The following is a 72,089-nucleotide window of genomic DNA, read 5'->3' as shown; positions in this document are numbered from 1 at the left end:
AAAGAGGATTGCTAGTTCAAAGTTCGTCTACTTTGTAATCCTGATTAACTTTGATATGCATTCACTAAGTGGAGGTTCAAGTCCTAAAGACACCTTCATTAATGCATAAATTATCTCCTATCTGAAGAAATTGTTTTTCATCCATATTTTGAAAATGGTGGGGGAATGTTGAAATATTTTCTAAAATATACGATTTTATGGGTGGGTTTTCAAAGTCTTCCTTTGATGAATTTTATAAAGCATTTAAAGTTATGTGGGTTTGTCCCACATTGAAAAAGTGGAAAATGAAAGGTCATTAATAAATGACAAGGTGGAATAATCTCTTAAAATTGGTTAAGAGAAAGTGGTAGTGTGTACTCTAGTGCACCCTAGGATGGTGCGAAGCACCGTCTTCACACCGTCTTCGCACATGCATGAGTGCATGTGTGCGTGGCGTGGGCTGTAGGGTCCTAGTGGCATTTAGTTGGCACACAAGCACTTAGCACTTTGCATGCTTGCATTGTTGCGAGATCGTGACCGTTGATCATGATCGGATGGTTAAAATTGATCTTATATTTTTATATATAGATTAAGTTTGGAACCAAAAATATTGAAAAACAAGTTTCTGTAGAAAGGACAAGCGACTGATGATAAGTCATCGGGTGACTGTGGTGCTTCTGTGTTTGAAAATATTCGGACAGAATATGTCAAGCCTTGAACCCGGAAATGGGACCTGAGGGTGAAAATATAATCTAACTTGTCCCTGTATCATACAAATCATCACAGATACAGTACAAAGGATGAGGGTCTGACCCCGTGGGGTTCCCAGGCAACCTAAACACATCCAATCATACTCATATACGCAACAGAAAAAGTCATTCTATATCAACATATGCAGTACCATACCAGAGTCTATACAAGAGCAGAACATGGCTCTAACAAAACAGACAAACTGGGTGCCCAAATACAACTCAAAATGACAACCCAACAAAACTACAGTCCTAGCACTTACCCAAGCGCTAACGTAGTACACCGGCCACTACGCTCCCTACACTAGGACGCTAGTTCCGATTACCCAAAGGACCTATAAAAATGTAAGTACAGTAGGGGTGAGACACCTCTCAGTAAGGAAGAACACAGGTTATATCGGTGTGTGGCATTTGAGTGTTATCATGATACAACATACACGCAGTTAAATGCATTCCAGTACTAATTTACATAATGCATACACGCACACATACGAAGGCCATTTATATGCAGCCCCATCACAATACACACACATGATCAATAACCTAGTGTCGTCACACCCATCGGCCTGAAGCCGATCCGGCATTCCGGTGTTGGCCCGTACCCAACCCGCGAAGCACGGCGCCATTGGCACATGGCGAGTCGTCCATTCCCATGGCATCGTACCGACGCTAACTAGTGGATCCACACCCTTCGGCCTGATCTGCCGGAATAGGCTCATGCCCTCTGATATAGAGCCGGCCACTCTTGCCTACGTGGTAGGTGATAAACACACGCCCTCGGATATAGAGTCGGCCACTCTCAGTACCTGGAACAATTTCGGAATTGCGTTCCTACTAGCACTTCAACATATCACACACACATGCATGCTCATATAACCAAACAAACCACACTTATTTGGTAATCTAAATCATGGTTTTCCAAACAAATACAGTTTAAACAAAGTCAAGGCACTGTCATCCCAATATCATAGTATAAATCACACATATACTCGGTTTTCAACAAAACCCAGGATTTATCCCGTCGCCCCACTTTTTCCCAAAACTATAATAATGAAAAACCCATAGTTTTCCCCGTTAGATCCCCCCAAATGAGTAGTCAAAACACACACAAGACCGTGGACCACAGTTCTATCGAGTCTGATTTCAAAAATAACCAATATAAACATAGTTCCCCTTACCTTAACCCCGTAAGCAAATCCCGAACTCCAAGGTCCCTAAACAGCGAACCGAATTTCAAAACCTACAAATCATAGTACAGAATATACTCACAAGACTGATACCTACAAAACTACCCGATCAGAATTAAAAATCGAGCCTTATCTCGATTTTACCTCGAAACCCAAAAATCTCCGAAACGAGATTTCGATCAATAGAAGTTGTAGAGAATCCTTCCACGATCCTCGTGGTAGCTTCCATTTTTCGATTCCGTCAACAATTGGTGAAGAATTCTAGAGAGAAGGAGAGAGTAGAGAGAGTTTAGAGAGAGAGAGAGAGAGAGAGATAGGATTGAGTTTACTTAATGAAGAAGTAATAGAAATTTCCTTTTATAGCCCTTTACCCGAAAATTTCCAATTTTGCCCCTCTTAATATTTAAACCCATTTTTCATATTTTGGGTTTTTACAGAATAGGCACAAACGACTGACCCTATCGGGCACAGTCGACTAACCCGCTACTATGTTTGAAAATATTCAAACAGAATAAGTACAGGCGACTGACCTTATCGAAGTCGACTGACTCCTTTCTGACTTTTAGAATACGCTGATTTTAAAAAGGCACAGGCAACTAACCCCAATGATGCGAACCTCAACCGACATACGTTGAGACCCAACAACCAATATTGGAATGCTTGTCCAAGAAAGCTAAAATTCAAATTTTGATAGGAAACTCCAACCCAACGTTTATAAATGAAACGTGAACCGAAAGTATAAAGTAACAAACCCCGACCCAATGATTATAACTTAATCATGAACCAAAGGTATAAAGTAACAAACCTTGACCCAATGATTATAATTGCATCACAAACCAAAGGTATAAAACCTCGATCCAATGATTATAATTAAATCACGAACCAAAGGTATAAAATTTGAACGTCACAAGGAAGGATTCCTTGATAAGTTCACAAGTTCTCAAAAGAACCAAGAAGAACAAAGCCTCACATTTTTATTCCATTTTGTTGTCCTCTCACAATGGTGAGATATATATAGCTAACATGGGGGACAATGACATTAAACACTTAGCAATTCCCACACAACATGGGAGACACACATAATAAATACACCAACTTACTAAACACACATTAATGACTCTCACAACTTACTAAAAACCCATGCAAGCTAAGTTACCTTGCAATATTACACCATTAAGTCAAATCCCATATTTGAATTAACACATAATTATTAAGGAGATTACAGCCATTAAGCAAGATCAACTCCATCAAAAACTTGGATTAAGTTTTATTAAACCTTCATCTTTCTTAAGGCCAAACTTGGAGTGCCCCGTTTTTGAATAAGCCCAAATATCTTGAATAAGCCCATGAAGTGCTTCTTTGATCTTCTTGGATCTCGCTCTAGGGATAGGCCCAATTGAAACATGCAATGGATCCTTCAATGGTGCTTGTTGATTCTCATCACCCCTTGAGGACAGTCGATTGACGTGTTAAACAATGCTGAATGGATGCAACATTTTGCAACAAATGCAACCTTTCGGAAAAGAAATGGATTCATCATTCTCTCGTTCTCTTTCTCTCTAATCCTTCCACAAATTATATCATTTTCAAATCTGAATTCTATTTTCTGCAGAGATAGAATTCTAGAAAATTTGTTTAGATTATTTTAGGGGTGTTTGTGATGAGCTTTCATTTGTGTATAACTCAAACTGATATCAGTTCATAATCTGGACATCATTGTATCCTAGAAATGTATTTGCTGACTCAATACACACCAATCTGGTAGGGGCAAATAACGTTTTAAGAAAAACGACATTGTAACGTAAAACAAATTATATTCTGCAGCATTTCCTCATCTATTCTTACATGATCCTCCCAAGAGATTGTTAAACAAGCATATACTAGTGTCTTCTGTATCCCGAAAAAAAAAAAAAAAAAGAAAAAAAAAAAGAAAAAAAAGGGGGGAGGGGAAGAAGAAGAAGAACAAAAGCATGATAATTCCTACAAAAGCATGATAATTCCTTTCTCATTTTCTCTTTATAACTTGTGTTACTGAGTTCACAATTTAAAAGATGTCAACTCATAAATAAATAATATCAAATACAGCTAACTTATTTGCTTTGATCTCATCTTGTACCATCTTAATTATGGATAAAACCAAAAAAAATATGATAATGTTGTTCACGCTATCTTGCCCTAAGCTTCAACAAGGAAGACAATACTTCATTCATTCCAGGTCGATCCCTGGGCTCTGGATTGGTGCAGGACAAGGCCAATTTAAGGAGCTCCGCAATTATTTCCACATGCTTCTCCGAGGCTTTTGAAGCTAGACAGGGGTCTACAACTTGAAGAAGCTGGTTCCTACCACTTGCAAGAGTTCTCTCCACCAGCTGATGCAGAGTGACTGGTAAACCATCCTCTTGTGCGAGTCCTGTTGGCCTCTGTTTGGTCACAAATTCCATCACTATTACGCCGAAGCTGAATACATCCACTTTTGTTGATACTTTCCTCATGTATGCTAACTCTACTAACAAGAATTCAAACACAAGTTTCAGTGGTGTAAGAGATACAACTCTTAAGGAAATCACTCCTAGCCAAAGTTTATTAATCAAGACTGTAAATTTAATATTACTCATCTTTCCAGTTCCCTTTCTATCTAACCCGATGCAACATGAGACACAAAACTTAGAACAGAAAACAATAACAAAGAGATTCAAAGCATACAGTTCATGCGAAGTTATGCTAATTTTAGGATTTGAGAAAAGAAATTAAATCATAAAAAAATAAAAAAGAACTTTGGTGCTTTATAAACTCTTATCTAAGTCCAAAGTTATTGATTTAAGTTCAATTAGGTGTCACCTTCATGCAAGTATAATTATTTTTCAAGTAACAACCTGACAACATTTCCAAAAAATCTAACTAGAAGGGAGATATACATGGTGGTACTAATGCTTGCTGTCTTCCCATCTTGCAGAGAAATCAAAATATGCTTGCTATGTAGAACTTGAAGCAAGACCTCGTCTATTGCTTTCCCCTGGACTGGAGACATGTTAAAGAAACTTACAATTGACTAACCGAGGTAAAACGTTACCTGGGGGCAAGTACCCTATGCTGCCTGCAAAAGCAGATGCGGAGGAAAGGCTTCCATTTGAGGGATGAACACCCACACCTAGCATCCTAGCAGCTCCAAAATCACTCACGTGGGCCTCCCAATCTCCATCAAGAAGAATATTAGAAGGCTTCAAGTCACAGTGAACTATAGGAAAATCATAACCAGAATGCAAGTAATCTAAGCCACTTGCAACAGATACAAGAACGTTTATTCTCTCTGATAATGTCCACCTTGAGCTATCTTCCTGGGGTTCGTGTATTACGCTCTCCAGGTTCCCATTATCCATGAATTCCAGAACTAGAGCCTTCAGTTTCCCACTCTCCCAAGCATATCCGAGTACCTTTATCAGACTCCTGTGCTTTAGCTGACTCAAGGTCTTGACTTCTCTGTTAAAACACTTCTCAGATTCTGCAGAGAATTGGTGCAAATTCAATTTTTTTATGGCCACTATCTGCCCATCAAGCAGTCGGCCTTTGTACACAGTGCTTAAACTGCTGCAGCCAATAATGTGTTCCTCACTGTATGAACCAGTAGCTATTTCTAGATCTTTCTGGTCAAACCTCTTTAGGGTAAATACTGAAGCCCTGTGCCTTGCTGTAGGATCCTCATCCTCTTTGATTTTATGCGTCTTGATGTAATGGTGGAAACGGGCAGTTGTAAACATGAGAACCAAAAGCAGAGAAACAGATCCGACTGCTATGAGAACTATTGCAGTTTTCTTCAAAAAAATTCGAGAAGTATTTTGGTGGTCTTCTGTGTTGCAAGGGTTTAGAAACTTGGCATTGCAGAGGGCTAGATTTCCAGCCAACCAAGATGGTTGTATGTTTTTGAAGACGCCAATCTCTGGAATAGGTCCTTCAAGTTGATTGTAAGAAAGGTTCAGAAATTTCAAGGAGGGAAGATTGGCAAGGCTTTCGGGAATTACCCCATTGAACTTGTTCTGAGAGAGGTCAAGGGAGATGAGATTCTTTAAATTAGCCAAATTTTTTGGGAGCTCTCCATAGAAATGATTTCTTGAAAGATTCATGCTTTCAAGCATGTTCACTTGTGAAAAAACTTCATCAGGAACTTGCCCTGAAAGTTCATTCCCAGACAGATCAAGTGAAAACAAATTTTTGCAGCCTTCAAGCGTTTTAGGAATGGTTCCTGAAAGATTGTTGTTTGAGATGTCAATTGCTTGTACCATTTGCAGCATACCAAGCTCATCTGGAATGGTTCCCGTCAGAAGATTGAAAGATAGGTTCAGATATAGTTGCACAGTTTTCATACTCCCCATCACAGAGCCAGGAATAGAACCTGTGAGATGGTTGTTAGAGAGATCCAACACCATCAATGCACTAAAAAGCTGCGCCATGCTACTAGGGATTGACCCAGTCAGCATGTTTCCACTAAGTCTCAAGTATAAAAGAAAATTGAGTTTTATTGGAGCATTTGGAATGGCACCTGTGAACTTATTGTTTCTCAAACTCAGATTGATTAGCTGCGTGTGCGCAAAAATTTTCTCAGGAATTGCACCTTCTAACTGGTTTTTTTGCAGAAAAAGAAGTTGAATGAGAGAGAGCTTTGACAGTTCGTGAGGAACTAGGCCTGAAAAATTATTTTGAGCAAGCCCCAAGTATATCAGTTGACTTAGATTCCCAATCTCCTGTGGTATTGTCCCTGCAAATGAATTCCCATCGAACTTCAAAGCCTGGAGATTATGGAGTTTGCCAATACTAGGTCTCAGCGTTCCTCTAATATTGTTCCAGGCCAAGCGAAGTGTGCAAAGATTTGAACAATTATAGATGTCATCGGGAAGCTTCCCTGACAACATGTTGTTCCCTAGAGATAGGAATGTTAGATTCTGCAAATTTCCCAGACCTCGCGGAATTTCCCCAGCTATTCTATTATAAGATAAGGCTACAGACACAAGAGTGGTACAATTGGTAATGCTACTGGGAATGGATCCGTTTAGGAGGTTGTTATACAAGGTTATGTTCTCCAGCTTATGAAGTAATCCAATGTTTGATGGAATCTTTCCCGTGATGAAATTGCAGTATAAGTTAAGGGAAACAAGCTTCCTGCAATCAACTAGTTCGGATGGGATTTCGCCAACGAGCATGTTCTTAGAGAGCTGAAGAAATTCCAGGTTCGACAGATTCCCAACTTCATGGGGTATTTGTCCTGACACCTGGTTCCGGCTTAGGTCGAAAGCTTGCAATGCTTCCAACCTACCAATAGAAACAGGCAAAGGGCCTTCCAAATTGTTTCGTGAGGCTGCAAAAAACTGAAGATTGGCCAGGTTTCCAATGTCTAATGGGATGATGCCAGTGAAATTATTGAAGCTGAGGTCAAGCTGTAACAAGTGTGTGCAGTTGCAAATGGATTCAGGAATGCTACCATATAAAAAATTGTTATCCAGATGAAGGGACTGCAGATTTCTCAGGTTTCCTAATTCTGGTGGGATATGCCCGGAAAACGAGTTGGAAGTTAAATCAAGAACTTGGAGGGTGGTGATGTTCCCGAGGAATGGGGAGAGCTCACCTTGAAGGTTCTTCTGGACCAGGGATATTGAAGTGACATGGTTTGAGGAAGGATCACAGGCAATGCCAGACCAGTTGCAGTGATGGCTTGTGTCCGTCCAATCTACGAGTTCTCCAAATGGGTCATGGGCGATGGAATTCTTGAAGGCCCTCAAGGCCTCCACTTCCACTTCGAAGCTCGGTTCTGCAGGAAGAACGGTGAACAGAATACAACAAACCAGGAGGAGAAACGAAGTGTTGATTGGTGAAGCCATTGCTGCTCGTGAGAATGACGATAAAGGGCTCTCTCTCTCTCTCTCTCTCTAATATATTCGCAGAAACAAATAATAGTTGAACATGCAGACCTTACCCTGATGGAGATGGCATACCAAAAGTCTTCAAAAGAATGTATTTGACATTTCTGAAAGTTTTTAGCTGCTGATTTTTTGGGAGTATGGTGTCTGCGCCCGTAGTACTGGCCTCCCATCCGAGTTTTGCAATAACCCAAAAAAAAATGGGGAAAAAAATTCTTGGTTTGGCGCTGACCAACGAAAAGAGGATGGGAGAGGAGATTGATTTCATAATTCAATGTTCAATTCTCAATTTGTTTGGATGAGGTGCTCAGTTGTAAAGTTCTTTTTAGTTCATTGGCTATTTTTTTTCTCTCTTTTTTTTACTTGTGCAGAAGGGGATGATAATCAGCTACAACTAAACAATTTCACTGTCAACGAAAATATTGGTTTTAATATTTTCTTTATGTTAGTAATGGAGTGTTAGGCATGTGCCCATCTTGATTTAAATATAAACAATATGAAATTATATATATATATATATATCCATGTACCATTTATCCTTGGTGGAGGACGACCTCAAGCACACCTCATGGTCGCTATGTGCCACTAAACACAAATGTCCCGCCCTTCTTTTAAATATATATATATGTCCCGCCCTTCTTTTAAATATATATATATATATATATATTTATATATATATATATATATGCATATATTTATTTATGTGACGTTGAATATGAAAATGCATTATTTGACACAATTATATTGATTTAATTATAGGGACATAGTTATATATATGTTTTTTGAATTTACTTTGATTATTATTATAAAACCAAATCTATAAAGTAATAGAACAATAAAGATGGATGAGAATAGAATAATCAAATTAAACTTATTTTATAGCTTATCTAACATTTTAACGAAACAATGACTCTATCATATGTTCTCAATTCATCATAAGAAGAAACAAACCTCTAACAATATAATTAGAGAGAGGAAAGAATTTCAAAATTAAAAAAAAAAATAATTTGAGTTGAAATATAACTAAAGGCATATTCAAAGGTTAGAAGTACAAATACATAATAATGCAAATAGTTAGATTGGAACCTTGAGACTTTGTCAGAAAAAAAGGTGTGTAGAGTAAAAGTGTATTAACTTTTATTAAATAAGGAGGGCGGCACCTTCATTTAAAAAAGTATATTAACTTGTGAATATAAAAAATTATTTTGGTACGTTTGATGTACATAGCAAATACCCCATGATAAAAATTTAATTGCACTTGAATTAAAGATTTAGATTTGAAAAACAGTTGTGGTGGTAGAAAGGACAGTATATGGAACAACATTGCCTTAGATAGAAGCATAATCTAAACAAAATTAATGTTTAAACGAAAAAAATAAGTCAAAGATAGAAAAGGATACAAACTTTAAAGTTAGCCCAAATTTTCTACTTATTTAATAAGACCGCCTTAAAATAATACTTGAGAGCATATATTTTGAGCTTAGAGTTGGATTTTTGTGTGAATTTTTTTTTTTAAAAAAAGAAATATAATTTTATATTACATTTGTCTAAATCTACATAAACTCAAAACTAAGGTTCAAACTTCATGTTCCCAAGCATAGGGAAAGATCCTTTCAAACCAAAGATTTTATTTGGAAAAAGGAAAAGAAAGGAAAATAAAAACCATTTTTCATTATAGTTTAACTTTTAAATTTAATGTTATTAAAAAATAAAAATTTATTTATAACTAGTCACATGCATGTGCAATGTGCGTTGTCACGGACCGACTATTTTCACACCTTTGTGAAGGACGGTGCGGTGCTAGCTAAAGCACTCTTACGTAACTAGCCAACCTATCGTTTACCAACATTTATCCACGAAACACTTTCATTAGCATTCAATCAAATGGCAGCGGAATACAGTAAGTGATCATGAAAGTAGTGGCAAGCAAGCAGTAAACATTGAATCTACACAATTCATTAACAATACCTCCACTGGCATTGTGTGTTTAGCGAGGGAAACAAGTAGGTTAAACATGTTGACAATAGCTAGTAAGTTTTACCATGACTGATGAACACTCACCCTTCCCTAAAGAGGTTTTTATGTAATTATCATCTTGACACTAGGAAACATCAAAGTGACCGAGGAGTGATACTGCCTTATTCGGCATACGAAGACACTACTAGCAGAAAATAACCCTATACTAGTATTTACATAATGGAAACCCATCCCAAGTACACGAGACAAGCAGTCACAGGTAAGCATAATGTCCTGAACAAGTTTAGCTCGTGACACTCCCCCACTTATGCGGTCGACGTCCTCGTAAACTTTAGCACTAGGTACACTTCAAATTTGTCCACGAACGGTTGCATATCTTCCGCAGAAATCTAGTTGATTTCTTGGTCATCAAGGCATTTTCACTTCACTAGGAACTTCGGCCGCTTCTTCCTTGAGGATATGAACTTTCTTTTTGTAAGGATCTCTTCAACTTCATGTCTATCAGGTTGCACTGTCTTCAACTCTACTTTGTTTGACTCACTTCTGCTTAGATCATCGGCATTGGCGTTGAACGGCTTAAGGCAATTGACATGAAACATATGATGCACTTTCATCTGCTTGAAGTATTACGGTCTTCTCCTTTGATCTGCCCTAGGACTTTTTTCTTTGTACGGCTCACCCACTGTGTGAGGTAACAACGGTTGTTGGCCTGTAGCAAGCTCAAAAGGGCTCTTTTTGGTTGTTGAGCTCCTTCCGGCATTGTAATAGAATGGAGCCACATCAAGTAATTGCCCGTCATTCTTCTAGTTGTCATTGATGAAATGGTGCAAGTACTCTTCCAGTAGCTCTTTGAATCTCTTCATCTCTTCGTTTGTCTATTGGTGGTAACTCAAAGATATGTCAAGATGTGACTTGAATATCCTAAAAAATTCTGTCAAGAAGTTGTCAGTGAACATTAAGTCTTGGTCACAAACAATAACACTGGGAAAACCCTAATATCTCACAATAGTCACAAGGTGTAGCGACCCAGCCCTTTATACAGACCCAGGCGTCACTCATTCATACATAATATACCTATACCTGTTCAAGATATGGAAACAACCCACTCTAAACAGAGACATACAGGTCAAAACATACATAATCATGATATAAATGTCGCGGAAAGACATCAACATCCATTGGGGTTACTACTAGACTTATACCAGAGTTCACTAATACATCCATAATTTACATATTTCGGACTTAGAACAATTCTCATTATTACAACCCTCCAAAAAGGAACTTCATCTAAGATTTACTACATGATTCAGATGCTTACGTAAGCTGTTCAAAAACAATCTCCCAGTCCTTTTAGCTATTAGGACTGACGCACTGATGGACCTAAAAACAAAGGTTGTATGATAGGGTGAGACACCTCTCAGTAAGGAAGAAGGAGTTACAACAGTGGGTGACTGCATGCATGCATATTTTCATTCAACATCTGGAATATAAATCAAATATTTTCAATACAGTAATGCATAAGTTATATCATTATTCATATTACAAAATTCCCACATTTGTCTTTCGACCATTTTATGATTTATCAGATGACCAACAGCAAAATATCCCTATAACCAATTTTACCCCGTGGCCCGGGTTGTGCACTGATACTCGTCCAATGCCCTGTTCGTGCAGGCACTGTCGAGTACCTACTTACGATCCGACTGCCTCCATTGGCCCAATATCAGCCAATGGTTTCACCCTGCTAGCCGACCATCTTGGTACCCACGTCGTTTAGTTCGTGTGGTTGCACGTGTACATCCAGCTACGATATCGCGTCGTATCATATAACAAACGTTTATTTCAACTCTGCAAAGAAAGTATTTTTCAACCCTCCCAGGACTCTCAAGTTGTGGTTCCGTGTATCATTAATTCAACATATACAAATATGATAACCTGCGCAATTCCAGTATTTTTCACAAATTCACATAATAGCATTGGGTTCAAACCGGCATCTTTCCACTCAGTTTACCCCTCTTTGTTTACTGATGCGGCTCGGTGTATCACCAACCTCTATTTAATCACATTTTCAGTATAACAAATTTGGAACTTCGTTCCCATATTCTATATCAATAGTATAGAAAATCCATTCATTCATTCTCATATCAACATATATCACACAAGTTTGATACAAAAACCCGCTAAATGATAGAAACTCAATATACATAGTTTAACTAAATAAATAAAGGAATCGAGCCTCTCCTACTATAGTATAAACACAAATAACGATGTTTGTAAAATTTGGAGATCATACGTCGAAATCCTCGTTTTTACCAAAAATCGTAAAATCATCAAACCGACATTTCTACTTGGTAGAATTTCACAAATAAGCAGTTAAATCATACATAATAACGTAAACTAGCTTTTTAGCGGTTTAGTTTTCCAAAATAACTGTTGTAATCAAGTTCCCCTTACCTTATACTCGAAATGAAACTTTGTACGAAAACAGTCCAAAACGACAACCCGGGATCCCGAAAACCTAAAACCACAGAACATAACCTTACTATGTTTTCTATTGCTATCCAAATATCCAATCAAAATTAGGATCAAATTCCTACCTCGATTCTTGGGAAAACCCGAAACTCTCCGAAACGACGATCCGATCCACTAAAAGTTAGGAGTTTTCTCTTCTGATCCACACAATACCCTCCGTTTTTGGAAACAGACGACGAATGACGAAGGATCTTAAAAAGAGAGAGAGAGAGAGAGAGAGAGAGAGAGAGAGAGAGAGAGAGAGAGAGAGAGAGAGAGAGAGAGAGAGAGAGAGAGAATAAGAGAATTTATAGAATAAAACCTAACTTAGCCCTTAAGTAATCTAAATAAAGATCTCAAAATATCTCTTTTCAAAATATCTTCTCCAAAATATCTCTTTATTTATTTATTTATTTATTTATTTTATGTTTATTTATTATTTATTTTATATTATTTTTTTAATTTTATTTATTTATTTATTATTTTTTCTCAGGGTCGGGTTACTACACAAGGGACAATTGTGTCGTCTCCTCTGCTGAACAATACTTTGGTGTTGCTATGAATGTACCAAACTTCCTTCGCTCCCTCTTTTCTTGTTGGCAAATGAGAAAAGTCTAGGTATAATCAACTACATCATCCCGTATGTGCCGCCAACAATATGCCTTCCTCAATAGTCCTGCCATTGGAGTCATTCTCTGCGAATACCCCTCAACAAACTTTTTGAAATAGTTAGTAAGGCCAAGAAAGGAACGCAACTCCTTCACTGTCGTGGGGATCTTCCATTTTTGAATCATCCTTACCTTCTCCATAGCCCTCCGAATACGACCTTGTTCAACCACATGACCAAGGAATTTGTTGCTCCGCTGAGGGAAAGAGAACTTCCTTTTCTTCACATATAAACTGTTTGTCCTCAGCCCGTCGAACACCATTTGTAGATGCTTTTCTTGTTTCCTCTAAAATAACACCAATTCTCTCAAAGGTGCATTGGAAGGGTGAGCACACCCCACTTCCAATTCATCAAGCTGTTTCACCAACTATGCTATCTCTGGAAGCGACATCCGATATAGCCCTTTTGTAGGTTGTTCCACTCCTGGGAACAACTCGATCCCATGCTCCATTATACGTTGTGAAGGTAAATTTTGATACAGCTTATCCAGTAACACGTCCTTGTACTTATCCAACACCGCTTAGATGGTCGTAGGCATCAGCTCTTGTCCTACTTGTTCATCTACCACCACTGTGGCTAGATGTATTTGCTCACCCTTTCTCAATTCCTCATTGAGTTGTATGGTTGAAAGGGAATTCCCATCATCTCCTTTCGTTACAATGACTTGCACCATACACGAGTGATCTCCCATCAGACACAAGGAACTAGCTGAAGGCATCAGCACTACCCTCGTCCCCTGTAGGAACTCCATTCCTAGAATGACTGGAAATTCATTGAATGACACCGCTATGAAATTTGCATGACCTTCCCATTGTCCAAGCTTCATAGTCACTTCCTTGGCTACTCCTAGAGGAGGCTAGGCTATAGAATTAACTGCTTTCATGCGTCTTGTATCCTTCCCTAAGGATAAGTTGAGTCTCCATGCTTTTAGCTGCAAAACAAAATTACGAGTAGCCCCTGTATCCACCATAGCGTGGGTACTCCTCCCATTGATCCTAAAGTCCACAAACATTAGCCTTTTTTGCTTTTGTAACCTTTGATATTTTTGCATGTTTTTCCAATGCGTTCACCTACCACATTGCACCTATCTTCAGGGCATCATCCCCTTCGTCCTCGCTTTCCACCACTTGTCTTAAAGTGGAAGCTTGTAAGGAATTGAGTAACCACTTGTGTTGACACTCACTTACTCTGTGAGGTCCTCCACAAAAGTACCACAAACTTTTACTTTTCCCCTTTCCATTGGGTGTGTTAAACCCTTTTAACACCGAAACTTCCTTTGAGATCAATGCTTTAGCGTCGACTCCCCCACTCTTGGGTTTACCTTTCATTGAAAGACTTTCCATTGTTTCCTTCTTTGCCAAACCCTCTAGATGAAGCGGTATTATCACTAGCATAGTCAATCAAGTGTTCTGCAGCAGCTTGTGCAATAGACATGAGACGACCTGCTTCATTTCCACACACACACACACACACACACACATATATATATATATATATTATATATATATACATATATTTTATGTAATAAAACCAATATCACAAAACTCAGTAGATCATAATCCACTTGAACCTGTGCGTACCAAGGATACATCAAAACACATAACAGAAGCCTAAACAGCAGGAAACATACAATCATAATATTATAAATACAAAATCATCCGTTATAATACCAGAGTAACTACATCCACTGTATTTAAGTATATACATCTCAAAAGAAAGATTTAGGGACATTTCCACAAAATCCAATCGTCCCTACCAAAACTTACCCTTCAAAGAGGGTAGATCAATAGTACTAAATCAGCGGAGCTTTACCCGTTCTCCTATTAGGGGTTCCTGAAATATTTATGAAATTCGGGGTGAGACACCTCTTAGTAAGGGAAATAAACTAACACTGGCGTGTGGCAACATGAGCATTTCTGTGATAGATATATAATCATGAACATAATCAGTAAAATTGTACATATATTCTTGGGAAAAACATGTATAATCATAACATGACAGAACATACTGTATTCTCATAGCATAACTCATCTTGTATAATAATAATAATACAAAAACATTCTTGGTAAGTTAGCTGGTTGTTGTCATGTATTACCCCCACGTGACTAGGTCGTGTGGCTCGAAGGCGAGACTTGACAATGGTTGGCTGACCACTGCCAAGTCAAGAGTACAGTCTATAAGTTTGATGGGTCTGCCAAACCTGGTCCGTACACCATGGACTCTCACACACTTCTTAAAACTACATCAACCATCCAATCTCACACCACTCCGTACAATGACGTTAACACAAATATCATGATAAATCATGAACAAATAGCATTGGTACTGTGCAAGTGCTAGCCTAGACCAAGCCAACCAGGTTCTAATAACATATATTATATACTGAAATTGTGATACATGAATATTTCATACCATTAATTACCAAATCAATATCATCATATCGTTTTTCATATATACGTATGTCATGAAAATCATCGGCTTGTATGCCGGTGTTTCACATTTTACCATAGCTTAGCCTGTACGCTAGTAAATCATATCCATAGCTCAGCCTGTATGCTGGCAAATCATATCCATAGCTCGACCCGTACGCCGGTAAATCATATACATAGCTCGGACCGTATGCCAGCAAACATATAAAAATCTTGGCCCATACGCTGGTTTTTCATTATCGAAATCCATAACTTTATCATATTCCTAGAAAACAGTATATCATAATAATTCTACTCATGCCACATGAACTAGGTTTTTCGTATATTTAACATACCATCATTTTTAGTAGTATTTCCCAAATATAAAACATATATAAATATATTTATTTTCCTAAAGTCAAATGCTGTAATAATATACATATTTTTTATAAAATACTAGCTTATTTTATCCCCTTACTTGAGTCCTGGAAAACCCCTAAAACAAACAGCCCTGCACCCGCAAGGTTCCCCGTTCAACACCCTGAAAACGACATTTCTCAGAACTAAAGTTCAGTATTACTATGTGCACTACACTTTCTACAACTATAACTAGGCAAATATTGAGTAGAAAGCCTTACCCTAGATTTGGGATGGTTTCCAACTCAGCCCCACCGATGATCCGCTCCGATAGACTTGCAGAAAACTTTCCTAGGAGTGTCGTGGTGGCCTCAGATCGTTGATCTAGCGACTAATGAGGCTGAAATCAAAGAGAGAAAAGGGAGAGACCGTAGAGAGAGAAGAAAGAGGGTTTCGGTCAATTTCCTGGGCAAGAAAATGAGTTTAGCACTATTTATACTGCGGGATTCGTCGATGAGCTACGTCACCTCATCGACGAGTCCTATAGAAAGTTCGTTGACGAACCTAAACCCTCCTCAACGAATTTCAGACTTCCAAAAATCCTCTCTCGGTATCTGCTCGTTGACGAGATGGAACTTCGTCGACGAGATCCTGAAAACCCTCGTCGACCAAACCCCTGTGTTTGTCAATGAGGCCTGAAAAATTTCTTAGGATTATGCTGCCTCCTTCTGCTCCTGTTTTCATTTCCCTTTATTTTTATTATTTGAATACCATTATTTTTCGGGTCATTACATTCTCCCCTCCTTATAAAATTTCGTCCTCGAAATTTACTGTTCATATAACTCATCATCCCTTAAAGGCAAAATAGTCTACTTATTTTATTACTTACCCTCACTTATGGAAGAAGAATACCGTGGTTACATTTCGAGTCTTGGTAGATTACACATACAAAATAAAATTCTCCCAAAACTAAAATACCACTTACTAACTAAACTTTTTACATGTACCTACAAAAGAAATGCTATCTAACTACTTATATTTTACCCGTTTAGACTTCTTGGAATAGGTGCGGATTCTTCTGCTTCATCTGCTCCTCGAATTCCAAAGAAGCCTCTTCAACTGTATGATTCCTCCACAAGATTCCTCCACAAAACTTTTACGTGAGGAATCTCCTTGTTACGTAACTCCTGCACTTTCCTATCCAGAATCTGTACTAGTACCTCCTCATATACTAGTGAATCACTGAATTCTAATTCACCATAACTGATGATATGAGAAGGATCTGGGACGTATTTTCTCAACATAGACACATGGAATACATCGTGGATCTTGGATAACATAGGTGGCAAAGCTAGCCTGTAGGCAACCGACCCCACTTTATCTAGAATCTCAAATGGACCGATAAACCTAGGACTAAGTTTATCCTTCTTGCCGAACCTCATAACCCCTTTCAACGAAGCTATCTTCAAAAACACATGATTACCCACATCAAATTCCACATTCCTGCGGCGATTATCAGCATAAATTTTCTGTCGGCTCTGAACTGCACTGATTCCATCTCTGATAAGTTGAACTTTATCACATGCTTACTGTACTAGCTCTGGCCCCATAACTCGCCGCTCACCCATCTCATCCCAAAACAAAGGAGAATGACATTTCTTATCATATAGAGCCTCAAATGGTGCCATGCCAATGCCAATATGATAACTGTTATTATATGTAAACTCTACCAACAACATGAACTGAGTCCAACTACCCCCAAAATCCAATACGCACACTCGAAGCATATCCTCCAATATCTGTATCATCCTTTCAGTCTGCCCATCTGACTGAGGATGGAATGTCACGCTAAATGATAACTGAGACCCTAGAGCTTACAGCAAGCTCCTCCAAAAACGTGACGTAAAACGTAGGTCTCGATATGACACAATCAATACTGGCATCCCATAAGAATGAACTATCTCCAGAATGTAAATCTTCACCAAACAATTAAGGGAGTAGCTGATCTTGATAGGTAAAATGTAGACGGTCTTAGTCAAATGGTCAACTATCACCCAAATCGCATTCAGACCGTGTAACACCGTCGGCAGACCTGACACGAAGTCTATGGATATAGGATCCCACTTCCATTATAGGATAAATAACGGCTGCAACTGACCTGCTAGCCTTTAGTGCTCAGCTTTTACCTGCTGGCACGTCAAATACTGTGCTACATACTCGGCAATCTCTCTCTTCATACCATTCCACCAGTACGACTCTCACAGATCCCTGTACATCTTCGTACTACAGGGATGAACTGTATACAAAGATCTGTGGGCTTCCTCTAAAATAGTCTTTTTGATGTCAGCATCAACAGGAGCACATAACCTATAATGGAACTGCAAAGCTCCGTCATCTGCAATGCTAAATTCCTCTCCCTGACCACTCCGCACTCTGTCCATCACCTCTGCTAATTCTGGGTCTTCCTTCTGAGCAGCTTTTATCCTCTCCTGCAGAGTAGGTTGCACTACTAAACTGGCGATACACCCCTGAGGATCACTTCTAAATAATTCAATGTAGAGTCTCTGCAGATCCATCATGGTTGGATACTGGATCTTCATAGCCACCAACGTTGATTCCCTGGACTTCCTGCTTAACGCATCAACTACCACATTCACTTTCCCTGAGTGATAACTGACGGTACAATAAAAATTCTTAATTAGCTTCAACAACCTTCTCTGCTTCATATTCAGTCCCTTTTGAGTGAAAAAGTACTTCAAACTTTTATGGTCGGAGAAGATCTCACACCGCTCACCATACAGGTAATGCCTCCAAATCTTTAATGCATGTACTATTGTAGCCAATTTAAGATCATGTGTAGGGTAGTTCTTTTCATATTCTTTCAACTGCCTAGAAGCATATGTCACCACCCTACCATGATGCACAATATATAGCCAAGTCCCTTCAAGGACGCATCACTGTAGATAGTATAACCCTCACCCCTGATAAGATGATCAGCACCGGCACTGTGACTAGCCTTTGCTTCAACTCTTGAAAACTTTGCTCGCAGCTGTCGTCCCACTCAAATCTAACATTCTTCTTAGTCAACCGTGTCAAAGGCCCTGATAACACTGAGAATCCCTTTACAAAATGACGGTAATACCCAGCTAGCCTCAAGAAAATCTTGATCTCCTGGACATTCCTCTGTCTAGCCCAATTCACTATGGCCTCAACCTTACTAGAATCCACAGAAATGCCATCTCTAGATATAACATGCCCCAAGAACACGACCTTTTCAAGCCAAAATTCACATTTACTAAACTCGGCATACAACTTCTTTTCCTGAAGCGTCCGTAGAACCTGCCTCAAGTGTGTCTCATGCTCCTTATGGCTCCTTGAAAAGACTAGTACATCATCAATAAAAATAATAACGAACTGGTCTAAGTATTGATGGAAGACTCTATTCATCAAGTCCATAAGTACCGCAGGAGCATTCGTCAAACCAAATGGCATAACAAAAAGCTCCTAATGCCCGTACCTGGTCCTGAAGGCCATCTTTGAGACGTCTTCTGCTTTCACTTTCACTTGATGATAGCCAGTTTTGAGGTCAATATTCGAAAACACCCATGTACCCTAGAGCTGGTCAAACAAACATCTATATGGGGTAGAGGATATTTATTCTTGATCGTCACTTTGTTAATCTCCCTATAATCTATACATATCCTCATAGACCCGTCTTTCTTCTTCACAAATACAACTGGAGCTCCCCACGGGGATACACTGGGTCGTATAAAGCCCTTATCGATAAAATATTGCAATTGATCCTTCAATTATGCCAATTCTGCTGGCGCCATTCGATAAGGTACTTTGGAAATCAGTGCTGTACCTGGAAGTAGATCAATAGAGAAATCTACCTCACGATCGGGTGGCAAGCCTGGTAACTCATCTGGGAAAACATCTGTAAATTATTTTACCATAGGCGTGCTAGCAAGTTTCATTTCATTCTCTGATATCTCCTTTGCAATAGCCACAAACCCCTGACAACCACTCATCAGTAGTCTCCTCGCCTAAAAAGCTGAAACTAGCTGAGGCGAGGATTGCACTTGCAACCCTACGAACTTGAATTCTGTTCGTCCCGGAGGTCTGAATATCACTTCTCGTGAATGGCAATCTATGTTGGAAAAATCAGGTGCTAGTGAATCCATGCGGAAGATCACATCGAATCCATGCATATCTAGTACTATCAAATCAGCAGACAGAATTTCCCCTTTAATATCAACTGAACAACCCCGGAGCACCCTATTACACCTCATTGCTGACCCAGTTGGTGTAGATACCAACAGTTCAGTATTCAACAACTGTGTTTCTGCCCCACATAGTCTAGTGCATCCCAAGAACACAAACGAGTGTATAGCTCCTGAATCAAACAATGCAATAACTTTAAAAGAAAGCATAATAACCATACCTGTCACCACGTCACCTGCCGTCTCAGCCTCACTTGGCGTCAGAGTAAACACCCTAACTGGAGCCGTATTCCTCTGCTGGCCCCCATGTGGTGCCTAATAACCTCCCTGATATGGTCTGGGAGCTAGAACTGTATCTGGTCGGGTAGGGCAGTCTCGCACCATGTACCCTAGTCTACTGCTGCGGTAGTAGATAACTCCACCTGCTCGACACTCTCCCAAGTGTCTAGTACCACAAGTCTGACAGACTGGAGGACCTTGCACTGCCTGAACCTCACGTCCTCTAGTCTTCTGTCTCTGCGCTCTACCATAGTTTCCTCTCCTCTACTGACCTGGTCTATGACCCTGCTGATAACTAGTAGATGCAGATCTCTTCCTCTATCCCTGCTCCTCTACATCGAGATGCTCACCAATATTTGCCAAGGCTACCCTATCGACTGATTCAGAAAAGTCCTGGATCCGTAGCACCACCACTTGCTTGAATATACTCCGCCTCAAGACTCTTTTAAACTACCTCGCTTTCTTCACCTCATCAGGGACAATGTACGGGGCGAAACGAGAGAGCTCGATGAAACGCGCCGCATATTACTGGATGGAGAACTGTCCCTGCTTCAGACTCAGGAACTCTTCCACTTTACCCTCCATGATAGTAGCTAGAAAATATCTATCGAAGAACAACTTTTTAAATCGGTCCCATGTCATGGCTACCGGAGTCGCCCTTTGCTGCTCCAGCAGTCTCACCGCTGTCCACCACCTCTCGGCCTCTCCCATCAGTCTATAGGTGGAAAAAAGAACACTCTGTTCCTCAGTACATTGCAACATAGCCAAAATGTTCTCAGTCTCCTGCATCCAGTTCTCAGTGGTTGCAAGATCAACTCCACTTGAGAATGTCGAAGGATTCATCTTCGTAAACTTTTCTATAGTGCACCCATGGCCTACCGGCGGACCACCTTGCTCTCTAGAGCTCCTAGCGATCTCAGCCATAACTTGTTGAGCCATGCTACATAATACCACGTCAGATTCTGTCCCACATGCACCTAATGGCCCTGCTCCATCACTGCCACTCGCATGGGCACTACTTCCTCCCTGATCCATCTTAAAAAATAACAAATGTAACTTAGAAATCCTATCCTTATTATTTACCAGCTAATCTTAGCCTCCTATCTCAACATTCTCAACTCATTTCTAATCCCCAGTCCTACATTCTAGGAACATAACTCGACAATAGTTTACTATAGTTTTTCTAAAATCGTCACCCCAGGAAAAAACCACCATGGAAGTCCTGCCTCTAGACTGTAGATCCAAAACCTTAAATCATTTTCATATACTCTGGTATTGTTTCCGATGCACTCTAAAGTCTACAGAACCTAGCAACCTAGGCTCTGATACCAAACTGTGACGACCTGCTTCATTTGCACATATATATTTTTTATACATAATAAAACCAATATCACAAAACTCAGCAGATCATAATCCACCTGGACCCTTGGGTACCAGGAATACATCAGAACACATAACAGAAGCCTAAGCAGTAGGAAACATACAATCATAATATCATAAATACAAAATTATCCATCATAATACTAGAGTCACTACATCCATTGTATTTAAGTATATACATCCAAAAAGAAATATCTAAGGACATTTCCACCAAATCCAAACGTCCCTACCAAAACTTACGCTTCAGAGAGGGTAGATCAACAGTACTAAATCAGCGGAGCTTTACCCGCTCTCCTATTAGGGGCTCCTGAAATGTTTATGAAATTCGGGGTGAGACAACTCTCAGTAAGGGAAATAAACTAACACTAGCGTGTGGCAACATGGGCATTTCAGTGATATATATAATCATGAACATAATCAGTAAAACTGTACATATATTCTTGGGAAAAACATGTATAATCATAACATGACAGAACATACTGTATTCTCATAGAATAACTCATCTCATATAATAATAATATAAAAACATTCCTGGAAGGTTAGCTGACTATTGTCATGTATTAACCCCACATGACTGGGTTGTGTGGCCTAAAGGCGGGACTTGACAATGGTTGGCCGACCATTGCCAAGTCAATAGTATAGTCTGTAAGTCCGATGGGTCTGCCAGTCTTGGTCCGTACACCAGAGGCACTCACACACTTCTTAAAACCACATCGACCATCCAATCTCACACCACTTCGTACAATGGCGTTAACACAAATATCATGATAAATCATAAACACATAGCATCGGTACCGTGCAAGTGCTAGCGTAGACCAAGCCAACCAGGTTCTGATAACATATATTATATACTGAAACTGTGAAACATGGATATTTCATACCATTAATTACCAAATCAATATCATCATATCGTTTTGCATATATATATGTATATCATGAAAATCATCGGCTCGTACGCCGGTATTTCACATTTTATCATAGTTCGACCCGTACGCCAGAAAATCATATACATAGCTCGGCCCGTACACTGGCAAATCATCTACATAGATTAGCTCGTACGCCGTAAAACATATATAAATCTCGGCCCATATGCTGGTTTTTCATTATAAAAATCCATAACTTTATCATATTCCCATAAAATAGTATTTCATAATAATTCTACTCATGCCACACGAACTATGTTTTTTCGTATATTTAACATACCATCATTTTCAGCAGTATTTCCCAAATATAAAACATATATAAATATATTTATTTTCCTAAAGTCAAATGTTGTAATAATATACATATTTTTCATAAAATACTAGCTTAGTTTATCCCCTTACTTGAGTCCTGAAAAACCCATAAAACAAATGGCCCCGCACCCACAGGGTTCCCTGTTCAACACCCTGAAAACGACATTTCCCAGAACTAAAGTTCAATATTACTACGCGTACTATGCTTTCTACAACTGTCAACTAAGAAAATACTGAATAGAAAGCCTTACCCTGGATTTGGGATGGTTTCCAACTCAACCCCACTGACGATCCACTCCAGTAGACTTGCAAAGAACTTTCCTAGGAGCGTCGTGGTGGCCTCAAATTGTCAGTCCAATGACTAATGGACTTGTTACACCACCACCCTTTGGCGTCACCAACCAAGTACATGGTTGCAGTATCCACCTTTGCCACTAAGAAAATGATCTCATTTTGAGTCCCTAAAACGGATGAGATTTTGTTGTCGTTTATAAAGCACAAAGCGGGGTTTGATGTGTTTATTTTGAAGCCTTCCATAAATGGAAAATTTTCAACCACCTTGGCTTGGGAGGTGATAAGAATTAAAGGGGAGTAGTGCCCGTGGATGGAGTGGGTCTGACATAAACTAATTCCTAAGAAAGTATCACTTTGTATGTGGAAAGTCATGTTCCAATGTCTTCCTGTAGATGAGAGAGTGCTGAAACTGGGATTTGATATGCTCTCATGTTGCAATTGTTGTGTGGATAAGAAATAGGAGTCTCTCAATCATGTTCTGAGTACAGGATCCATTGCAAGTATAATATGGAAGAGAGTAGTGTCTATCTTGGGAATTCAAAATTTTGATACTTAACCATAGAGGGTGAAAACTAGTAGATGGTTAAGATGTGCCAAAAAATCAATCCAAAAAGATACGATCATGGATTATTTACCTGTTGTTAGCTGTGTATTCCTAAGAGGAGGGGGGGGGGTGAATTGGGTATTTAAAAATTACTTCCTAGGTTAAACTAGAAAAATAGTATTACGCAATCTAGGGTCTGTCTATGCAATAATAAACTCAATCATTCACAATAAAACATACATGTGCAGTAAATATAAATTGCAGAAATATAAAAAGTGCACACATGATATGTTATCGGGGTTCGACCAATATTGCCTACATCCTCACCTCTAGCTCGCAAGCCCGAAAATTCCACTAATGTTCACTTAATGGGTGGAGCGGCACCAGTTACAACCAGATCAATTCAAGGGGATGACCTCAACCTGTTGGCCTAACAAGGCTTACAATTCTTATTTTGATGATAACAAATCACGATAAGTTTGACATGGTTTGTTTTAAGTGAAATTCTTTCAGGAAGAAGGCAAAGCTTAAAGATAGTCCAAAGCTCAAAAGGATGATAAAGCTTATGGTGAAAATACTATGCAAAAAATCAAGAAAGAAAGATAATCAAAAGCTCAAAGATGATATATGATCATAGAAGAACAAGGACTTACTTGAAGATCAAAATAATAGAGTTTTAAGGATGTTTGTATGTAAGTACTTCATGAAAACTTCAATATAAACCGAATTGAAGCTCTTATAAATCAAGAGAAGTTTAGAAATATATTTTTAGAAAAACCCTTAAGTATGTTTTTTAAGTCAAAGTAAATAAGGTCTTAAAAGAAGAAAAGTGTTTTAAAGAATATAAAGTGAAGCTGAACAGCCAGACGACTGCCTACATGTGGCAGGCGACTGCCCAATTTATAAAAAGAATTTTTAAGGAGGCAGTAGGGTGCCAGGCGACTGCCTGAGCACAGCTAGGCACTTGGGTGGTCAAGCCAAGCGACTGCCTGGGTTCTGGCAAGCGACTGCCAGTATTTTGGATCGTTCAGTTTCTTCAATGGCAAGCGATTGCCAGGTCGTGGCAAGCGACTACCACTGGAACAAATTTTTAAAATTCTCAATAGGAAGATTTTTTAAATGGATTTCTTCGACACTACTTTTTTGAAAAACTTGAGGATTGCTCCAAGTAAACTTAGGGGGCAAGGAATTACTTTTAAACATCTATAAATAGCCCCAAACTTCAAATATTTCTACACCAAGAAATTTTCCAATAATCAAAGTTCTCTAAAAGCTCTCAATCTCTCTTGTGTTCATCCTAGCCGCTGATACAAATTCCAAAGTAGTGCCTTCAAAGTCTAAATCTTTCAATACTTGGAAGGTATATTTGGTGATCTAAATTCAATTTGAGCTTCAATTTTTTTATATTGATTTACTTTGAAGTATATGTGTGCTGAATCTTGTACTAATCAACTCTGCTGTGAGAGTGTCTTTTGTACACAAATATTTCTTGATCTTATTTCTTGTTTATAGATGATTCAAGGTCGTAGAATCATTGGACCAAATAAGGGAATATAGTTTGGAGAGGCGGGCTCTAGCCTAAAGGGAGGAGTGGTTGTAATCGGTATTGCTCCCCCCGTCAATGGAACTGAACTAGTGAATCCTTTGGTGGTTTGCCAAAGGCGAGGACGTAGGCTGGGTATGAGCCGAACCTCATAAAAGCTTATGTCTCTTTCCTTCTTCCTTACTTTTTATTTTTCAGTAAAATTTACAACATGCATGGATGCTTTAAAATTGATAAATTTTGAGTATATGGTTGTTAAATAGACTTGAAGTTAATTCGTTTTGGCTTGATCAGCATTGATTGCAGAAACCGAAAGGGACTACGTTGGTTGATCATCCTAAACTAATTAAACTAAAAGTTTATTTAAAAATTGAACACTAGGAAGAAGTGTGATTGTGAAATAACACAGAACTTATATAAATTCAGTGTGTTTTACATTTTGTTACAGGGCTATTGATATAAAGATCAAGATATTGATTACTTTGTTTTTGGTTGTGGTTGACTTGATTTAATTTTGTGATTGTGTTGGAGGTGTGCTTGTTGTTATAACACAAAAACATTAAAAAGGAAATAATTTTTTTTTAAAACCCAATTCACCCCCCCTCCTTGGGAAGCTATCCTCATTTCACAACCAACGCGCCTTACCAGGATGGCGCACCTAGCTTTCCCAACCGGGTCTAAGCCAGTCCGGGACTATTCAACAGGGTCTCTCTCTTGAGGCCCATGCCTGGAATACAAATGACATAAAAATATGCGTACAAACAAACACTTCTTATTCAAGCTGATATGTACCGATTCAGCACAATATAATCAATGCACCTCAATGATGTAAGAACTATAAGCTCGGTGCTCTATGTATGCAATCAACACTCAAGGTTATGTCTATAAACATTCAAGCACAAGAGTGTATCAAACAAGCTATTATTTGAAAACAAGATAAACTAAATCTCAATGTCAGATTAGGGTTTCAAAGATTTTAGCAATAATATTCGGACAAACTCAAAAATATTTTCTGAAATTAGGATAGCTTCCTAAGAAGGGGGGTGAATTGGAATTTTAAAATTATTTTAAGTTTAATTCTTTGTTTTATATCAACAATCACAACGAGTAAATTCAAAAACAACTCAACCACAACCAATCAACAAGATAATCAAAATTTTGATCTTTGTATTAATAGCCCTGTAATAAATTGTAAAGCACTCTGAATTTATGTAAGCCCCGTGTTTATTCCAAACTCACAATTCTTCTTTGTGTTTAGCTTTTAAACAAACTTTCAGATTAATAAGTTTAGGATGATCAACCAATGTAGTCCCTTTCAGTTTCCGCAATCAATGCTGATCAAGCCAAAACAAATTATCCTCCGATCTATTTAACAACCATACACTCATAATTAACAATTTAAAGCATACACGCAGGTTGTAAGTATTGCTAAAAAATAAAGAGTAAGGAAGAAAAGAGAGACAGAAGGTTTTACGAGGTTCGGCTTATACCCAGCCTCCGTCCTCACCTTTGGCAAACCATCAAAGGATTCACTAGTTCAGTTCTATTGACGGGTGGAACAATACCGATTACAATCACTCCTTCCATTAGGCTAGAGCCTGTCTCTCCAAACGAAATTCTCTCGTTTGGTCCAACGATTCTACAGCCTTGAATTGTCTATAAACAAGAACCAAGATAAAAAAGTTTGTGTACAAGAAAACACTCTCACAGTAGAGTAGGTTAGTACAACATTTAGCACAAGAATACTTCAAAGTAATTCAAATATAAAAGAATTTGAAGCTCAATACTCAATTTAGATCACCAAGTATCTTCCAAATATTGAAAGATTCAGACTTTGAAAGCTTTACTTTAGAGTTTGAATCAGCAGCAATTCGGTATTTGAAGTTGAATGAACACAAGAGAATTTGAGAGCCTTTTAGAGAACTTTGATTGTTAGAAATTTCTTGGTGTATAAAATCTTTGAAGTTTGGGGCTATTTATAGAATTTTAAGAGTAATTCCTTGTCCCCTAAGTTTCCTTGAAGTAATCCCCAAGTATTTCAAAATAGTAGAGCCAAAAAATCCATTTAAAAAATCTTCCCATTGGATGTTTTTAAGCCAACGTTCGAATGGCAATCGCCTGCCATGACTTGGTAGTCATCTGTCATAAAAGAATTTTGAAACTCAGAACACTGGCAGTCACCTGCTAGAACTAAGGTAGTTGCCTGGCATAACCACCCAGGTGCCTGGCTATGTTCAAGCAGTCGCCTGGCATGCTATTGTCTCTTTGAAAAATCATTTAATTTGGGCAGTCGCCTAGCCCCTCTGTAAAAAAAAAAACTTTTCTTTTATTTTTAAAACCCTTCTTTTCTATGATTTGAAAAACATATTTTAGGGTTTTTCTAAAAATATATTTCTAAGTTTCTTTTGATTTTATGTGAGCTTCAATTCAGTTTATACTTGAAATTAACTTGAAGTACTTACATACAAACATCCTTAAAACTTTATTCCTTTTATCTTCAAGTAAGTCCTTGTTCTTCCATCATCTTTGAGTTTCTAACCTTTTCTTTGAGCTTTCATCAAATTATCTTTAATCCTTATGCTTTTCAAGACCTTTTTTGATCCATAAACTTTATCATCCTTTTGAACTTTGCCACTACCTTTAAGCCTTGCTTTTTTTCTGAAACTTTCACTTAAACCATATTAAACACATCATGATTTGTTATCATTAAAATAAAAATTGTAAGCCTTGTTAGGCCAACATTTTCTTCAATGTAGCAAGCACAAGAGTTGTTTGAAAACAAGCTTTGAAAATAATTTTGCATACAAAAATATAGGCTTAGGTAAACTTGCAATGACAATGCAAGAACCACAACCTTCCAAGTCTTCTCACCCAAGATTTATCAAGTTAAATCAGTGGAAGAACTTAATGTTTCTAATCTCAATAAAATAAAACAATCAATATAATCTAATGAGAGTATTAGAAAATATGAATGAAGCACAAGCACACAAAATATACTCACAACACTTGCAAGATCAAGAAGGATGATGTGTATAAGTGTTTTGGAGTATTATAAGCTAAAGAAGGATTTTTGAATTTGAGAGAGTTTGGTCCTAATCAATTTTTCTAATCCTTACTAATTATGAAAAATGAAGAGGTATTTATAGGCAAAGAGGATTTTTTGACTATTGGGGACTAAATGGGGATAATTAGAAAAGTTTAAAACAAATTTAATGAAATTAACCCATTTTACCCCTTTTAAAAAATCAGTAAAAATATTTTAACCTGAGAAGTTCGAGTGCCCGGCCTGAGGTTCGGGTGATCGAACAGACTCAGTCAAAAATCCAATTTTTAATGGTTTGGGTGTCCGAATTGAGGATCGGTTGGCTAAACCAAAGTCACTAGCCAAATGTCCAAGGTTCGGGTGCCAAGGCTACATTTGGTTAATCGAACCAAGCAAATAGGTCACCTGAGCCCTTTTTGAACGTGATCGTTTGAGTGCCTGAGTAGTTGAAAAGTATTCTGACACAGGTTCGGGTGTCTGAGGGAGATTCGCTCAAATCAGGTTCAGGTGCCCAAACACAAGGTCAACATATTGACTTGTTCGGTTGCCCGAGTCGTTTTACATGGCTTGGGTTTGGTCGCCCGAGCCCCCTCAGCATTTCAATTTAAAGTTCATTTTAGCCTTGATTTGATTCCTCTTATATGGAAAATGATGTGAGGGACTTACTTAAGTGATTGTGCAAGACGTAGGATCTTTTCTAAGGTCATTTTGAGATAGTCCCAAAAATCCAATGTCGGTCGACTGAACTCCCTAAGGTCGTTTTAAGGTCTTAAGCTTGTACTTTCTACATGCATGATATACATTAAATATTATAGGCTTTTTTCCTATTTACTATTACGGACCCAAATTGAATGATAATATAAATTACAGCATCAACTAATCTTTAGGGTCTCTAGGCTTCAAGCTTTCACGTGCCATCAAATATGAACTTGCCAATAAGAACCTGCACACGAACTTGAAAGCCATCAAATACAAAGAGTATTTGTCCTTATCAAAATCGGGAATGACCTATAAGATCAACACCTACTATAATTTATTGGATACTATGGCTCAGACGTTGTAAAGCCCACATGGAAGATAAGTATGAGTTGAGGAATGTAGTTTGGTTATTTGTGAGGTTTTGGCTCCCAAAAATTGCAGAAGGCGTGAAGGTTCTCTGCCCTCTATAGATAAGAATTTATTGGAAGAGTTCTAGGTGAAGACAAAAACACCGAAGGGTAGAACTCCTTGAAAATTAGTCTGGGAAAAGCCTCCATTAGGTTGGTTGAAGCTAAATATAGATGGTTCTTGCAGAGGAAACTCAAGTTCTTATGGTGGTGGTGGTATCATCTGCACTCATCGGGTAATATTAAGGTCATTTTCTCTAAAAATTTTGAGCTATGTACTAACAATGGAGTGGAGTTACAGGCTCTTACTAGTGGTGTTCAGCTTTGTAAAGAGTTGGGATATTAGAATATTTGTATTGAAAGTAACTTAGAATTGATGGTGGGACGACTCACATCTGGAATTTTTTGCTCCTAGTACTTATGAGACTTTTGAGAATCATTAGAGGAGGAGTTACAAGGTCTTTAGTTTTCTATAAAGCACTAATTTAGAGAAGGTAATCAGGTGGCATATTTCTTGACTCCTAAAGGCGAAGGTGGCAACACGAGGATATATTTTGTAGGTGATGTGCTACCGAGTAAAATAAGAGGTCTCATTCGTATGGATAAGATGAGTATTCCAAGCCTTTATCTTTTTCATCATTTGGTTTTCCTTTATTTTCCTCTGTTTTATGTTTGCAGCTAATTGAAATTATTTTACTGGTAATTTGTCTATGTTGTGTTTTTGTTTGGTTTTGATTACAATAAGCATGTTTAGATTGTTTTCAGTTGGATAATGGTACTGGTTTTTTTAGTATATGTTTTGATGCCTAGGATGATCTTGATAGTTTATTTGTAAATCTCATGTGTCCTTATTGTAACCACAGTATTCCTCCGCCATGAGTGAGAGTTATCAATAAAATTTGGGTTTTTGTTAAAACAATTTTTTTTTTTTTAATAAAAGAAACCAATACATGTTACTCTTTATGAATCCATGATGGTCACAAATTGACAAGGCAAATCAAATAGAGAAAATCCATGTGAAGCCCTTATAAGGCTAGGCCCTGTTTGCTAATCATGTCAATCAGTGGCATCACATGTCTGTGATGGGCTATAGTTTCCCATAGTATTTATAAAAACAAAGATAGAGGAGCATCTATGCTCAATGCATTTATTTGTTGAGATCAATGCAATTTATTAGGCAAGGATCTTTATTTTTTTTTTTTTAAGAAAAACACACACACCCCCTCCACCTACCCACTACAAAATGGACCAGATTGTTCACCAATTTGCTTACTCTAGTTTGGACATGAAAGTAGGGACAATTGATATGAGATAATTTAACTACCACTGTCCAACAAAATTAAGACCAACTTAGAAAGCCTCACTTGGATTGGGAAGATAATAACTCTCTCTTGGTTGATTGACACTTGCATTAAGGTATCATAAATGGTAATTACACTTGCTCACATATAAATCAATGGACACTTGTAGCTAATTAGCAATGACACCAACACATCAAGACTGAATGCATGATAATCTTCTTGGGAAGATAAAGCTCATGGGGAAATCTAAGCTCAAATCTCAATTAATGATATTTAATCAACTTTACTAATCAAATCATCAAGAAGTACCCTCAAGCCATCTTAAGGTATTGTGTTCTTCTTTTTGGTTGTTATTGTAAGAATCATGAAAACAAATGCCGATGAACTCTTGATCTAAGAATTAAAATTTGGTTAAGTTGGGCTAATTTTCACATCAAGACACACACACAGAGTTTTTTCTTTATATTTATTAACTTTTTATGCCTATTATTATTTGTGAATGCCCTTGTGAGGGCAACTAATTTATAGTTGTGCCCTTAGCCCTCTTCCCCACCCCAATTCTTTGTCTTCTTATACTTCAATGGATTGAAATTTGAACTAACCTCCCCATGGGAGGAAGATATGACCATGTGGCCAAAATGTAGGGGATAAAGCCTCTATTACAAACATTGGATACGATAACCCAAAACAATTAATCGTAGAGAGATTGCTTGATGTTGCTATAAAATATTACAAAAAAAAAAAAAAATGACAATTAGGAACAAAAAAATAAAAAATAAAAAGCTTGAAAAAATTCTTCTTGTTTTTGGACCAAAGAAAATTCAATAAATATTATTAAAATTATAAAAAAACAGAAATTAACAAATAATATGACTCAAAATAAGATTTTATTATAATTATTATATCTTTATACTTTCCTTCCAATACTCCAAGAACAATTATGTTGTATGTGAAGGTCAAAGTTAGGAAAAATAAATTTTTTGAGGACTTCTATTATTTTCCCAAACTTCTAAAAATTTGGGATATTTGGTTTTTTTTTTTAAATCCCATTGCAATTTCATTTTAGTTTATTTTTACTGGCAAAGAGAAAATTTATTAGCAGCACATCAAGGGGATGCCAACATGTGGTACAAAACATCAACCACTCTGAAGAGTGTTGCAAGCCCAAATCTCCCTCCAATTGAATTTGCCTTAACCTACTGCTGCCCAGCCAAGGAAATAGCCTGTTATTTGTGGCTCTTATACTTTAAGAAAAGAATGAAGAAGAAAAAACATGAAGGAGGTAGCACAACAGACTCATCGACGAGGAGTTATATTCGTCGACGAGGAGACAGCAAAGGCTCGTCGACAAAGGCTCTAAATTTTGTCGATGAGTAATTACTGAGAGTAGGTGATTTCAGATTTCTGGATTTGTCGACGAAAGCCCTGTGTTCGTCGACGAAGTGTCTTCTTGGTCTTGTCGACGAAGCCCTGTGTTTGTCGACGAGAGACGCCTGGGCTGCGAGTAGTTTTTTAGAATTTTAGAATTTTGAATGTTGGGTGGTTGGGCAAATGGGGGGAAACATCTGAGAAACTTTTATATATGTTATTCTGGGCATATATGAGTAGAGAGTTGATCATTTTGAGAAGTGTATTGTGTACATCTTGATTTCTTAGTGAGAAATTTGTGTGCCATTGCTTTCGTGGATGGAGGCTTTGTCGAACCACGTTAAATCTTTGTGTTGTCATTCTGATTGTGTATTTTTATTCACTTGTTGTTTTTATTTCTGCTGTGTATCTTCATTATCCGATCCGACCATTATCACAACAAATTGGTATCAAAGCAAAGTTATTATGGCATCGGGATCGTCTTCTGCAAGGTTTGACATCGTTAAATTTGATGGAACCGGAAACTTTGGTTTATGTGCAACAAGGAATGGCTAAGACTCTGCTTGATACTCAACCGGAAAGAATGGATAAGACATCATGGGTAGATTTGAAAGCAAAGGCAGCGTTTACAATACGCTTGTGTTTGGTCGACGAGTTCTCTATCGGGTGATGGAAGAGGATTTTCCAGTAGCTATTTGGCGAAAGTTAGAAAGTCGGTACTTATCTAAATCCCTCAATAACAAACTTTTTCTTAAGCAGTGTTTATATTGGCTTAAGATGGTAGAAGGATCTAGTCTAGATCAACACATCAATGCGTTTAATCAAATCATAAGTGATCTTATGAGAGTTGATGTGAAGTTTGATGAGGATGATAAGACTTTGATGCTTTTAAATTCCTTGCCCTCAACTCATACATATGAAAATCTTGTGACCACCTTTTCGTGGGGAAAAGAAACTCTTGATTTAGAAGTGGTAACAGGTGCCTTGTTGAATTTTCATCAAAGATTGAAGATTTGTGATGAAGGAGAAGGACTTGTGATAAAAGGTAGTAATGAGCAAGGCAAAGGAAAGTTTAAGAATGAGTCTAATCAGAAATCCTGAAATCAATCCAAGAAGAAGAAGGAAATCCGGTATTATAAATGCGGTAAAAAGGATCATGTGAAACCGGAGTGTCCAGATTGGAAGAAGAATACTAATAAGCATGAAGGGATTTCAAAATCTGTGAATGTTGTTCAAGAAGAGAATTCAATAGATGGTGATGTTCTATCAGTTTCATCGGAGTCAGGTATTCTAATGAACTCTTGGATACTTGACTCGGTATGTTCTTATCACATGACTCCAAACAAGGAATGGTTCAACACTTACAGGTTAGTAAACTCCAGATCAGTTCTTATGGGTAATGATGCTACTTGTAAGATTGTTGGCATAGGAAATGTAAAGATAAAAATGTTTGATGGTGTTGTAAGAACATTGTGTAATGTAAGACATATACCTGAGTTGAGAGAGAATCTGATATCACTTGGCACTTTGGATTGTAATGGCTTCAATTACAAGTCCAAAGGTGGAGTCTTAATGGTGTTGAAAGGTAATCTAATTGTAATGAAAGGGCAGAAACTGGATGAAAATATCTACACGTTGCAGGGAACTACTGTTGTAGGTGGAGCTACAGCTATGGATGCTAAATCAGATGAGACTATCTTGTGTTATGTGCATCTTGGACATATAGGAGAACATGGCATGAAAGAACTACATAAAAGAAATTTGTTAAAAGGTTTGAAATCATGTCAATTGGAATTTTGTAAATTTTGTGTTCTTGGAAAATAGAATAGAGCAAAATTCAGTTCAGCTGCTCATAAGATGAAAGGAATTCTTGACTATGTACATTCATATATTTGGGGCCCAATTAGAGTTACATCAAAGGGTGGACATGTGTATTACGTGAATTTCATTTATGATTACTCATGGAAGGTTTGGGTTTACTTCATGCATCACAAATCTAGTACGTTTGCCAAGTTTAAGATTTGGAAGGCTGAAGTGGAAAGTCTGACAGGGAGAAGAATCAAATACTTAAGGTCAGATAATGGGACTGAGTATGCTAATTCTCGGTTTATGGAATTTTGTGTGGAGCAGGGCATCAAGAGACATATTACAGTTCGCCGGACACCTCAACAAAATGGTATGGCAGAATGGATGAACTAGACTCTTGCTGATAGGGCTCGGTGTCTCAGATTGAATGTGAGGCTACCAAAGAATTTTTGGGTCGAGGTAGTTAGTATGGCTTGTTTTCTGGTAAACCGATCACCAAGAGCATCACTAGCGGGTAAAGTAGCGGAAGAGGTTTGGATGGGAAATGTAGTAGACTACTTCGGATTGAAGGTATTCGGGTGTCCAACCTTTGTCCACGTGCCTCGTGAGGAGAGATCTAAGCTTGATCCGAAGTCTCGTCATTGCATCTTCTTGGGGTATCCAAAGGATGTGAAGGGGTATAAATTGTGAGACCCGGTGGAAAACAAGGTGGTGATCAGTAGAGATGTAGTATTTGATAAGAAGACTATGGTGAAGCGTACTCAAGAGTTTGATGATCAAAAATAGGAGCTAGAAAGCTGAGGTAGTGATGAACATGTTGTGCAAGTGAAGTTGGAAGCTCAGGGCAATGAAAATAATCATGGTCCCGTGGTTGCAAGGAGCTCAAAAAACTAGCAAGTCGACGATATTCCTATACGAAGATTCGGACGCACTATCAAGCCTCCATCAAGGTATGGTTTTGATGAATTAGTATCTTATGCTTTTCTTACTTGTTGCAAAGATCCAACTACCTTTAAAGAGGCAGTGCACGGCCCAGAGAAAGATAGGTGGATGAGAGCAATGATTGAGAAGATGAAATCTTTGCATAAGAACCAAACTTGAGACTTGGTGGAGCTTCCAGATGGAAAGAGACTGATAGGGTGCAAATGGGTGTATAGGAAGAAGGAAGCAATTTCAGAAAATGAAGGAGAAAAAATCAAGACACGGTTGGTGACAAAAGGATACTCACAGAAGAAGGGAATAGATTATAATGAGATCCTTTCTCTAGTGGTATGACATACTTCTATTAGAATTGTGTTGGGTTTAGTAGCTCATTATGATCTTCATTTGGAGCCAATGGATGTGAAGACGGCGTTTCTTCATGGTGACTTGGAGGAACAAATCTACATGGTATAGCCGGAAGGATTTATTGAATCAAGAAAAGAAAATTTTATTTGCAGGTTAAAGAAAACTCTTTATGGGCTGAAATAATCTCCAAGGCAATGGTATAAACGTTTTGATTCCTACATGATCAAGGTTTACTATAAACGGTGTGAGTATGATTGCTACGTTTATGTAATAAACTTGAGGATAGTTCTCTTATTTTCTTGTTATTGTACGTCGATGACATGTTGATAGCTGCAAAGGATTTAACTGAGGTGAATTAGTTAAAGGATCTGTTGCATAAGGAATTTGACATGAAGGATCTTGGTTTAGCCAAGAAAAGACTTGGAATGGAGATTTGCCATGACAGGACTGTAGGGAGATTATGGTTATCTTAGGACGGTTATGTGCAGAAGGTGCTGGAAAAGTTTAGCATGATTGATGCAAGACCAGTGAGTACACCTTTAGCGAATCACTTTAAGTTGTTTACTGCAAATTGCCCAAGTTCGAATGAGGAAATTTGGGACATGTCAAAGGTCCCCTATGCTAGTGCTGTGAGGAATTAAATGTATACCATGGTATGTATAAGGCCAGATTTGGCGCATGCGATAAGCGTGGTGAGCAAGTTTCTCTCTAATCCAAGAAGGCAGCATTGGGAAGCCGTTAAATGGATATTTAGATACTTGCGGGGTACATCGGGATATGACATCATGTTGAGCAAGCAACAAAATTGTCCTACAGTTATGGGGTTTGTTGATGCAGATTATGTTGGAGATATGGATGACAGAAGGTCTACAATGGGATATGTGTTTACCTTTGTAGGAGAACCGGTATGTTGGAGATCCATGGTACAGTCTCTGATTGCATTATCTACGACTGAGGCATAATATATGGCAGTTACCGAAACTGCAAAGGAAGTCTTATGACTTACTGGTTTATTCAGAGAGCTGAGAATACAGAAAAATGGAGTGGTGCTACATTGTGATAGTTAGAGTGTTATTTACTTGGCGAAGAATCAAGTATATCATGCTAGAACCAAGCATATTGATGTGAGATTTCATAGGGTTCGAGAATTGATTTCTTCGGGTGAACTTGTGTTAGAGAAAGTTCATACATTTGATAATGCAGCCGATATTTTGACCAAATCAGTTACTTCAGAGAAGTTCAAGCATTGCTTGGACTTTCTTCATGTCTCCAAGTGATTGAAGGGAGACAAGCTCAAACCTAACGTTTTCAAGTTCAAGGTAGAGCTAATCATATTTTTAGGACTCTCCTAAGGGGCATATAATCACCAAGGTGGAGATTTTTATTTGTGGCTCTTATACTTTATGAAAAGAATGAAGAAGGAAAAACATGAAGGAGGTAGAACAGCAGACTCGTCGACGAGGAGCGATATTCGTCGGCGAGGAGACAACAAAGACTCGTCGACGAAGGCTCTAAATTTCATCGACAAGTAATTACCGAGAGCAGGTGATTTCAGATTTCTGGATTCATCGACGAAAGCCCTGTGTTCGTCGACGAAGTGTCTTCTTGGTCTCATCGACGAAGCCCTGTGTTCGTTGACGAAAAATGCATGCGCTTCAAGCAGTTTTTCAGAATTTTTGAATTTTGAATGTTGGGTGGTTGGGCAAACGGGGGGAAACCTCTGAGAAACTTTTATATATGTTATTCTGGGCATATATGAGTAGAGAGTTGATCATTTTGAGAAGTGTATTGTGTACATCTTGATTTCTTAGTGAAAAATTTGTGTGCCATTGCTTCCGTGGATGTAAGCTTTGTCGAACCACATTAAATCTTTGTATTGTCATTCTGATTGTGTATTTTTATTCACTTGTTGTTTTTATTTCCACTGTGCATCTTCATTATCCGATCCAACCATTATCACAACAAAGCCAAATTCTATAAGTTCCTTGTCTCGTGGTAGTGGAGAAGAATGTGGTTGACTGATTTTATGTCAATCGTGTAGAGAAAACACTTATTCATGACTGTAAGCCCTCTTTTCTACAGATTGTCGAGGGTTAAAATATTTCCACATAAAGACTCTTGAGCAAAAAAGAGGCAACCTTTGAAGGGGCTAGCATCCTCCAAATGTGAATCCAAGGCGAGTTATTGCAATTTGTTCCCAACGACAAGAGCTCCTTGTAGAAAGATTTAGCAATGTAGACACCATTTTTGCCTAAAGCCCATTTTGGTTCATTGGTGATGTTTTGGTGATGATATTTGCAGAGAAATGTGTAGAAATTATAGAGTGCATGAAGTTCTTAATATGCCACCTTCCTTGTAAAAGGAATGTCCCAAAAAATTATTTAATCAGTGATTTGGAAATGATGACTGATAAGGGCATTTTTTATTTATTTATAAGCCAAGCTATAGATAAAAGGAAAGGCAGCTATAAGATTATTGCTTTCCTGATGACTTTCCATACTCCCACTCGATAGGGATCCATTCTATTGTGAGTTGTCCAATCATTGTGCTCAAGCCCATATTTAGAAATGATAATATCCTACCAAAGGTGGTCTTTCTCCTTCATGCATGAACCTCCATAATCACTTCCTGAAGAGGGCTTTATTGAAAGTGAAGTAGGATTTCAACCTCAAACCTCCCAACCAAATGGGTTGTTTAAACACTCCCCATCTAACAAGGTGATATTTAAAATCCTAGACTAAACTTCCCTAAAACAATCTTCTCTGAATCCCCTCCAATCACCTAGTGTCTGAGGTTGGTAGGGGAAGGAGAGACATGAAGTAAATTGGAAGATTCGTCAAAGTGCTCCTGATAAGAATGAGTATGTCTCCTTTTGATAAGAAATTTCTTTTCTATCTTGCCGATCTCCTTTCAAACTTTTCAATAATAGGGTCCCAAACTCCTTTGTCTTTGAATTTGGCTCCAAAGGGTAGACCAAGGTAATTAATAGCAAAGGCTCCCATCTTGCAACCCAAAAGACCAACAAGGAAAGTCCTCCCCCTCTCTCCCCCCCCCCCCCCCCCCCATCGGTGTTCTCTCCAATTGGAATAAGATCACTTTACCAAGGTTCACTTTTGGGCTTGAGACAGCCTCAAGTCCTAACAAAATGCATAAGAGGTTAAGGATATGAAGGGGGTCATCTTCATTAAAAAAAATAGTAGTATCATCTACGAAAAGAAGATGAGGTACTTATGTAAAACTTCCATTTCCTCTCTTCTTTTTCTTTCAATATCCTCAAACAACTATAAGGATATGTCCTCAAACTCTTCAAAGGACATGCCTATGGTTTTTCTTACCAATTTAAACTTCCAAAGAACCCAAATAGATACCTAATTCTTTAAGTAAGCATTGTTTGAGTCCAAGTCATTCAATCTTGCAACCCAAAAGACCAACAAGGAAAGTCCTCCCCCTCCCCCCATAGGTGTTCTCTCCAATTGGAATAAGATCACTTTACCAAGGTTCACTTTTGGGCTTGAGACAACCTCAAGTCCTGACAAAATGCATAAGAGGTTAAGGATATGAAGGGGGTCATCTTCATAAAAAAAATAATAGTATCATCTACGAAAAGAAGATGAGGTACTTCTGTAAAACTTCCATTTCCTCTCTTCTTTTTCTTTCAATATCCTCAAACAACTATAAGGATATGTCCTCAAACTCTTCAAAGGACATGCCTATGGTTTTTCTTACCAATTTAAACTTCCAAAGAACCCAAATAGATACCTAATTCTTGAAGTAAGCATTGTCTGAGTCCAAGTCATTCATGTTTTCAAAATTGTGCCTATCAATCAAATCCTCAAAGTTAGGATTGGTATACAAAGGGTCAAAGCTAGTGCTAGGGGTTAAGATAAGGGCTAGTCAGCCAGCAGGGGGTTCCTACTCCAAAAGTGTCTCCTCTTGAGTTGTAGTTGCTTATGAGGCGAGGTCCTGTAGGGGGATAATCTTCCCAAAGTGGATTCAATTTTATTTCATTCATTAAAAAAAAATGTAAACAATTATTTAATCTACAAAAAAAGTGCATCTTTTTAATGATAAAATTGAATCAATCTTTTGCCACAACTAAAAGCTTAAAAAATTAAATCATTTTTAGTTGTTGTCACAACATTTGATGACCATCAACAACAAAAAAAACTAGAGATGCAAACAAGCATGTTGTTCATTACCTACTTTTTTCATTGTACTGAAATAAAAACAAAAAAAACAAAAATTATACCAAATAACCTATTTTTAATCTTTGACTCATTTCTAGCTTACTAGTTCTCGGCTTCATTCCCATCTTGTGCCATTCTATCTTTCTCCTTTAGCTTCAATAGCAAAGACAGTAATTCACACATATGGGGCCGATCCTCAGGATTAGGATAGGTGCATGACAATGCTAACTGAAAGAGCTCTTTGATTATTTCCACATGCTTCTCACAAGAAATGTTTGAAACTAGATTCATATCCACAACTTGAAGAAGTTGGTTCCTTCCACATGCGAGGGTTTTCTCCACGAGTTGACGCAAAGTGATTGGAAAACCATCCTCTTGTGTGAGTCCTATTGGCCTTCGTTTAGTCAAGAACTCCATCATTATTGTACCGAAGCTGAATACATCCACTTTTGTCGTAACTTTTCTCATGTACGCAAACTCTATGAAAAGCACAGTCAAGTTTATCAGATAACAATTAATAATAGGTCATTTAGAAATTAATTATGAGTTAGTTATTAACTATTTATTCATCAATTATAAGCAACTACGAATTAGATAGGAGATACGTAATATTTTCCTATGTCGTCATTAACATATTCAACCAATACTTTTACAAAGATATTCTAGAAAAATAAAAAGTAAACATTAGCGCAAAAGAATTCCTTTTTGAATGTACTAGTCATCAAGTGCTCACAGTACATGTGCAATTTGCCTTTATTTATGTTTTACAAATTAATCAATTAATTATATTTATATATTTTTTTGTTATAACTTAATTAAATTGTTTTTTGTCCATGGGACCTTACATAAATAAATAAATAAAAAGAGAAATAAGTATAAAACAAGAAATGACTTCGATGGAGGAAGGGTAAAAATCTGTGTCACAGCATTTCCTACAAACAGGAATAAAAAAAGTGCTGGAATTAGAACTGGATGGGGTCAGTGAAACATTACCTGGTGGAAGGTAGCCTATGGTGCCTTCGAAAGCAGACGCTGAGGAAAGGGTGCCTCCATTTTCAAGGTGAACGCCTAGCACTCGCGCTGTTCCAAAATCGCTCACATGGACCCCCCAATCTCCATCAAGAAGAATGTTAGAAGGCTTTAGGTCACAGTGAACTATTGGGAAATCATACCCTGAATGCAAGTAATCCAAAGCACTTGCAATAGACACAAAAACATTGATTCTCTCTGACAATGTCCACCTTGAATGATCCGCGCAAGGTTCATGGATAACGCTCTCCAAGCTTCCATTCTCCATGTATTCCAGAATTAGAGCCTTTAGCCTTCCACTCTCCCAAGCATAACCAAGTATCTTGACCAGATTCCTGTGCTTCAACTGGCTCAGGGTATTGATCTCTCTTTTGAAGTAAGTTGAAGAGAACTGATGCAAATTCAATTTTTTCACGGCTATAATCTGCCCATTTTCTAGCTTGCCCTTGTACACTGTGCTCAAATTGCTAGATCCAATAATGTTCTCTTCCCTGAATAAATCAGTAGCCATTTCTAATTCCTTTTGGTCAAGTCTCTTGAGGTCTAATGCTGAAATATATACTGGCTCTGGATTCTCAACCCCTTCCTTCTTATTTTTATGCATCCTAATGTACTGAATGAAGAAGGAAACAGCAAATGCAAAAGTCAATCCAAATGCAATGAGAATTATTACAGCTCTCTTGGAGAAATTATGTGGAGCAGTTTGATTGCTGCAGTAATTAAGAAACTTAGCTCCACAAAGAGCTAAATTGCCAGTTAAAGATGATTTAGTAATGTTTCTAAATATGCCAGTTTTTGGGATAGGTCCTTCAAGTTGATTGAAAGAAAGGTTCAAAAATTTCAAGGAGGGAAGACTGCCAAAGCTTTCGGGAATTACCCCACTGAACCTGTTCTGAGAGAGGTCAAGGGAAACAAGCTTCATTAGATTTCCCAAACTTTCAGGAATCCCATAATCGAACTGATTCCTTGAAAGGTTCAAGCTGGTAAGCGATACCATTTGCATAAAAGCTCCATTTTGGATTTCACCAGAAAGTTTGTTGGCAGACAAATCGAGTGAGAACAAATTTTTACAGCCTCCAACTGTTTCAGGAATGCTTCCTGAAAGCTTATTGTTTGAGACATCGATGGCCTGTACCATTTCCAACAAACCAAGCTCATCTGGAATGGCTCCAGTCAAAAGGTTGTACGAGAAGTTCAGAAGTATCTGCATCCTCGTTATACCCGCAATCACAGACCCAGGAATGGATCCTGTCAGATAGTTATGAGAGAGATCCAATGCCATCAATCCACTGAGACAAGCCAAACTTTTTGGGATGGACCCATTAAGCATGTTTCCATTGAGGTTAAAGTTTGAAAGAACCCTAAGATTAGAGAGTGCATCTGGAATGGCACCTGTGAACATGTTATGCTGCAGCTGTAGATCAGTCAGTCGTGCTAAGTCAAAAATTTTCTCAGGAATTGCACCTTCTAGCATGTTATCATGCAAAAGAAGACCTTGGAGGAGAGAGAGTTTTGATAGCTCAGAGGGAACTATGCCTGAAAAGTTGTTCATACCAAGGTCTAAGGAGATCAATTGACTTAGATTGCCAATCTCTGGTGGAATTGGCCCCGACAATGAATTTCTATGGACTTTTAAAATCTGCAGACTAAAGAGTCTGCCAATGCCTGGCCTCAGCATTCCCTGCAAATTGTTTTCAGATAAATCAAGTTTATTAAGGTTTGAACAGTTAAATAGCAAGTCTGGAATCTCCCCTGATATCATGTTGGGCCCAAGAGTAAGGGATGCTAGGCTCTGCAGCTTCCATAAATCCCAAGGAATTTTCCCAACTAATCTGTTAGCACCTGCAGCTATCTGGATAAGATTGGTACAATTGGAAATGCTAGAGGGAATGGATCCCTCGAGAAAGTTGTAACCCATAGATAGGTTCTTCAAATTTTGAAGTGAACTGATGTTTGATGGAATACTCCCGGTGACGAAATTGCAGAATATGTTCAGAGCAATGAGCTTCTTACAATGAACTAGTTCAGATGGAAATTTTCCAACAAGCATATTTTCAGACAAGTAAATAAACAGCAAGTTTGACAAATTCCCAATTTCCCGAGGTATGGCCCCCGATAATTTGTTTTGACTCAAGTCTAAAGATTGCAGATTGGCTAAATTTCCAATGCCTATTGGGATAGTGCCCGTGAGATTATTGGAGCTGGTGTCAAGCTCTCTCAAGGATGTGCAGTTGCAAATGCTTTCAGGAATGCTTCCATTTAAGAGATTACTACCTAGATTCATGGATTGCAGGTAGCCAAGCTTTCCTAATTCTAGTGGGACGGAACCCAAAAGAGAATTGCCATAAAGAGTTAGCTCTAAAAGCTGAGAGCAATGTCCCAACTGAGTTGGGATGTGCCCCATGAAAGAGTTTGAAGTTAGATCAAGAACCTGGAGGCTGGTAATGTTTCCAAGGAATGGGGAGATTTTACCTCGAAGGTTTTTTCTAACCAGGGATATGGAAATGACATGATTTGAGGAAGGATCACAGGCAATGCCAGACCAGTTGCAGTGATGGTTTGTGTCATTCCAATCTGCAAGTGCACCAAATGGGTCACTACAAATTGAATTCTTGAAGGCCTTCAAAGCTTTAATTTCTATCTCCAAGCTGGGCTCTGCAGGAAGCCCCATACATAGAGCAGAAACAGAACAAACCAAGATTACAAACAAACGCACACATTGAGAGGGCATTGCTGCGGCAGCAATTAATTAAGACCATTTGACACGAATCTGAAAGTCGAGCAAAGGGAGCATTTAAGTACGAAATCCAATCAGCGAATCCCCAAACCTTAATCAATTGAATGTAACCATGTTCACCAGTACGAAGGCACGTACAATATATTATGCCATTTGGAACCTAATCATGCATTAATTAGAAAAGATGAGGAGAATAATTGGCCTTATAAATATCATATCTTTAAAGAAAAGCTAAAGAAATTCCTCCCGTGGTGGGTCTCATCCGATTTTGCCTGCTGGTTTTCCGGCTCCCAGTCTGTTGTCAACTGGGCCTTCTTCTGACCTTATTAAAAAACCATAAAAAATTCATCCAATTCCTTAATCTCTGTCATCGTTTCTGGTCCATCCACATAGAAAAGAAAATCACAACCATGGCTACGGGTTGGCTGCGATGGCGACTTGGGGTCTAGGGTTTCAATCTTTTAGTTTATTCCTCTTTGTTATCCTCTCACCAACTTCCCTCTCCCTCTCTCTCTCTCCTCGGCATGACCCTCATGCCTCTCGTTTCTCTCCTTTCGAAGTGAGAAACATCATCGTACACTTCTCTTGCATGCATTTTCAACATTCCTACTTGAACTTTGTTGCTGCCCATGCGACTTTTTGAATCAAACCAAAGGAATAAAATTATTGATAAGTTTCACAACTGCAAGTGGCTAAAAGATTCACGGAATTACTTTTTCCAGGCTTTAATTATAAAATTTAATTTTTTTTAAAAAAAATAAGAATTATAAAAATACTTGATGACTGTGTTAATAAAAAATAAAAAATAAAAAATATTTTGCATACCATCCTTCGTCAACGTAAAATAATTTTAATTGGACTGTAAGAATGCCGATGAGATGCTATAGCAATTATGTCCTTTATACCCACAATACATAAAAGAATTAAACTTGTAAAATATAATTTTATAAATTATAAATGGGTAAAAAGTTTAGAGGGTTAAAATGAGTACAACTTATTACTTATCAAATCCATTTAACTTTTTAGTATAATCAATTTATAATATGAATCAATGGATGCATCTCATTTGAAATTATACTACAAATCCATAATTACAGACCCTTTAAATTTGTACTTATGCACTACTTTATATGTATGACAAATAACAATATGTACAAAGTAGCAGGTAAAGGGGGTGAGTCTAATAATTCCGTGACTAAATAATTCATTTGTTTTCTAATTATGCATATAAATTATTATGGTACTTGTTGCGCCTTCTATTAAAAAATAAACTACTAGTTTCTTAATTAATTGCCTAGTTTACACAATATTTTGAATATCTATGGACATAATTATGGATATATAATTTTGTAATTGGTTACCTAAATTTTGTAATTATTATGTACATAATTGATTTAAATTGGTTACCCAAATAAACTAATATGCATTCACGAAATTATGTAATTGGTTCAATTTAGATATGTACAGAATTATGATATTGAATGTAACTCTTATTTGAAATTAAACTATATTACATAATTACAAATTAACCTATAATTTGGATATCCACACAAATCCAAATCCAAACCTAGATTTCATGCTCGCAAACATAGAAGAATGCAATTCTCACCATTAACTAAGTTTCACTTTTTTTTATAAAAAAAAAAAAATTCTAGATCATTTTATTTATTTATTCATTTGAGATTTTAGCCACCGTATTTTTTAAAAAATAAAAACCTAAATTTAAGTTCTCTTTTAAAAATAATATCTTAACCATACTTTAGCTAAAAATTAAGAATTTCTAAAAGAGAAATATCATGTTTTATTCAAACACGCTCAAAGAATAAAAATTGATATACTCTGTGAGTCAGCGGAAACCGTGAATAGTGAGAGTTCGATCTGTGAGTCAGCGGGGACCGTGGATGATAAGAGTTCTCTGTGAACCAGCGGAGACCATGAATGATAATGGAGATGTGTCTTAGGAGTCGGGTTGGCCGAACATCCAACTGATGCACAGAAGTCGTGTCCGCATCCAGACTTTACCTTAATCAGTAAGATCTAGGTACAAAGGACGCTGATCCGTAAGTTTGGTGCCGCACCAGGGGGTCCAAAGGACTTGTTGGTGGTTGGAGTTCCTATATAATAATAAAAAAAATTGATTTCCTCTACAAAATGGTCTTAAACTTCCAAAATGTCTTAGGTTTTTTCATGTTTCCCTTAAATTATCAAAAAGAAATACTCAAAACAAGTTTCTTTTACAAATATTTTTATTTTCATAGAAAAATTATTAATTGTTTTTAAAAATAAAAATAATTTTATCTGACCCCTTCTAATATTGCAAATAATTTTAGATTTCAAATAAAGGCAACACACATTGCAAGCCTAGTGTGTCTATGCATTGGTGCATTTCTCAAACCAACTTCGGTCGTTGGTTGCAGGAGTTCTTCTAAAAGATGCAATTCACATGGGGGCCTACATCATTCCTATAACTCCAAACTTTTCCTAGTATATGTCTTATATAAGATCGTCCATTCGTTCATAGGTAAAATCCATAAACATCTTCGAGCTTTTTGAATATAAAATTGCATATCCTAGGCTTCTAATAACTATGGAGATATCCCTTAAAATAATTTGTGGGGTAAAAATATTATGGGAGAAATGATTTTTTGTTGGTAAAATTATTATTTGAAGGGTTTTTTTTTTAGGATAGGTTGTAGCTAATCGAGCAGATCTTTTTAGTAGTTGTTGGATACTTAGAGAGTGGTATCATACTCAAACACTCGCGAGGTCTCTAAAATACATTAGACTGGGTACATAGTAGAACAAAAAAAATTTTATTTGTTAACATATTACTTACATATAAAGCATCGACTTTGAATATTAAAATATATGACTAATGATGCTAGATAATATGATCACTATTCTCACCTGAATCTACATGGCTTCATATCTTAATTAGTCTTAGTCTACTAATTTGATCAATTCTCGAGGTCATTGGAAGAGAAAATGGAGAATACCAACCAATACCATGTCATTCACATATCTAACAAATAGTAATAATATACTCACACGTATTTCTCAATTAAAAAGTGTAGTTATAGAAAATAATAATAGTTACTAGATTAACAATATCACATGATCTAGGAATTTCGGGTTAATTCCCTACAATTGGTATCAGACCCCAGGGTTAGGTTCGAGTGGGAGCAACGACAAAGGAAGCAGGAAAGACGTCTAGAATAGAAAAGTTCGATGGCACAGAGTTTGGGTTCTGGAGGATGCAAATCGAGGATTATCTCTATGGGAAGAAGTTGCATTTGCCATTTCTAGGAGAAAAGCTTGTGATTATGAAGGATGCGGAATAGATTCTCCTTGATGGACAGGTACTGGGAGTTATCAAATTAACTCTGTCTAGGTCTTTTGCACACAACATTTTAAAGGAGAAGACCACAGGAAATCTAATGAAGGCTTTGTCTGGTATATATGAAAAGCCGTTAGCAAATAACAACTTACATTTGATGAAGAAACTGTTTAATTTGAAGATGGCAGAGAATGCATCAGTAATACAACATCTAAACGAGTTTAACACTATCAAAAATCAATTGTCGTGTGTAGAAATTGATTTTGATGATGAAATTCATGCTCTGATCATTTTGGCTTCGTTGCCAAATAGTTGGGAGGCAATGAGGATGATAGTAAGAAAGAAAAGAAATACTGAAGTACAATGACATACGAGATTTAATTCTGGCCGAGGAGATTTGTAGAAGAGATGCAGGTGAAACCTCAGGATTTGGTTCAGCCCTAAACCCTGAGACAATAGGCAGAGGTAATGAATGAAATTCAGATCAAGGCAGATCAAAATCCAGAAATTATAATTGGAATAGAAGTAAATATAGATCTAGCCAAAAAGGACAATGTTGGAACTGAGGGAAAATGGGTCGCTTTAGGAGGCAATGCAAAAGTCTTAAGAAAAAGAATGAGGATGATTCTGCTAATGCTATAACAGAAGAGGTATAAGATGCATTACTTCTTGCAGTAGATAGTCCACTTGAAGATTGAATTTTAGACTCAGGAGCTTCATTTCATACCACTTCACATCATGAAATCATACAATACTATGTAGCAAGTGATTTTGGTAAGGTGTATTTGAATGATGCTACAACCTTGAATGTTGTGGGCATGGGAAACGTTTGGATGTCATTGCCCAATGGGTTTGTTTGGTTACTGGAGAAGGTACTACATATTCCTGACTTGAGAAGGAATATGATTTTTGTCGGACAACTTGATGATGAAAGGCATGCAATGTTGTTTGTTTGTGGCACTTGAAAGGTTACAAAGGCAGCCAGAGTATTGGCTCGTGAAAAAAAGTCTATTGTTGGCCTTACAAGGCTTAAAATCTTGTTTTGATGATAACAAACAAAAGGAATTTAGCATATTTGGTGAATTGATGACATTTTAGGACTCAACTATGAAAATGTGAGGTCAAGTATTCACAAGGATCCATTGAAAGCTTATACTTCAAAGAAGGATGATCATATGAAGCTTAAGGCATGAATTCAAAGATGATTTAATAAAACTTGAAGATTATGAGAGCATGCATATTAAATTGAACTTGATAAAAGCCTAAAGTACATTGAAAGCTTGAAGAAAAGATGGACTCAAAGTAAGGACATACATGAAGACTTCAAAGATTTGAAGGAATCTTAAGGAAGTTTTATGAAAGTACTTCAAATAATTTCAATATGGTTGCATAAAACTCTTAGGTTAATTACTTGGACCTAGATACCTTTTAAAATACTTGGAAAATATTTTTATAAGGTCAAAAATTATTTCAAAAAGGTTAAAATTATTTTTGGAATGAAAAACCCCAAAAAGAGGATTTCCCAAGTACTGCCATTTTTTCTACATTCATATTGATGTACGTTTTTCTCTATCAAACACTTCTTATTTTAAACAGTGTTCAACATGAAAGTTGTGAGATTTTATCTTAACTTTCTTTTAATACTAGGAACATCAAATTTGGAGTTATGTAGAAAAAGTTATGATAAAAAGACTGAAGATGACATCAAGACAATAGCCTGACCATGTTCTCTCAGATGCCTGATTGTGTAATCTGAGAAACCTGTCCATGTTGTAATAGGCGCTTGACACCCTACGGCCTCTTTAAAAAAGATGGGCAGTAGCCTGATCATTTTTAACAGACGATTGACCTTCAAAAAATTTGAAATTTTAACAGTCGGAAAAAGTTTTTAAATTGGTTTTTTGGGCTCCAAATTTTTTGAAAACTTGGGGGATACTCCAAGCAACTTGGGCAACACGAAAATATGATTTTTAATTCTATAAATACATGATTAAACCTAAGGATAAAAAACACCAAGAAATTATTTAGCAATTTAATACTCTTAAGTGCTCTCAATTCTAAAAGGCAATCTTACTCACATCTTGCTATTCTCTCAACTAAGTTTTTGCTGATCTTCTCACACCAAAATTGAGCTTTAAAGTTTGAATCTTTCAATCATTCAGAGATTATACCGGTGATAGATTTATATTGAGCTTCAATTTCAATCCATATTGTTATTTACTTTGAAGTATATTATAGTACTAAATTGTTGTACTAATCAGCTCTATCTGAGAGAACTCTTTGTACACATCTATTTGTTGTATCTCTTGTAGATTGTGATATTTCTAGGATTGTTGGATCGTTGGCTAAGCATGGGGGATCACTTAGAGAGGTGCTACTATAGCCTAATTAAAGGAATGACCGAGTGAAGGAATATCACTTGGAGAGGCGCGAGGAATTGATTTAGTGGAATCCTTTGGTGGTTTACCAAAGGCAAGGACGTAGACTGGGGATAATCCGAACCTCATGAAAACTGTGGTCTTAGTCTCTATTTCTCTTGCTCTTTATTTTCAGCACATATATTAATTGCGTGGATGTTTTAAATTCCTAAATCATATATACTACGTAAATTTGGAAATTAAGTAAACTTAAAGTTTAATTTTGATTGGGGATTGCAGAAACTAAAAGGGAGTACGTTAGTTGATTAATACTTTGCGGAAACCTCAAAGGGAGTACGTTGATTGGTTAACACCCAAAGATAAATTAACTAAGAGTTTGTTTGAACTCTGAATTTTGGGAAGAGTGTGGATGTTTTGTTGAATATCAAATTGAGAAACAAATTACATTCTCTACAGGGCTTACAAATTCATATATGCAAGGCTGCAAACAAACTAACCATCTTGAGTTCTTGGGAAAGAAAAAAGAATTGCATAGTATATCTTGATTAAATATTTTGTGGGTTTGATTGATTGAGTTTTTATTTTGTGTGGTTGTGGATTGTATAAAAAGAATTAAACTTTTATTATGTGATTACTAAATCAACAAGAAATCAATAATTCATTGAAAGAATTAAATTAAGTTAAAGAATTCATAAAAAGTTTTAAAAGGAATTTTAATAACCCAATTCAACCCCCCTCTTGGGACTACACCTTTGTTTTCAATTGGTATCAGAGCGGGGTTATTACAAATCTTTATTAGTATCTGTATAAAGATCTTAATAGCACACTTAGGCGTAGCTCCCTTTGGAGAAAGACAATCCTTAACTAGGCCTCCCATCTTTTGTGGTTTAAATTATACATTTTGGAAACAAAGGATGAGAATATATCTTCAAATTATGAATTGGAAAGCTTGGGAGTTTGTCATGGATGGTGACCTAATTCCCCTCAAACTAGTAGATGGAAAACAAGTTCCTAAGGAGAAAAAGGATATGACTGACTTAGATCACAAAATGTTGCAAGTTAATTCAAGTGCTATCAATGCTTTGTATTGCGCTCTAGATATTAACGAATTCAATAAAGTCATGGCTTACAAAATAACCAAAGAAATTTGGGATAAGTTAGAGGTAACCTATGAAGGAATGGTAGATGTTAGAGATAATAAAATTGACATGCTAACTAGTGAATATGAAGCTTTCAAAATGAATTCGGATGAATCAATCTCTAGTATGTACACTAGGTTCACCCATGTTATAAACTCCCTCAATGCCTTAGGAAAAACATATTCAACGTATGAAATGATTCAAAAAATTCTTAGAGGGATGTGTTAATTTTGGTGTAATCCCAAGAGGGGGGGTGAATTGGGTATTTTTTTTTAAAAAAAAAACCTTTAATTTTATATATCACTTAATTCCTATTTCTATATTTAACAAATTAATTGTAGGGGTTTGAAACTGATTCAAATTATTATCTCAATGAATTCTTTTTTTCCTAATTAATTATCAAATCCATGTGGGATTATTCAATGTACACACATGTAATATAAGTAATGAAATGCGTTGCGGAAATTAAAAGGAGTAAAGGAAGAGAGAAGGCAAGCACAGTTTTTACAAGGTTCAGCCAACCTGCCTTACGTCCTCGCCTTGAGCAACTCACTCAAGGATTCCACTAAATCACTGCTCCTTTAACCAGGACGGAGCTTCCATTACATCCGCTGCTCACAATAGGCACAACTTCCTCCTCATTCGGTTCACAAACCGAACCGTGATTACAATGTAGAATTTTAAATATGCAAAACAACTCAATATTGCTTCTAACAAAGCTAGTGAGTACAATTGAAATCCTAACACATATCCATATGATGAAACTTAAAGTTCACTATGTATGTAATGATGTAATCATTATATGAATGATATGCTTCACACGATTTCCCTTTTATCAAATCTCCCAAAATAATGATATAAGTAAATGCTTTGGAGAAATTAGGGTTCTAGTTCAACTTACTAGATGCACAAATACCAAATGTGATCTTATTAAAAGATTTTTCTTGAATATTATAAAGCTCTAAATCAATAAGTTTTCTTCCCAATATCCAAACACAATATGATCTTTGTAATATGTAAATATATATATATATATATATATATATATATATAGATATATATAATATGATTTCCAAGGATCAAAAATCTAATATAATATTTTTTAGAAAATATCCCTCAATAATATATATATATATATATATATATATATATATATATATATATATAGTTATGAACTCTAAGGATATTTAATCAAGTGGTTTTGTAATATCGAAAATATCGAGTCTTTAAATGAGTACACACTTGAATAAAAAATATTTAACCAATGACAAAACTTTTCTCAAGTAGTGATCTTGTCAAAACAATCTAATATAAGCACACTCAAGGTCAATCTCTCAAATAATATTCAATAATAGATTTTAAGATGAAAAGCTCTTTGAGAATAAATATTGACAAGCAAATCGATTTAGATGAAAAGCTCTTTGAGAATAAATATTAACAAGCAAATCGATTTACCAAACCTCAATACCAAGTTGAATGCACACCGATTGCTAGAATGCCTTTTGAAGATCAATATAGCCTTAGCTCATATTTGAAGTATAAACTTTGAAATCCCAAGCAAAAACTTTAGCAATGTGTTCAATGTTCTCCCAAGTTGTGCTAAATGTTCAATACACTTAATAGTATGCCAAAGGTTGTTTCTCTTAGGGGCACCAGGGTTTAGATGTTGATTATATAGGTAACCTTGACCTTAGGAAGATTTCTAACCGCTGGATCAACTTGATGTAAATATAACTCGCGTGTTCTCTCATTAAAGATTAAATTTTTAATCTTCTCGCAGGTTTAGATGATTGAGGATTAGGGTTCAGACGACTGAAGTTCCTTAAAGTTTTGAGAATTTGAACCTGGACATAGGGTCAGACGACTGAAGTTGGGGTTTAGACTTTTGAAGGTCGGGTTCAGACGACTGAAGTCAAGGTTTAGTCTTCTGGTGTGCTTCTGCCTGTTTCTGTGTTTCCCCAATAATTCTTCAAACGACGGAACTTAATCTTCGATCTTCTGAAGAAATTCTTCAGACGACTGAGCTTAAACTTCAGTCTTCTAAAGTTGAATCTTCAGACGACTGAACATACACTTCAGTCTTCTGGTCAGGGAGTTCTGTCTTCTGAACAGAACATTTTCTGGATTTTTCTTTTTAGTTTCAAAAATCTGTTTTTGCTTCCTTTCTTTGCTCTTCTATAAAATATTTTTTCAGGGTTTTAAAAAATCTTTTAAGTCCATAAATATCCCCTAAAAATGTTCATGAGATGCATGAGTCCAAAGGTCAGTCTAGGGTATATTTTGAGCTTCGAATTAAATCACATGAAATATGTAAATACATTCAGTTCTAAATACCCATTCCCATGACAATCTTGAACTTGTCGCTTGCATCTTCATTCTTCAACTCTTTTAGTTCCATGGATTGTGCCAAGATGTACATACTTTAATCTTCATGGCTTCCATGAATTTCTAGCCTTCCGTGCATGCTAAATATTGTTCCTGTTCACAATCTCAATGCACAGATCAAATACCAAGTTATTTGTCATTATCAAAACAGGATTGGACTCATAGAGTCAAAAGGCTACCACTTATATGGGAACCAAAAGCCACTGTAATAACCGAGGGAAGAAATTTAAAAAACACCTCTTTAGATTAACTTATAGGTTCTATCCTCACATATGCAATGCCAATGAATGAAAGAAATTGTAAAACCAAAGCCCAAGAATCTATAGCCTTCAAAGCTACAAAAGAAAACTCTAGTAGTGAAGAAGAGATGGATGAAGATGAACTAGCCTTCATATCTAAGAAACTTAGAAGAATACTAAGAAAGGAATAATAAATTCAAAAGAAGAAATACATGAAAATCAAAATCTGAATCAGATGAAGAAGAAGAAGAAGAAATTAGCAATAAGAAATCAAGAAATAAAATTCCTACATGTTATAATTGCAACAAAGCTGGACACATAAAACCGGAATGTCCACTATTTAAGAAGGATTCCAAAAAGAAAAAGGCAATGAAAGCCAGTACTTGGGATAGTTTGAGTACAAGTAGTTCGGAATGTGAATCAAGTGACCAAGAGGGTGCTTATACTTGCTTTATGGCTTGGGACAAAGCTCCTCATCCAAATCGGTTAGTGGTTATAGTAGTGATTCATCTAATGAATTCAATGAAGAAAGCATGCCATCTTATGAAGAGCTTCAAAATGATTTATTCAAAGTACATAAGATGTTAGTCAAAGTAACTAAACAATACACATCATTGAAAAACAAGAATGATGGAGTGATGAAAGAGTTAGAATCAATTAAGATTGTGCAAGTGAAAAAGATTCAAAAATCAAGAAAATAGAAAATAAGAATGAAGCTGTGATAAAAGAGTTAGAAGCTAAAAATCTTGCTGAAAAGGAAAAAGATTTGAAAATCAAGAAATTAGAATGCAAGAATGAAAAATGATGAAAGAAATAGAAGATCTAAAATTCCAAACTTCTATGGAAAATGAGAAAGACAAATATATTTCTGAATTAGAGGACAAAATAAGAAAAATGTCTGAAGAATTAGAGAAATCATAAGAGAATATTGATGGCAAGAAAGATATTGAGATAAATGATTTCAAAAATCAAATCAATGATAAAGAAAAGATCATTTATAATTTCACAAAAAGGAAAGGAAAACTTTGACAAAACGATAGGATCACAAAGAATGTCCTTAAACAAAGAAGGCATAGGATTTAATGGAGTTGAAGATACAAGGAAGAAGAACCTCTATATGGGGTACTTTACAAAAGCCTCTAAGGACTATGCAAGTACTTCAAATGCTTACACTCACACCATATGCTACCTATGTAAGAAGAAGAGACATATAAAGTTTGAATGTCCACTAAAAAAAAAGGGTGTGAAAAAAAAACAAGTTTGAAAAATTAAAGAAACATCACTTTCTAAACAAACCGGACCCAAGAAAGTATGGGTACCTAGGTAAATGGCCTTGTTCAAATTATGAAAAAAATCTCAAAGAAGAGTTTAAGAGCTTATTGAAATAAATAAAAACAAAAATGAAAATTGTTGGCCTTAATTAATGAATGATTCATACAAGTCTTAAATTAGAAAGTATTAAGATATATGAAACTTGGGAACTTATATGAAGTCAAAATTAAGAAAATATGAGCTTATTGCATAAGTTTTTTAAAAAGATATTTGAGAATAAGAAACAACTTGAGCAAAATTATAGTACAATGCAAATGATAATGATATGCTCCCTGCTTATGTGATGTACTGATATGTTATATGCTACATGTGTATGACTTGACTTGACTTGACATATATTGATAATTTATGGCTCATTATATATTGAAAACTTGAGCATGAAATTATTGAGCTTGATTTTGAAGCATGAAATTTTGATATGATATCCATGAGCTATACATAATATAATATTGGTATCCATGAATACTTTAGTTGGTATCACAATTTAAAAGCTAAATTGATTTCACAATTTAAAAAGTAAAATTGCTATTTGAGAATGAAAAACATAATTGTATTCATGAGCATGAAGATATTGATTATATTGGCATGGTAATTGATATTAGTATCCATGAGCACATACGTGATATAAATCAATATTTGAAGCATAAGATGATAAACTTAAAAGCATAATTAATATCAAATCTGAATGTTAAATTCAGGGGGAGTATTATGACTTATATTATGATTGAATCCCTTTTTTCAAATAGATATCATGAATTAATGAAATTTTCAATTGGTATCATGACTATTTGACTATTAAAGCACATTACACATGCCATACTAAAAAATAATGAATTAAGTATTTACATATGCTTGATATGCATGTTTGATATTTATATGCTCAAAATATGATTTATTTTTGATATCCTATTCTTTTTGATTGATGTCAAAAGGGGGAGAAATTTTGAGCAAAAATTGAGCATGGTATTCAAAAGGGGGAGAAGTATTTGATATTGAATGATCTTGAACTTGAATGAGCATGATAGTAAAAGAGTTTTTAAAGTTTGATCTTGATATTGTTAAATATGTTAAGATGATGCTTATTGTGATATTGTTAAATATGTTGAGATAATGCTTATAGTAAGGGGGAGTTTTTTTAAGGCTCACTCAAATTTTTGCTCCTTGTTTGTTATCATAAAAAATGGGGAGATTATTGGTCTTACAAGACTTAAAATCTTGTTTTGATGATAACAAATAAGAGGAACTTAACATATTTGGTTAAATGATGACATTTTAGGACTCAACTATGAAAATGCAAGGTCAAGTATTCACAAGGATCCTTTGAAAGCTTATACTTCAAAGAAGGATGATCATATGAAGTTTAAGGCATGGATTCAAAGATGATTTAATAAAACTTGAAGATTATGAGAGCATGCATAATAAAGTGAACTTGCTAAAAGCCTAAAGTACATTGAAAGCTTCAAGAAAAGATGGACTCAAAGTAAGGATATACATGAAGACTTTAAGAGTTGAAGGAATCTTAAGGAAGTTTTTTTTTAAGTACTTCAAATAATTTCAATATAGATGCATGAAACTCTTAGGTTAATTACTTGGACCTAGATACCTTTTAAAATACTTGGAAAATATTTTTATAAGGTCAAAAATTATTTCAAAAAGGTTAAAATTATTTTTGGAATGAAAAACACCAAAAAGAGGATTTCCCAATTGCTGTCATTTTTTCTACATCCTCATTGATGTACATTTTTCTCTATCAAGAACTCATTATTTTAAAAAGTATTCAACATGAAAGTTGTGTGCTTTTCTCGTAGTTCTCTTTTAATACCAAGAACGTCAAATTTGGAGTTATGTAAAAAAATATATGACAAAAAAACGGAAGGGTGCTCGAAGCTAACAGCGAGACAGTAGCCTGACCATGTTCTCTCAGAAGCCTGATTGTGCAATCTAAGAAGCTTGTCCATGTTCTAAAAGGAGCCTCACCCTACAGCCTCTTTAAAAAAACCTGGGTAGTAGTCTGACCATTTTTGATAGGCGGCGGACCTTTGAAAAATTTGAAATTTTAACAGTTGGAAAAAATTTCTAAAATTGGTTTCTTGGGCTCCGAATTTTGTGAAAAGTTGGGGGATACTCCAAGCAACTTGGGCAACATGAAAATATGCTTTTTAATTTTATAAATACATGATTAAACCCAAGGATCAAATACACCAATAAATTATTCAACAATTAAGTACTCTCAAGTGCTCTCAATTCTAAAAGGTGATCTTGCTCACATCTTGCTATTCTCTCAACTGAGTTTTGCTGATTTTCTCACACCGAATTTGAGCTTTAAAGTCTAAATCTTTCAATCATTCAAAGATTATACCGGTGATAGAGTTATATTGAGCTTCAATTTCATTCCATGTTGTTATTTATTTTGAAGTATATTATAGTACTGAATTGTTGTACTAATAAGCTCTATCTGAGAGCACTCTTTGTACAAATTTATTTGTTGTATCTCTTGTAGATTGTGACGATTCCAAGATTGTTGGATCATTGGCTAAGTGTGGCGGATCGCTTAGAGAGGTGTTACTCTAGCCTAATTAAAGGAGTGACCGAGTAAGGGAATATCACTTGGAGAGGTGGGCTCTAGCCTACTAAAGGAGTGTGTAACGGTGTTGTTCCGCCAGACAAAGGAACTGATTTAGTGGAATTCTTTGATGGTTTGCCCAATGTGAGAACGTAGGTTAGGGATAAGACGAACCTCGTAAAAACTGTGGTCTTACTCTCTCTTTCTCTTGCTCTTTATTTTCAGCACATATATTAACTGCGTGGATGTTTTAAATTCCTAAATCATATATACTATGTAAATTTGGAAAATAAGTAAGTTTAGAGTTTAATTTTGATTTGGGATTGCAGAAATCGAAAGGGAGTACGTTAGTTGATTAATACTTTGCGGAAACCTCAAAGGGAGTACGTTGATTGGTTAACACCCAAAGATAAATTAACTAAGAGTTTATTTGATTCTTAATTTTGGGAAGAGTGTGGATGTTTTGTTGAATATCAAATTGAGAAACAAATTACATTCTCTACAGGGCTTACAAATTCATATATGTAGGGTTGCAAACAAACTAACCATCTTGAGTTGTTGGAAAAGATAAAAGAATTGCATAGTATATCTTGATTAAATATTTTGTGGATTTGATTGATTGAGTTTTTATTTTGTGTGGTTGTGGATTGTATAAAAAGAATTAAACTTTTATTGTCTGATTGCTAAATTGACAAGAAATCAAGAATTCATTGAAAGAATTAAATTAAGTTAAATAACTCATAAAAATTCTTAAAAGGAATTTTAATAACCCAATTCACCCCCTATTGGGACTACACCTTTGTTTTCATCTAGTACTCTATACATGACCTCAAGTACAAGAGACACAATTGCAGTTGCTGAAATAAGTACTGATACGAGCTTATGGCGTCGCATACTTGGTTACATGAGTGAGAAAGGGATGAAGATATTGTTGTCAAAAGGGAAACTACCAGAATTGAAGTCTGTTGATTTTGACTTGTGTGAAAGCTGCATCTTAGGAAAGAAAAAAAAGGTGAGTTTCTTGAAAACTGGCAGAACACCAAAGGTTAGAAAATTGGAGTTAGTGCACATTGATTTATAGGGGCCTTCTCTAGTTGCATCCCCTAAAGGTTCAAGGTATTACATTACTTTTATTGATGACTCAACCAGAAAGGTATGGGTTAGGTGAATAATGTGTTGTACATGGAATCGGGACGGAGAAGACGATTCCTGGGACACCACAGCAAAATGGTGTGGCTGAGCGCATGAACAGAACTCTTAATGAACGTGTTAGAAGTATAAGGTTGCATGCTTTTCGGCTGATTCTGTTAGTATTGCAACTTACTTGATAAACCAAAGACCTTCAGTTCCCATAAATTTCAGACTTCCTGAAGAGGTTTGGAGCGATAAAGAGGTAAACTTTTCTCATTTAAAAGTTTTTGGTTGTGTTTCTTATGTTCATATTGATTCTGATGCTCGTAGTAAACTTGATGCAAAAGTCTAAAATATGTTTTTTCATTGGCTATGGTGATGAGAAATTTTTCTCTCAATTTTGGGATGAAAAAAAATAGGAAAATCATTAGAAATAGAAATGTAATATTTAATGAATAGGTTATGTATAAGGACAGGTCAATTGTAGTGCCAGATGTCACAAAGATAGATCAGAAGAAATATGAGTTTGTTAACTTAGATGAGTTGACTAAAAGTACTGTCCAGGAAAGGGGTGAAGAGAATAAGGAGAATGTAAAATCACAGGTAGATCAGAATACACCTGTAATTGTGGTCTGTAGATCTTCTAAGTCCATTAGACCTCCACGGCTTTTTTCCCCCGCTCTAAATTATCTCCTGTTGACTGATGGTGGTGAGCCAAAGTGTTATGATGAAGCCTTGTGGGATGATAATTCAAGCAAGTCGGAGTTAGCCATGAAGGATGAAATGGATTCCTTGTTGGGGAATCAGACATGATAACTAACTGAATTGCCAATAGGGAAGAAGGCTTTGCACAACAAGTGGGTATACAAAATAAAAATAAGCATGATAGTAGCAAGCGTTACAAAGCTAGACTAGTTGTCAAAGGATTCCAGTAGAAGGAGGGCATTGACTTCACAAAAATATTTTCTCTAGTTGTGAAGATGTCAATGATTAGATTGATACTGGGAATGGTGGTTGCAGAAAACCTACATTTTGAGCAGTTAGATGTGAAGACGAAATTTCTTCATGATGACTTGGAGGAAGACATTTACATGATTCAACCAGAAGGGTTCATTGTCTAGGGACAAAAGAATCTAGTCTAAAAAATGAGAAAGAGCTTGTATGGCCTAAAACAAGCTCCAAGACAATGGTACAAGAAATTTGACAATTTTATGCATAGAATTGGGTTCAAGAGATGTGAAGCTGATCACTGTTGCTATGTTAAGTTCTTTGGAAATTCTTACATCATTTTACTGCTGTATGTAGATGATATGCTCATTCCAGGCTCTAGCATTGAAGAGATTAACAATATGAAGAAGCAATTGTCAAAACAGTTTGCAATAAAGGATTTGGGAGTTGCAAAGCAAATCCTTGGTATTAGAACGTTAGAGACAAGGCTAATGGTATATTGAAGCTTTCACAGTCAGAGTATGTGAAGAAAATTCTCAGCGGGTTCAACATAAATGAAGCCGAACCAGTGAGCACACCCTTGGGTAGTCATTTCAAACTGAGCAAGGAACAGTCACTGAAGACAGAAGAAGAAAGAGACCATATGAGCAAGGTGCCCTATGCCTTAACTATTGGCAGCTTGATGTATGCTATGGTGTGTACAAGGGAAGACATTGCACATGCAGTGGGAGATGTGAGCAGATTCATGAGTAGTCTAGGAAAGCGGCATTGGTAAGCAGTCAAGTGGATTCTGAGATATGTAAGGGGTTCATCAAATACATGTCATTATTTCACAGGTGCAAGTTTGAAACTGTAGGGTTATATAGATAATGATTTTTCTGGTGATAATGATAGTAGAAAGAGTACTACAAGGTTGTATTTACTCTAGGTGGTACATCGATATCTTGGGCTTTAAATCTACAAAAGATTGCTACTTTGTCTACTACAGAAGCTGAGTATGTTGCAGCAACTAAAGCTGGAAAGGAGATAATTTGGCTACATGGTTTCTTAGACAAATTGGGTAAGAAGCAGAAGATGGACATTCTACACAGTGACAGTCAGAGAGTAATTTTTCTTACTAAAAATTTCGCTTTTCATTCAAAGTCGAAGCATATACAGACAAAATGCCACTTTATCCATTACCTTGTTGAAGATAATCTTGTAATACTTGAGAAGATCTGTGGATCTAAGAATCTAGCAGACATGTTGACTAAGGGTGTGACTATTGAGGAGTTGAACCTGTGCCCAGCTTCAGTTGGTCTTTGTTAGGATTTGTGGAGCCTAGTTGCATTTGATCTGGATGATGACCTGACTCAAATTAATGCTATATAGTTTCCTAATAAGAGTTTTCTATCATAAGGCTTAGTCCATGTGCGTTGCGGCTTGGGCCGATGCCCTTGGGAAAAATTTTTGGGCCCATTTTATAGACCATTGGGAACCCTATGCATCTAGAGGGAGGGTTGAATAGACGTTCTTCATGGATAATTAATTTTGTTTTTCTACAAGCACAAAATTATCTTTGGCAAGAAGCAAGAGTGATATACCTTAATATTTGAAAGAAAATAAACTAAAGCAAGTAAAGTAAGAAAGACAAGGGAAAGAGAAGCTTAACACGATGATGTTAACATAGTTCGGCACTAAGCCTACATCTGCTCCTTGAGTCCAACTCAAGGATTCCCAAGTACACTAAGCAATCCCCTTCAAGGCAGAGTAGCTTTTACAACACGGGTACAAAACCCATCTGCTCACCAAGAGCTTACAGCCACGGTGTTCACCAAGAATCACCTTTATGAAATCTCACCAAGAACCTTCAAGAATCACACTCAACAAAAAATGTAGAAGTTACAAGATGGTGCTCCTTCTTGAGTTGATAACACAAATGAAACCTCACACTACTCTCTTTCTGCAACTGATATAAAGTAAGAATAAACAGCAAAAGAGCTTGAGCAAGTAAGGGCTATGAATGCTTTACTAATTATCTTAAAAACTAAATGTTTCAATCAATATATGTGAAATGAATGCTAAAGGGTTGTATTTATAGCCAAATGGGATGTACTAGACGTTGGGTAGCCATTGGGCATTTATTGAGGCAAAACGAAACAAGAACTACATTTATTGAGGCAAGACAAAACAAGAACTATCCTTTTCAAACTCATTTAATGCAGTATGCCTCCGCCAGAAATCGTTGACTGTTTTCTTTACCTTTTCCAAATCGTCGACGGTTTTTTATAGAATGGCCAAGTAATGAACCAAACTGTCGACAGATTTCTGGGCCCTTCCCAAGCCGTCGACAGTTTTCTATAGGTCAGACTTTGTTCCAGAAAACCATCTAAGCACTTGATTTGTTCCATATTTGTTTGGGTGCTTAACAATTATTTAAAGAAAATAGGGACCAAGTTTATGAGATATTAAAACCCTGAATTTGTTAAAAACTAGACCTTATAAAAGTTAGTTTAAGTATGAGATATCTTGTAAAAATATGATTAAAGGCTTATTATGTTTGTTAAAGATGTCCTATGAACTAACATGCAGATGCACTTGCTCAACTCTTGCTAAGTATTCTTACCAATATCATGCCACAAGAGTTACAGGAATGTCCTACCTCACACACAACCCATTATACATATATAACATCATAAGTTCTTCGGTTGGTTGTGCCTTGAGTATTCCTTGTGTATGCTTTTACATATTGCTTCATCAAGGTTTGTTTAGTCCTTATGCTTGCTTTAGTATCCACCTGTTTATCTGAACTGAACTGGAGGAAAAATATTAGCTAACTCAAGAATCACTAATGGGTTGTTATCATCAAAACAAGTTTGAATGAAGAACCTTAGCCACTAGGGTTAACATTCTCCCTCTTTTTTATCATGGGAAACCATTGGTGTTATTTTGATAAGGAAAAAATTGCTCCCCATCAAAATATGCATACATTTTTGAAGAATTAATGTAACAATTCCTCCCCCTTAATGTGTGCACTATATGATCATCATATCATAGTCTATTTTGAATGAATCAAACAAAATTTCGGCAACATGCCGTCTGTAATTAGAGCATTTCCCATAAAAACGTGATTGATTTAAGTAGTTCAGTATGCTCAACATATTAGTAAGTCCAATGCAAACATTTTAGTATTCCAAGCAAATCGATATAGTGCAGGTAAGATTAATATTTCTAACAACAGCTAGTATTTTCAATACTCAAGCAAGATGAATATGATCATCAGAAAAAATCTTTATGTAATGATTACCATAACTATACATTTACATTTTAGTGCAAAAAGAAGCATATAAATGTATATCGTTTAGCACAACATATATCATCCTATCTTACAAAAAAAAAGTGCATGCCACCATTTACCACCTTCTCCCCCTTTGCCATTATTAAAAAGACGTGAGACATGCTTAGGGGTTGTGGTTAAGTTAGTCGAGGATGGATGCGAGAGTGGAGTCTATGGACTCAAACCTAGCACAAGTATCCAACTCCATCCTGTCAAATCGCTGCATAATGGCTGCATTCGTCGGCTCAGGATCCACAGGTATGTCCATGAAGGCGTTAGGATCCTCTACGGCTGCAACTTCTTTTTCCATTGCTGCCTGTTACTCATCAATGGTCGCCTGTGGCATATGGCGTTTGACCTATGCCGAAGTATGTTCATCCTGGACAAGTTGCATTCAGCGCAAGGTGGATTCTGAATATATATCTTCTTATTTGGGATGGCTGTGTTTAGTACTGGCGATGTGTACATCAAAATGGTTAAAGATAGCTATAAGGAAGCGGTAGATAGGCTGCTTTTTTATGAAGATTATCTTCTATAATATGCATGAGGAGAGATGGAAAATCGATCCCACAACCAATTCACACATAGTACATGATGAAAATATCATCTAGTGTCACTGTATGGCGTCTGCCACTCCTAGGGAGGACGTTATAAGTGATCATGTGGTGCAAAACCCTAAATTCTACCATCAAATCCTTAGCCTTTTGTTTTGCTACGGCCTATATCTGGGGATTTCTAGTTACTAATTTTAAGGTCGTATGATGGTCATACCATTCACTATACATTTGCTAGCCTTTGTTAGGGAGACTGGTAATGTCATAGCTATCACACCCACGAATTTCATGAAGTGTATCTGCATTAAAAGAGATATCCTCACCCCTAACTATATAGAGTGGGTAGGTTCCTCCAGAGTGCCAGGGACAAAGTTTGCATAGAACTCTTTTACTAGTTCGGGGTATAGGTTCATTAAGTGTCATCAAAAGCTTCCAACCAATTCTTCTAAATTTATCAAGGAATGGTGGAAATTTTTTTTGGAGAAAAACAGTTGGAACAACTTTACTACTCACAATGTTTCATTGGGAGAGGTCAGAGCAGTATCGATGGTTGGCTTCCTGGGATATAAATCGTTGTTGCCACTCCTTACTACACTTTCTCCATTGTTCTAAAGCTTGAGGTTAGGAATCAGAGTCCTCGGATTTGGAGAAGATGAGCTACTGGGAGGTGGAGAGGGTGAGGGTTCACGCGCAGCTATATTGGACTTCTTCCTTAATGAGCTTGCCTTGCCATGAGCAGCTTTGGGAGCCATGGGGAATGGTGATCAACCATGGGTGGAGGAGAGGGTTTGGAGAGATTTTTCGGGAGGATAGAGCAGAACACAAAAGGGCGAGGGTTAAAAATTTAAGATTTTAATGACTTAAAGAAGCCTTGAATCATCAAAAATTGTCAATGGTTTTTCTGGGTTTTAGGAAACCGTCGACGGTTTGGTACTAAAGCCATCTACCCGTTCAAAACCATCGACGATTTTTCAGGGTGCCATGAAACCATCGATGGTTTGGATCTTCCCTTCTTGCTAAATGCTCAAACATCTTCACTATTTTAATAGCTATCTTGAGGAGTACACATTCCTAGTTCATGCATAATTTTGCAAAAACTTTCCTCATTAGGGGGGTTCGTTAAGATATCAGCTAATTGGTTTTCGGTATTCACATAAACTAATTCAACATCGCCCTTTTGTACGTGGTCTCGAATGAAATGGTGCTGGATTTCAATATTCTTAGTCCTCAAGTGCAAGCACAGGTTTTTAGATATGTTGATGGTACAGGTATTGTCACAATGGATAGGTGTACACTTTATCAAAATTTTAAAGTCCTCGAGTTGTTGCTTAATATATAATGCTTGGGCGCAACAACTACCAGCTGCAATGTATTCATCCTCATGTTGAGAGTGCAACGGAGGTTTGTTTCTTGCAAAACCATGATACAAGAGAGTGTCCAAGGAAGTGATACGTTCCACTAGTAATCTTCCTATTGATTTTGCACCCCCTATAGTAAGTATCTAAATAGCAGGTGAGATAAAATAGAGCACGTTCTTAGGGTAAAAAAGCCCTAAGTCATGTGTTCCTGCTAGGTATCTAAATATTCTCTTAACGGCATTGAGATGTGACTCTTTGGGACATGATTGGAATCTAGCACACAAGGAAACACTGAACATAATGTCTAGCATGCTAGAAGTGAGATATAGTAAACTACAAATCATCCCTCTATACAATTTGTTGGCCCGGGTGTGCATCTAGAGGGGGTGAATAGATGTCTTTTGTAGATATATAACTTTTTCTACAATCAAAAAAATATCTTGGCAAGATACAAGTGTATTATAGAACAATTTATATTCAAAGCAAATAATAACAAGCAAGCAATATAAATGAGGTAGGGTGAGAAGAGCTTAATATGAAGATATTAACGTGGTTCGGCACTAAGCTCACGTCCACGCCTTGAGACCAACTCAAGGATTCCCCAAATCCACTAATCAATCCTTTTTCTGTCTCCCCCAAAAATTGTTGACTGTTTTCTGAGCATTTCAGAAATTGTTGACGGTTTTCTGTAAGGACAGCAGTCTCGATCCAAACCGTCGACGATTTTCTATGCACCCTCCAAACTGTCGACAATTTTCTATAGGCTAGGTCCTTTTCTAGAAAACCATCTAAGAACTTGTTTTAAATCATTTATTTGAGTGCTTGACCAATGTTTAGCTAAAGTGAGGACCAGTTTTGTAAAATATTGAAATACTAACTTGTTAAAAACTTGTCCTTATAAAAGTTTGCTTAGCTGTAGGATATCTTGCAAAAATATGTTTGAATACCAATTAAGTTCATTAATCCTATGAACTAGCATGCAAATGCAATTGCTCAATATTTTGCTGAGTGTTCTTACCAACATCATGCCACAAGAGTTACAGGGGTATCCTACCTCACACACAACCCAATACATATAATCCTAAAATGTAGACTTCAATTTGTTGTGCCTTAAGTACTCCTTGTGTATGCCATTGCTTATTACTTCATCAAGGTTCATTTGATTCTTATGCTTGCTTTAGAGTCCACCTGGTTATCTGCACTGAACTTGAGGAAAAATATTGGCATACTAAAGGACGACTAATGGGTTGTTATCATCAACACAAATTGGAGTGAGGAACCTTAGCCACTAGGGCTAACATTCTCCTCCTTTTTTATGATGGCAAACCACTGGTGTTCTTTTAATAAGATTTTCTAAAAAAATGCTCCCCCTTAAAATATGCCTATATGTTTGAAGAATAATGTAATAGTTCCTCCCCCTTAATATATGCACCGAGTGACCATCATATCATGTTTTATTTTGGGAAAGATCAAACGAAATTTCAACAATATATCGTCTATAAATAGAGCATTTTCCAAAAAAAAAACTGATAGATTTAAGAAGTTCAGTATGTCCACAAATAGTCTAGTATGTCCACAAATAGTTCAGTATGTACAACCACAATTAAATCAATACAGTACAAGTGTATTTAATAGTTCAGCAGTATTTCCAACACCCAACCAGTATTTTCAACAGTTATGCAAGATGAGAATAACTAATAGCAAAAGAGCATGTCATCTAATGAACATTTCATTTTAGTACAAAAACATACACGTGTTAACGAGTGTTAAATTTCAGTTAGTTCAGCAAAGATACAACATACCAAATATATACATACCACCATTCTTTCAAAAAAATTACGACCATCCTTACCACCAAAATATTACCACCACCATTATTTTCTCCCCCTTTTGCCATCATTAAAATTTGGTGAGAGGAGCCTAGGGGTTGCAGCGAAGACACTCCAGGATTTCAGCTAAGTTGGAGTCGATGTGAGCCCTATGAGCCTCCTGAGCCTACTGTAGGGAGTCAAAGCAAGCACATTGTTCCGGCTGCATGGCCGCGAGAGTGGAGTTAAGGGAGTCAAATTGAGTGTGGTGTTCTAGGTCCATTCTTTCTAGGCACAACATAACGGACTCATGGGGTAGCTCAGGATCCTTAGGTATGTCCATAAAGGCATTAGGATCCTTGGCGGCTATAGCTTCTACTACCATTGTTGCCTGTTCTTCATCAATGGGCATTTGCAGCTGATGGCATTTGACCCATACTCTAGTATTTTCGGCCTACACAAGTTGCATTTGGCGCAAGGTGGATTCTAAATATATATCTCCTGATTTGGGATGATTGTGTTTAGTACCGGCGGTGTGTACATCAAAATGGTTAAATATAGCTAAAAGGAGGCATCCATAGGGTAGACAGGCAATCCTTTTGCACAGATTATCTTCCATGATATGCATAAGAAGAGATGGCATACCGATCCCACGACCATTCCGCACATAGTACATGATGAAAATATCAGCATGTGTCACTGTATCGTGTCCGCAACTCCGAGGGAGGATGTTATAAGTGATCATATGCTACAAAACTTGAAATTCAACCGTCAAATCCTTGGCTTTTGGTTTTTCTATGGCCGGTATCTAGGGATTTCCATTCAGTAATTTTAAGGTCGTATGATGGTCAAACAATGCACTATGCATTTTCCATCCTTTGCTGGGGAGGCTGGTGATGTCATAGCTGTCACACCCAAGAATTTCACGAAGTGTGTCAGCATCCAAAGAGATATCCTCACCCCTAACCATAGAGTGGGAAGGTTCCTAGAATTCTTTTACAAGTTCGGGGTATACAAGTTCATTAAATGTGTAATGACCTTAATATTCATACCATTTATATATATATATATATATATATATATTCATAATTCTTTTACTCTGATACCCCTGATAAAATTTACTGGAATACACCTATGCAACAGGAAAACATAAAGTTGTACAACCATTATTACGATACCAAAATTTTGTATTTTTCCCTAACATATATATACATAGATACACAACCTTCAACAACAACAACTACCAAGACTCCTAAAATCTACCAAAAAATGCATCTCCTTGAAAACACTTACCTTACAGTCAGGGCAGTGTAAATGACCTCTCTATCTCCAAGCGTGACTTACTCGTCTAGCTCGATCACTTGAAAAATGTTAAGTTAATGGGATGAGACAACTCTAAGTAAGAAGAAATATGCAATTACCAGTGTATGACAACTGAGTTTACATGAATAGTATACTGATAAATAACTGAAACTAAGATAGCATGTAACATAATATACCGTGTAACTCATACCTATGTAGCTTAAAATAAAACTATAATATCTGAGCTTTCTATTTATTCATAATTCTAGTAATATAATATATTTTCTATTTTTCTGTAAATATGTATATATATAACTGTAAAACTTCCATGGAAAGTTGTATGTCATGATTTAACCTCTCATGACAGGGTTGTGCAGCCCATAGGCGGGACTTAACACTGGTTGGCCCACCAGGATAAGTCAATTGAAAATCTATCAATCATCAGACCAGCCACTCTGCAATCCCTCCAAAGGCTCGATAACTGACCTCTCCTTCATCAAACCGGCCTCCTCAACCTAGATTTCTAGGGAGCCTGCAATTCCTCCAATGCACAGTTGACGGAAATCCACACACTATCTGAGATATGTGGTTGCACTTTGATCTGAAATAGCTACGCTACCATGCTCTACTGACTGAATCTGAACTGAACTCATTCATCAGGGATCTAATATTGTATAATAATATTCTATATGCATATATCTTACTGTTTTATCATGATTCTGATATAACTAAAACAACCATAACATTGTATTAACTGATCCGAATATATTGTGTAATCTAAATAATCAGTAATATCTTAATATCTGAATACAGAATATCTGAATAATCGGAATGTTATCGTTCTGAAATCTGTGTATCATGGTATTTTTAAAACTGCTGTAAAATATATGTTTCTATACGTATACTATAAATCATGATAATCTAAAAGTTGTATAACTGATGTACTAGTCTGATATTAACTCATGCCACACTACTAAAATAATTAAATATCTCATATCCTGAAATTTGTATTTTATGATAATAAAAATAATTTATGATCTGAATAATAATCTTGAAAATCATATAATTTAATATTTGTAACCATCTAAAATACATATACTAGAATACATATGCTTCACTGATAAAAATTCTTAATTTAACTGGCATAACATATTTCCCTTACATGGCAAACTAAGCTCGTCTGCTAATTCCTAACTCACGCCTTTGGCGTTCATAATTCCAAAATCCTAAAATTATACACACACACACACACACACACACACACACATATATATATATATATATATATATATATATATCCCAGTCAATCACCTAAATTTCCAGAATAATTTCCATACCCACATTTATTAAATTATAAACTATTTATCATCTTACTTGGGTTCCTAGAAACACCCACTAGGTTCCTTAGTCTGCTTGCAGTATATGCACAAAACCCTAAATTCACAATACCCTAGTTTAATCACCCCAAACACCAATATATCAACATTTAATACAAAATCTAGGCTCAGAAAACCCTAGTAACCAAATATACCTTAAATAACCCACTTATCTTGATTTTGGGATGGTGCCCAAACTTCTCAAATCAAACTTCTGTTCCGGCTAAATTGTAGAGAATCTCCCTAAGATCATTATGGTAGATTCTGATTGTCGAACTGGGTAGAAACGAGGTCAAAATCTTAGAGAGAAGTGAGAGAAACCAAAAACTAGTGAGTGAGTGAGAGAGAGAGAGAGAGAGAGAGAGAGAGAGAGAGAGAGAGAGAGAGAGAGAGAGAATTAGCTAAATTTTCACCCAAAAAATTCAATTTTGCATATATATATAGACTGCTGCCACGGGGCTTCGTCGACGAGACACGTGGACTCATCGAAAAACCAAAAAAGGAAGTTTATCGATGAGGATGATGAGTTCATTGATGAACCAAAGGGTCTGCATGTCCCCCTCTCGGTATCTCTTTGTCGACGAGGCCATGAAGCTCGTCCTTAAATCGTATATGGGAGTTTGTCGATGAAACCAAGGGGTTTGTTGACAAACCCTGCTTTTATTCATTTTTCAATTTTCCTTTTATTTTTCTAGGTCTCTACATTCTCCATTCCTTATAAAATTTTGTCCTTGAAATTTACTATCTATGCTATGCACCATCCTTTGAGGAAAATTTACTACTTATTTTATTAATTACCCTCACTTATAGAAGATGAATATCGTGGTTACATTCAGGGTTCTAAGAGTTTACAAGCATATACATAAAAGAAAATTTCCCCAAAACTAAAAGCACTATCTACCCTATAATCTAATATACAATTCATATTTTAATTACTCTATACTGAAATAAACAATACTGATTTTATCTAGATTGTTACCCCTAACTACTATTGATCCCAACCAAATAGATATGTGTACTTCTCTCATATCTCTTCCTTTAGCTCCCATGGGACCTCCTCTACTGCATGATTCCTTCATAGGACTTTCACTAATGGTATTTTCTTGGTGCGCAACTCCTGATCTTTCCTATCTAAGATCTGCACTAGTGTCTCCTTATATGCTAGTGTATCTCTGAGCTTTATCTCCTCGTAACTAATCACATGGGAGGAATCTGGGACGTATTTCTTTAGCATGGAAACATGAAATATTTTGTGTATTCTAGATAAAGCTGGTGGTAAGGCTAGCTTGTAAGCCGTTGGTCCCACTCTTTCTAGTATCTCAAATGGGCCAATAAACCTTAGGATCAGCTTACCCTTCTTCCCAAGTCTCATAGCTTTTTTCAGCGGTGCTACTTTCAAAAATACCAAATCTCCTACATCAAACTTCAACTTTTGGCTACGAGTATCTGCTTAACTTTTCTGTCAACTCTGAGCTGCACTGATCCTGTCTTTAATTAGTCAAACTTTATCATACTCCTACTGCACTAATTTTGGTCCCAAAACTCGCCTCTCACCCATTTCATCCCAGTATAGTGCAGAACGAAACCTCTTACCACACAATGCCTCGTAAGGTGCCATCCCGATGCTGGTCTGATAACTATTATTATACGTGAACTCAACCAGCAGCATATATTGGGTCCAACTACCCCCAAAATCCAGTGCACATGTTCGTAGCATATCCTCAAGTATTTGGATTTTCCTTTTTGTCTGCTTATCGGTCTGAGGATGAAAAGTTATGCTAAATGCTAACTAAGACCCCAAAGCCTCCTGTAAGCTCCTCCAAAACCGTGAAGTGAAATGTGGGTCATGATATGAAACTATGGATACTGACACTCCATGAGGTCGAACTATCTGCTGAATGTATATCTCTCCCAGTCTATTCATAGGGTAGCTGATTTTAATAGGTAGGAAGTGGGCAGTCTTCGTCAGCCAGTCTATAATTACCCAAGTGGAGTTTTGGCCATGCAGCGTTGGTGGAAAATATGTGACAAAATCCATAGATATATGGTCCCACTTCCACTCAGGCATGTGGAGTGGTTGCAACTATCCTGCTGACCTCTGGTGCTCAGCCTTTACCTACTGGCATGTCAAACACTACTATACATACTCGGCTATCTCTCTCTTCATACCACTCCACCAGAAAGATTCTCAAAGGTCTCGATACATCTTAGTGCTGCCAGAATGAACAATGTAAAGGGATTTGTGAGCCTTCTCTAAAATAGCCCTCATAATCTTAGCATCTGCAGGAATGCACATTCTAGTACAGAACCTTAGGGCTCCATCATCTGATATAGTAAACTCCTCTCCCTGTCCGTTCTGCATTTTATCTATCAACTCTACCAATTCTAGGTCATTTCTCTAAGCAGCTCTAATTCTTTCGTACAAGGTAGACTGTACCTCCAGGTTGGCAATGAATGCCTAGTGATCACCTTCTATCAGCTCTATGCCTAGCCTCTCCAAATCCATTTGAATAGGATGTTGAATCTCCATAGCTGACATCGCCGCTTCTACTATTTTCTGGCTCAGTGCATTAGCCACCACGTTTACTTTCTCTAGGTGGTAGCTAATGGTGCAACATAATCCTTAATGAGCTCTAACCATCTTCTTTGCCTCATATTCAATTCATTCTGAGTGAAGAAATACTTTAAACTTTTATGATCAGTGAAGATCTCAAATTTCCCAACATAAAGATAATGCCTCTAGATCTTTAGAGCATACACCACTGCAGCTAGCTCTAAATCATGTACTGAGTAGTTCTTTTCATACTGTTTAAGCAGTTGAGAAGCGTAGGCAATAACTTTCCCATGCTGCATCAACATGCAACCGAGTCCCTTTTGGGACGCGGCACTGTATATTACAAACCCATCATCTCATGATGGAATAGATAATACCAGTGCAGTGACCAGCTGTTGCTTCAATTCCTGGAGGCTTTGCTAATAATCATCGATCCATTCAAAGCTTACATTTTTCCTCATGAGTCGTGTCAAGGGACCCGATAATCTAGAGAAGCCATCCACAAAACGTTTGTAATATCTTGCCAGACCAAGAAAGCTCCTAACCTCCTGAACATTCACTGGTCTCACCCAACTCACTACTGCCTCTATTTTACTCATATTAACTGATATGCTGTCCCTAGAGATCACATGCCTGAGGAAAGCAATCTGCCTCAACCAAAATTCACATTTCTTGAATTTAGCGTATAACTTTTTCTCCCTTAAAACCTACAAGACCAACCTCAAATGATCCTCATGTTCCTCAAAACTCTTCGAGTAAACTAGTATATCATCAATAAATATCACAACAAACTGGTCTAAGTACTGATGGAACACCCGTATCATTAGGTCCATAAACACTACTGATGCATTAGTAAATCTGAACGGCATTACGAGAAACTCATTGTGCCCGTACCTGGCTCAAAATGCTGTCTTCGAAATGTCCTCTGTTCTAATTTTCACCTGGTGATATCTCGACCAAAGGTCAATCTTGGAGTAGACCTAGGTTCCCTGGAGCTGATCAAATAAATCATCAATTCCGGGAAAAGGATATTTATTCTTGACTATCAGTTTGTTTATTTCTTTATAATCAATGCACATCCTCATAGTCTCATCCTTATTCTTTATGAACAGAATCGGTGCTCCCCAAGGTGACACACTAGGCCTAATAAATCTTTTATCTATCAACTCCTACAGCTGGTCTTTCAATTCTTTTAGTTCAGCTGGAGTCATTCTGTACGACGCTTTAGATACCGGTGCCGACCCTAGTAAAAGATCTACAATAAAT

General features: G+C 36.9%; 2 protein-coding genes across 2 annotated transcripts; both read right to left on the bottom strand.

Moving 5' to 3' along the window:
- Positions 1–4,080: 4,080 nt before the first annotated feature.
- LOC131143877 (LRR receptor-like serine/threonine-protein kinase FLS2) lies at positions 4,081–7,782 on the bottom strand. The gene is made up of 2 exons (XM_058092240.1): positions 4,986–7,782; positions 4,081–4,418 (listed from the first exon to the last, which is right to left on the bottom strand). Exons 1-2 carry the CDS (start codon positions 7,780–7,782, stop codon positions 4,081–4,083), a joined length of 3,135 nt encoding a protein of 1,044 aa, XP_057948223.1.
- A 31,542-nt stretch (positions 7,783–39,324) lies between these two features.
- On the bottom strand, positions 39,325–43,802 carry LOC131144548 (LRR receptor-like serine/threonine-protein kinase FLS2). Its single transcript, XM_058093250.1, has 2 exons — positions 40,331–43,802; positions 39,325–39,816 (listed from the first exon to the last, which is right to left on the bottom strand). Exons 1-2 carry the CDS (start codon positions 43,095–43,097, stop codon positions 39,440–39,442), a joined length of 3,144 nt encoding a protein of 1,047 aa, XP_057949233.1. The 5' UTR covers positions 43,098–43,802; the 3' UTR covers positions 39,325–39,439.
- Between the last annotated feature and the right edge of the window lie 28,287 nt (positions 43,803–72,089).

This window comes from Malania oleifera, chromosome 12 (assembly GCF_029873635.1).
Source record: "Malania oleifera isolate guangnan ecotype guangnan chromosome 12, ASM2987363v1, whole genome shotgun sequence".
In the NCBI taxonomy this organism is placed as follows: Eukaryota; Viridiplantae; Streptophyta; class Magnoliopsida; order Santalales; family Ximeniaceae; genus Malania; species Malania oleifera.
This window is presented reverse-complemented; position numbering and strand designations above follow the sequence as displayed.

Coding starts and splice junctions, on each gene's coding strand:
- LOC131143877 (XM_058092240.1), bottom strand. CDS start 7,782: ATGGCTTCACCAATCAACACTTCGTTTCTCCTCCTGGTTTGTTGTATT. Junction 4,419..4,985: donor CATAGGGTACTTGCCCCCAG/GTAACGTTTTAC, acceptor TCTTGTTAGTAG/AGTTAGCATACATGAGGAAA.
- LOC131144548 (XM_058093250.1), bottom strand. CDS start 43,097: ATGCCCTCTCAATGTGTGCGTTTGTTTGTAATCTTGGTTTGTTCTGTT. Junction 39,817..40,330: donor CATAGGCTACCTTCCACCAG/GTAATGTTTCAC, acceptor TGCTTTTCATAG/AGTTTGCGTACATGAGAAAA.